We start from the raw sequence: 71,714 nt of genomic DNA on the forward strand, positions 1-71,714 counted from the left end.
TAATTGAGGCAAAATTCTGTTTGAGGCCCCTCTTTACTGAGATTTTGTTGTATTTGCAAATGTACTAATTAGTCCATAACATTCTTCTCAAGTAGTCTAATGATGTAGGGAGAGCTGGGGGTAATAAAGAAGTTTATTTGGCTTAATTTATGTTTAACTCATGCTTCTAAGTGTGAAAGAATGCTGTTGTTTTTCTTCAGTAGGTCTTTCTACTTTAAATAAAAAAAATCTTATCCTACTGTGTAAGAAGAGGTCACTAATACAACTATAAGTTACTTAAAGTATCTGAATGAAAATTATGTAGAGGGGTATTTCCCTTCTCTGAAATTTCTCTATAGCAATTCCTGTTTCTAGCAAACCTGACCCTTGAGACTCATCCTGGCCCTAATGCTAGTTTTGGATTGCTTCTTTTGTGTATCACTTCTTAAGCAAATGACAAAGGAACTCTCAGTCAGACTTGTCCAGGGATGACCTTATGAGTTGAAATGAATGAGGATGCTGAAATTTATGATAAAAGCAAGTAGTTGTATTAGCTACGGGAGCTGACTTGGGGCAAGGGATGCTTTTCTATCAAAAAAGATGACCATGAACAAGAGGGTTGGCTCAAGGCTAACTATGTCACCATGGACTGTTTAGACAATATAGACTTAAAATATAAGACCAAATTAGCAGATTTAAATATTACCTTCTCTGAACAACGTAAAACTTATATACATTGTTATAGTTGCTAAATCCTCTTAAGTTTTTGAATCCTCTTAATGTGCAGTTGAGTTCTTTATATTTAGCTTTTACTTGTGTTTGCATCAGAATGAATTAATTGCCCCGTAACTAATTTATATTGTACAGTGAATACCTATTTTTGTTTCTTCTTTTTGTGAGGACCTCTTAACTTGTAAGTAATAATTAAATTTGCTAAATGTGCTGTGATACCAATGTGGGAATTTTAAGGGCTAAGGAACATGAGGAAAAAAAGTCTAATTTGTCCTAATTAGTAGCTGATAACCCAAGTCTGAATCAAGTCCTAACTACATTCTTCATTGGGTACACATCAGGAAGTAACATAGTACTCTAGCCCCTGTAAACCCAATAGTACTTCAACTAAATATATAAGCATCAAGTATAAATAAAATATAGAAATAAACTACTTTACAGGAGTATAAGAAGCAGTTCAATTTCTGATCCTCTTGATTCTCTTTTCATTTCAAAACATTTAATGTTCATACTGTATGAGGATGTATTCTGAAGGAAGTGGATTTCTTCGACAAAAAGATCTAACTCAGTTTCAATTGATCAATGATGGACAGAAGCAGCTATACCCAAAGAAAGAACACTGGTAAATGAATGTAAACTGTTTGCATTTTTGTTTTTCTTCCCGGGTTATTTTTACCTTTTGAATCCAATTCTTCCTGTGCAACAAGAGAACTGTTTGGTTCTACACACATATATTGTACCTAGATATATTGTGACATATTTAACATGTATAGGACTGCTTGCCATCTGGGGGAGGGGATGAAAGAAGGAAAGAAAGGAAATGTCAGAACAGAAGTGAGTTGTAATGTTGTAAAAAAATTACCCACGCATGGGTTCTGTCAATAAGAAGTTATAATTTAAAAAAAAAAGAAATATATTAAAAAAAACATTTAATGCTCTACTTTATTTAATTCTATTTTTCTCAACAAACTGGCAGGTGCTAGGGATTACGAATACAAAAACAAAAAAGAGATTCTGCTTTCAAGAGTTTATATTTTACCAAGATAAAACATACAAAGATAAATAAATAGCATATAATTATGGCAGAGTGTCAGTGAGCATCAGCAAGTGGAAAATCAGAAAAATCTTCTTTTTTGCCATTTAAATTAATCCGTGAAGGGGACTAGGGAATTTTAAAAGCTGGAGATGAGAAAAAAGTGCATTTTATACTGGAAACAGCATGCAAAAACAGAGGTAAGAAATAGACTATTATACACAGGTACAGCAAATAGACCACTATGGGTAGGACTTGAAGTGCATGAGAAGAGATAATGTGAAATAAGAATGGAGAGAGAGGTGAAAAAGAACAAGAAAGACTTTAAATACTGAACAAAAAGGTTTGTGCTTTATCCCAGAGACAAGAAAAAGCCACTTAAGCTTTTTTAGAGGGTAACAGGATCAGACCTGATTTCCAAATATGAATTTGCAGGTATGATGAAGATAGAATGGAGAAGAGGAGAGACTAAATGAGGAATAAAAATTAGGCAATAATGGAGGCCCTACAAGACCAGAATCAGGGTGGTGGTAGTATGAATGGAGGGCAATGGACTCAAAGAATGATATAGAAATCAAATCAAGAAAGCATGCCTCCTGTTTATTCTGGTCCTCCTGACTCCAGAGCTGGTGCTCAATCTACTACAACATTTAGCTGTCCCACCAATTGGTGGGATAAGGGAGTGTTGGGAGATAAATACTCTAAATCAAAAATCTTTAAACGGTAGCTGTGTTAGAAACTCAGGGTCTCTAGCCCAAAGGATATATAGATAATATACCACCCTTAGGTACTAACCCAATCAAGAAGCTTGTTTCCCATACAAGTATAATTCCTCTCAATATTCTCTTTCTGCTCCTTCCTTCTGCTGTTAAGTTTTCAACTTTAATACTTGTATCTGGGTGTCTGTCTATTAGAGCAACCACTCCTTATAGTAACTGTCCAGCTTGATGGAAGTTCCTTCATTCAGATGCTACTGGAAAAATTTACCCTACTGTCCCTTCTATCGCTTTGTTGCTGTATCAAGGGTTCTAAGAGTGAATTCTGCATTTTGTGGCACTGACTGGTTAAGAGTACTTCTTTTCAGAATGGGAGAAAAAGAATGAGTCACATAAAATACATAGGCACAGAAGGATTGTAATCTGGATTTAAGTTATCACTACACTATCTATTTCTCAAAGTATACCATTTTCTCCAAACTTCTTATTATTGACAATACCATCTTCCTTCAAGTCACCTAGGTTTTTACAAGTTCAATATCTTTGACTATTCACTTTTTCCTAAAAATCCAATTGGTTACCAAATCTTATTGGTTCTAACTCTACCTCTTATTTTTACTCATATAGCTACCATATTAGTTTAGGCCCAGATCATGTCTCCTGGATTCTTACAATATAGCTTCCAAAATTTGTCTCATGCTTTGTCTCTTTCCTCTCCATTTTATCCCCCATTTGCCTGCAAATTTTATTCCCAAACTGAGTGGATGCCCATCCAGTTGGAAATTGGCTGAATACGTTATGATATATAAATGTTATGGAATATTATTGTTCTATAAAAAACAATCAGCAGTATGATTTCCGAAAGGACTGGAGAGACTTACATGAACTGATGCTAAGTGAAGTGAGTAGAACCAAGAGACCATTGTATATGGCAACAATAAGATTATACGATGATCAATTCTGATGCATCTGGCTCTTTTTAAAAATGAGATGATTCAGGCCACTTCCAATGGTCTTGTGATGAAGAGAGGCATCTGCACCTAGAATGAGGACTGTAGCGACTGAGTGTGGATCACAACATAGTATTTTCACTTTTTGTTGTTTGCTTGCATTTTGTTTTCTTTCTCACTTTTTTCTTTTTGATCTGATTTTTCTTATGCAACATGATAATTGTGGAAATATATATAAAATTGAGCATATATTCCAAAGAGATCTTAGAGGAGGGAAAGGTACCCCACATGTGCAAAAATGTTCATGGCAGCCCTTTTTGTAGTGGCAAGAAACTGAAAACTGAGTGGATACCCATCTGTTGGAGAATGGTTGAATATGTTATAGTATATGAATGCTGTGGAAGATTATTGATCTATAAGAAATGATAAACAAAATGATTTCAGAGATACCTGGAGAGACTTGCATAAACTGATGCTAAGTGAAATCAGCAGAACCAGGAGATCGTTGTACAAGGCAACAGCAATATTATACAATGATCAATTCTGATGTATGTGGCTCTCTTCGCCAATGTGATGATTCAGACCAGTTCCAATGGTCTTGTGATCAAAAGAGCCATCTACACTCAGAGAGAGGATTGTGGGAACTGATTGTGGTTCACAACATAGCATTCTCACTCTTTTTGTTGTTGTTTGCTTGCATTTTATTTTCTTCATCATTTTTTTCTGGTTTGATTTGATTTTCTTGTTCAGCAAGATAATTATATAAATATGTATTCATATATTGGATTTAACATATATTTCTACCATGTCTAACATATATTGGACTATTTGCCATCTAGGGAAAGTGGATGGGAAAAAGGGAAAAACTGGAACACAAGGTTTTGCAAGAGCTAATGTTGCAGAATTATCTATGCATGTATTTTGAAAAATAAAAAGCTATAAGAAAAAAATTAAAAAGAAATATGTATAGAAGAATTGCACAAATTTAACATATATTGGATTATTTGCTGCTAGGGGAGGGAGTTGGGATAAAGGAGAGAAAATAAAAAAAATAAATTTTATTCCTAAAATACAGGAATCCAGCCACTCTCCTCAGGGAAAAATGTTTTAAGTAATTTTCATGCTGACTTTAGGATCAAATTCTAACTCCTCACTTTAGCATTTAAAGTCCTTCATAACTGGATTCTAAAATATCTATTTGGATTTATTTTATATAATTCTCATACGTATGTGTCATTTTCTTAATGCCACTGAGTATGTCACTCTTCTACCCAACAGACCATCAGTCAGTCAATAAATATTTATTAATAGCATATATATATATATATATATATATATATATATATGTACTGGAAATATAAAGGGGGCAAATATCAGCTCCTGTCCTCAAGGAGCTCACAATTTAATGAGAGAAACAAAAAGTAAACAAATATGTACAAATAAGCTATATGTATAAATAAATAGGAAATATTTTGTAGGTAAGATAGCAAAGTAGATAGAGTACTATGCCTGGAATCAGAGAGATCTGATTTCAAATTGATCTCAAATACTTCCTAGGTGTAAGACCTAGGCAAGTCATTTGTAACTTTTGTTTGCCTCAATTTTCTTATCTGTAAAATGGAGATAATAACATCTACCTCCCAAGATTATTTTAAGGGTCAAATAAGATAATACAGTAATTGTAAATGTTAGAACTATATGTTGGTTGCTAATTAGTAGTAGTAGTAGTAGTATTTAGTAATTTTAGGCAGCTAAGGGGGGAGCAGTGGAGAGAATGAGGAAACCTCATCTTCCTGACTTCATATCTGTTCCCACATACTATTTGACCCTAGGCAAATCACTTAATCCTATTTATTTCAGTTTCATCATCTGTAATATGAGCTGAAGATGCAAAAGGCAGACCACTCCAGTATATTTGCCAAGAAAACCCCAAATGGGATCATGACTCATGCCCAAACTGACTGAACAACAAACTAGTTAGTAGGAGGAGGAATATTTATTAATTCGGAGAAGGGAATCACTAGATTTAAGAAAGATTGGGAAGGCTTTCAGAAGAACATGAGATTTTGGTTGACACTTAAAGGAAGCCTAGGAACTGGGAAGCTTAAAAAATGTAGATAACAAGGTAAAGCATTCCAGGAATGGAGGACAGCTGGAAAATATGCCCAAACTTTTTTCCAAAATAGAAAGTCTTGCTCACCTGAAAGATTGAGTGTCCTGTCCTTGGGATAGCAAGGGGATGAAGGGCACATGCAGGAAGAAGGTATAAAAAGAAAGAAAGGGTAAAAGAGGCTAGGTTAGTAAGAACTAAACGCCAAGCAGTTTTTATATTTGCTCCTGGAGGCAGGAGGGAAGCACTGGACTTTCTCGAGTGAAGGGATGATATAATCAGACATGAATTTTAGGAAAATCATTTTGGTAACTGAATGGACAATGAATTGGAGTGGGAAAAGGTCAAGGCTGGCAGGCTCATTAGCTGTCCATAGCAATAGTTTAAGTGTGAGGTAAAGAAGGCCTTCACTAGAGCAGTTGCAGTATGAGAGAAGAGAAGGGAGCATATTTGAAAAATGTTTGCATCCATTCCTTACACATTTTCATTACGATCCTTCCTTACAGTATTAAGTCAAGAGTTAAGTTACTGCATCTCGGGGGAAGAGTGGAATAAAAAGTAAAAACATCCACTACTATCATCAACCTTTTAACAAGTGAATTAGAATAACTCAGGACTAAAGTTTTTCCCTAAAAGGAAACTTCCAGTAAATTCTGGAACTAGAGTCAACCAATCAGGGCAGAATCCTGGGACCATATCGAGGGGAGGGGCTGGCGGGTGTGGCTCTTAGCTCCACCTCTCTCCATATTCAGTCCTTAGGGGTTGTGTGGCTTTCGGAAGGCGGAGCACAAGTTTCAGCGAGTAGGAAACTTGAATCGAAGCTGAAGGAGTCAGCACTGTGATTGGTTGGCTTTTTCATCTTCCCGCCCCCTCGCCCTAGCTTTCCTCTTAATCTAGTCGAGACCCAACCTTTACCATTCATCCCGACGAGGAACGCCAATCAGCGCTAAGATTTAGAGGCCCTTCCCCCCCAAAAGACCCGCCCTCCCGTATATTGCTGGACCGGCCCTGAGCAGCTGCCTCAGCGCTCCGCGGCCTGGGACTGGCATCATTCTCAGCTCGCTGGAGCTGCTGCCCCAGAAGCCCCCTCCAGCATCTCCCCCCGGGGCCCCTCTCCTCTCCCCCATATAGTTCCCACGTCTTCCGGGACTTTTGGACTAATTTTTCAGGGTGAGGAGAGGACAGGCCCCGGGGGGGAGGCCTGTTACAGAAGAAGAGCTGCCGCGAGAAGCTCAAGGTGAGGTGTCGGGGAGGCCCAGGTCGTTGGCAGCGAGCGGTTGGAGCAGTTGAAAGATTTTTGGAATTGTTGAGGTGGAGTGAGACAGGCTGGAGGACGCAGGGTGGGCCCTAGTGGGAGGGTTTGACACCATAGGTGGTGGTGGTGGGGGGGAACTTCTGAATTTGAGAGGTTGAACAGATGCAGCGCCGCCCATTCCCTCCCCCGATACCCAGTTCCGGTCCTCTTCCCTCTAAGTCCTTAGTTCCATTCACACCTGTAAGTCTCTGGTCAGTTTTTTTCTTTCTCTCCCCGTTCTGTCTTTGTTTTTGCTTCCCCTCCCCCCCTCCAAACATACTTATGTCTACTCCTCAACCCTGTCTCTCCACTAAGCTTCTGTCTTTTCCGCCAAAGTTCCCTTTCTGTCTTCGCCAAAGCTCCATTTCTTCTCAGATCTCGGTCTACTGTCTCTATTCCTCATCCCGCTCCACTCTCAGTTTCTTTTCTTTCTTTTCCCAGCCCCCTGACCCTTCCTCTTCCCTTGGGGCCCTGAGCCACTTCGCTGTTCTCTCTTCCTCCACCCCCGGGAAGCACTAGCCTAGACATGTCACTGCCAGGTGGAAGTGGAGGCGGTTCCCACCCAACACACGTGTCAAACTCCGCCCCCAGTGGCTGTAATATAATGGGTGGTGACTTATGAGGAATAAAAGGAAGTTGATTTGAAAAGTTTTGAAGGTTTCCCAGTTGTCAGATCTTGAACATTAAGACCAGATCTATAGCGATACCTAGGAAAGAGCTACCCAGCCCCCATTCTCCCTTTCTGAGTTGTCTTACTCCTTCTTTCTCGATCTTGCACTATATATAGATGATAGAGGCACTAGTAACAACTGAAGCTCAGAAATTGCTGCACCAGCTGAATGTTCTGTTGGAACAGGAGTCCAGATGTCAGCCAAAGGTCTGTGGCTTGAGACTAATTGAATCTGCTCATGATAATGGCCTTCGGATGACTGCAAGACTGAGAGACTTTGAAGTGAAAGACCTTCTTAGCCTAACTCAGTTCTTTGGTTTTGACACAGAGACCTTTTCTCTAGCTGTGAATTTACTGGACAGATTTCTATCCAAAATGAAGGTATGTTTTAAAGCCTCTCAATGCTACTTGATTTGGGGATCTGAGATTAAATTGTTTTACTTTGGGTTTGTTTATAGCCACGATCCATTTAACTAATATTTTTTAAGTATCTGTTGGTGCTGAGTCAGACTGGGAATAAAGACAAAGACAAAACAGCCTCTGCATTTAAGTAGGTTACATTCCATTGGGAAAATGGACATGTTAGTTACACACATGTACATAATGTAAAATCTATTCAGAGTAAACTTTATAAGTTTGATTTTTTTTTTTTGAAGCACTATTATACTGTTCACTAATATTTACAAAAACTTTAAAGGTGATCTTTAATTAATACTATACATTTGGATAATAACTTAGAACTTTAATGTTAACTTTGGAATTTTCTGAATAATATTTCTGAATTTCAGTAGAATTTGATTAGGTTGAGCTAATGGGTATTTGACTTTTCATTTTAAACATTGTTATTAAATTATAAATATTTTGAAGGATAGATTGAAAATAAGAATTACAAGGTAACCTATAAATATTAAGTGTTACAGGTGGTTCCACTGAAGTCCTTCAAAGATTTTCTTCTTATGACTTTTCAGTCATTGAGGTATGGTGGTCCTATCCTTGATGACTTGTGTAGATTCTTTGGATCATAGATAGAGAAAAAACTCAAGAATCATTTTGTTAAATTCTCTTATTTTACAGATGTAAAAATTGATGCCACAACTAGAATCAGTAATAGAATTTGAATCCATCTTCTAAAACTCAACTCTCTAATGCAATGTGTTGCCTTCTTCCTATCTATAAAATAAGTAAAAATATTTTGTGAAATTTCTGTTTACTCCAGAAAATGAAAATAATTGCTAACTTTCAGAATACAATCCTAAATGCTTATTTATTTATTGCTGAGGCAATTGGGATTAAGTGACTTGTCCAGAGGCAGGAAGCTAGGAAGTATGACAGGTCTCAGGTAAGATTTGAACTCAGGTCCTCCTGACTTAGGTGCTGGTGCTCTATCCACTGCACCACCTACTTTCCCCAAATGCATTTTTAAAAGAGTGTCATCATATTCATCACATCATTCAAGAAATTGCCAAAAATTACAAAAGATACAAAGCTGAACAAGAGTTTTAATAAGTTTATCCAGTGTGCAGAAATAAGTGAAACTCACAAATAATAAGACTGAGGAGAAAGTGCCAGAAGAGAGAAACAAAATAATTGCCACAAGGATTCCAGAAGAAGGAGCAATCAAATCTAGTTTGAGTGATCACTTAGGCTTTGAAAAATAGATCAGATTTCACCTGGCAGAGGTGAGAAAGGGAACTGCAACTATGTTTTCTCTTGTTCATAAGTATTACTATGTTATGTTTGTTGTATCACAAACTTCATAATTGGGTAAGTTGAAGAATATACTTTGTAATCTAAATGATTAAAAAATACATTGTAGAAAATAAAAACTAGCTAGATTGATTTGAGAACCAAATGCAAAGAATGGGTGCCACTTTTGTCACATGTAAAAATATAATTCTTTAGGAAAGACAAAACTTGGAAATTGTGGCCCAACTATTTTATTAATTAGTAAGTAATCATTTAATTTTTATTAAATAATTATTAATTTATTAATAAAGTATTGTCATACTTAAAATATTTTTAGGTTGACCAGGAAATATATTTTTATAAAAAACTTGTGGGGATATAGGGGAAAAAATTTCGGTGATTAGAAGCTGTAAAATGCTTCCTTGACTTGTTAATTTCGTTCATACATGCCAATGATGCCATAGTCATGTAGATTATATAGTCCATAATGGGCAAGTCATTTGTTTTCCACAGTCACAAATTATACCTTTTTTTCTAGCCAAATCAATGAAAAAATCCAAAGAGGAGATAAGAATGAAGGCAGTTAAATATGAATGTAGCTGTTGACATTTTTATCTACTTAGTTTTAAAAAAACTGCCCAAAATATTTGCCACATAGAGGCTGAATCCAGTTTGTCTTTTATATATGAGGATGGTAATTAACAATGAAAGTTTCTTAGAAATGTTGAAATACGTTTGATTTGAAAATCATGGAGACTCAATATTTATTTTTGTAGGTACAGCCCAAACATCTTGGGTGTGTGGGATTAAGTTGCTTCTATCTGGCTGTGAAATCAACAGAGGAAGAGAGAAATGTCCCATTAGCCACTGATTTGATCCGAATAAGCCAATACAAATTCACAGTTTCTGATCTAATGAGAATGGAAAAGATTGTATTAGAGAAGGTGTGTTGGAAAGTCAAAGCTACTACTGCCTTTCAGTTTCTACAACTTTATTATTCACTCATTCATGAAAACTTACCATTTGAAAGGTATGTCACTTGTATTTTAAAAGTAGAGTTATACAAAATGCAATTGTAGAATTTCCACTTAACTGTTCATTAATATTATGAAACAATTTTTAGTCATTTAGGCATTTTAATATTTAAAAGACATCTGACAAATCGCTATTTTAACCTTCTCCCTCATTAGCTTAGATATTCATTTAAAAAATTCAAATGTAAATAGTTGTTAATGCTTTCCTATGAGTAATTGTTAGGTAATTTTTGGGGCCTTCTCAAGAATGAGTTTGTACTTCATAAAATTTTCCAGCTTCAATTAGTTACAAACTTAGAATATTTTATAAATCAGAGAAAAAAAAGAACTTCAGTGGACACGTAATCCTGCAGTATTTTTTAAAAGTTAAAAAGATAATTTGGGTTTCTGTTCCATGAAAGTCACTTGACTAATGTTAGGCATTAATAATTGAAATTATTTATTTTGATTTGAACACATTCTGAAAAGTCACTAGAATTATATTTTTAAAGGAAGTAAGGTTCAGTTAAAGTTCATTTTCTTTCTGTGATTAATAGTTGATAGTTTTTTGATTTGATAGTTTTGTACAAATCATTTTACTTTATTTCTTCTTTTAAAGGAGAAAGAATCTGAGTTTTGAAAGACTGGAAGCTCAGCTTAAGGCATGCCACTGTAGGATTATGTTTTCTAAAGCAAAGGTAAATACTTTAAGATTAAATCTATTGATGTAAACCTGTTTTTACATGTAACATTTATTATAAATTTTATCTTTAGCCATCTGTATTGGCCTTATCTATAATTGCACTGGAGATTCAAGCACAGAAATTTATAGAATTAACAGAAGGAGTAGAATGTCTTCAGAAACATTCCAAGGTATGTTTTTTGTCACTTGCTTAAATTCCTAAAACAGCTGCCCATTTGTTAATATGTTGCTTAAAGCAAAAGGAATGTTACATATTTAATATATATTGAATAGATTTTTTTTTTTTTGGATAAGGAAAATACATAATATTTCAGCAATAGTTTAAAATGTTTTTATGCAGATAAATGGCAGAGATCTGACCTTCTGGCAGGAACTTGTAGCAAAGTGCCTAACTGAATACTCATCAAACAAGTGTTCTAAACCAAATGTTCAGAAGTTGAAGTGGATTGTGTCTGGGCGTACTGCACGGCAGTTGAAGCATAGTTATTACAAAATCGCTCATCTTCCAACAATCCCTGAAACGGGGTCTTAATAGGTAATTTGCTTCTAAATTATTTTTGAAATAAGAATATATTATATAAATTTTCTTTCACTTAGGAGCTAAATGCTAGTTCTTGTTGAATTAAGTTTTCATATGCCATTTGATTAACTTAATAAGTGAAATTAGATTTAAGAAAGCTAAAGGGACGTTGATTTCCTTTAAAAGATATCAGTGATTGGAATGTCTACTATGTGCAAGATACTACCATATTTGGGTTGGGTTTTTTATATATTATTGATAATACTATATAGAAATTTACTTTGGATTTTTGTGTTGGTTTTTTTTTCCCCCTATATTGTTGATGTACCTAAGACTTAGCATTTAAACATAGGATCAGTAGGATAAGGCATATAAGGATAGCATTGTTTTCTTCATAGTCCCTCAGCATTTTATACAAATGACAAATTTAAGAAAATACAGTCCTTTTAAAAAAAAAAACTTTAATCCTAAACATGAACAAAACCACAATAAATTGTAATTGCCATCAAAATAGTTTGTATATTTGAAAATGGAAATTACTAAAATGTTTGCTGTAAAACATGTCAGAGCAGTAGGTTGTTAATTTTTCTATCTATATGTGCGTTAACTGTCATGTAATTTAAAGCTCTGGATTGAATGCCCTTCTGAAAGTTTTTCATATACCCCTGAGTGTATCTACTTTATCAACCAGAAGCTTAGAATGATGAACTTTTTTGAGGGTCACAAGCTTAAGGCAAATGCATCTGTGAATATAGTTTACAGATCTTAATTGCTTTATATACTAATCTTTAAATGATATTTCTTAGTGGAAGAAAAAAGATATGTTATCAGATTAGATTTTTGGATTTTTATCTCCTATAATACCACTTTCCCTTTCATTCCCATCAAAGGTTTTTTTTTTTTTTTAATTTGTGGTTAAAAAAATTAAAAGTGAATTTGTTTCTGTGCTTTGAGTTTCATTAAACCCCTATATAATTGGGAATATGTTTCAAATATCACCAAAAAAAAAAACAACCTATGATGTATAATTCAGATTGTCAGATAATAATTCTGCGCACATAGAATATATACATATACTACCTATTCCTAATTTTTTTTAAATAAAAAGTAATCTTATATATCCTTAAATTTTATGATGTTAGGAATAGAAAACTTTTTTCCAAAAATAAAAAAAAATTCATTCCATCATTAGTTCTTAAAGTTTTCACGTGAACAGGTCATTTAAAACTTATAAGGCTTGTATTTTTGTAGGCTTTTAATAACTTATTTCCTTTATCTCAGTAGGATTCTCATGGTGAAGAAATTCGGCTATTTTGAAGGCTCACTTCACATCAGAATTGTGGACTCCAGTATTAGAATGGATTTAAGCTGTGAAGCCTGAAACATAGCAACTAGGTTGGCATTGATGTTTTCAGACTTGAAGAGAAAACGGGCTATAGTTGGAAATTGATTATGTGTTCTGCAGTTGGAAATGTGTTCAGGACTAAATTATGATCTTCTTTGAAGCATGTTTATAAAAACTAAAACTCAAATGTGAAAACTTAATGTTAGAATAAGGGTGGGAGACTATACTGTGAATTGAAAGTTAATATTGATCCAATCTAGTAGTATCTGGATCATTATATTGATTATAGGTAGTATTGATGGCAAGGTATGATTGAGGTTATTTGAATTGTGATACAAGTTCACATCAAAACAGATCAACTTCAGAAAAATATGATGCACTTTAGTATAGTCAGGGTTACTAGTCTTTGAGGCAGTATAAACAACGTTGTTAAAGCCTTATACAACTAGATAATCCAATATTTCTAAAGATTTATTTTTGTTTGGCATATTTAAATTTGATTTATAAAATTCTAATACAGTTGTAGACTGATATGTTAAATTTTAAATGATCTTCAACATTATCCTACGGAACAAGTGATATGATATACAAAGTTTTATACAGAATGATTTTTATCTAAATATCTAGCCCCTAAGGAAAAAAAATTTAGTATAAAAGCAACTCAGTCTACCAATCTGAAACCTCAGCTGAGCCCTTCTAAAGCAATGTATGCTAACACTAACACTCCAGAACTTTTAAATAAGGATTATTGTTGGTATAAAACTGAATTGTTAGTATAGAGCTTTGTTTTTAGAAGCAATACATAAGGGGTATGCTATAGTTATAATGCTCCTGTAACAGTTCAACTTAGACTAAAGTGAGTTGTCTATCCAGATTCAAATAAGTAGCAATTTAATAGACAAATTATGTGGTAGTTGGAGCATTTAAGGCTAGTTGTAGGTTAATGAAACTAAATTAACATATATATATATAGGGTTGGGAAAGCATATAATCAGTGCAATATATAACTTAACTTCCACAATAGCTCTAACTAGTTCCAATTTCCCTTTGACATCATGTTGTGGAAAAATCAAAACTGGGGGAGGGGGGGGGGAGACCTTTAAAAAGAAACCAAAGAAACACACAGTATGTCTCATGTCTTATGCTTCGTTTTGTAAAGCATTTTGCAGATGCACTCTTCAGTTACTCCTAAACACATGATTCATTGAAGAATTTCCTTTCTAATTCATCAATGCAAACTAAAGTTGGCTGAAGTAACCTAACAAAGTACCATTATGTTCTGGTACTAAGAAAATGACCTTTCAATAAAACTATTGAAATGCATTGTCTGGAATGTGTGGTATATAGTTAAAATTATCTCCAAATTGCCAATTAGGTATATACTAACGAACAAAATAAAGCTACCCGACATAGACCTGAGGGTTAGAAAATCTTGACTGTTATTCTAAGCTCTGTGAGACTATGTGACTACAGGTAAGTAATTCACAATGAAATTTTTAAAGTACCTTAGAAATCTAATCCAACTTATATTTTTGAAGACTCTTTTTATATATGCCCTGTTTAGAAGGACCTTTAGAAAAGGTTACCCAAAATGAAATAGCCTATTTTACCTTTAGGCAGCTTTATTTTCTTACAAGATAAAATTTTTCATTCTATAATTTCCACTTAAATGTTCATACTTCTGATCTGTGGAGATAGGAAGTAAAAGTATGTGACAACCCTTAGAGTCCTTATAACAAAGAGTAAAAACGTGTATCCTAACTCCACAATGGAGTAAGGAATTCTTAATCTTTTTTGTGTCATGAATGTTTTAGCAATCCAATGGAGGTTATTGGATCTTTGGGGGGGAAATCAAATGTATAAAATCTTTTATGATTACAAAAGAAACTTGCTAGGTTATCTACCTTTCTTTGTGTATATAACTTGCTTGGGTAAAATAAGTCCTAGAGAATATGAAATTTGGATTTCTACATTGGACACTTAATTTATTCCCTGCCAAGAAGATCACTGTAGATCATTAGTAAATAACTAGTAAAAATTAGATTAGGTCTCAGTCCTGCTTACTGAGCATGTACAGATTGGCAGCTTGAAGGATTGGAAACTATCCTTGGCTTCTGTTGATTTTTTTATTTTCCAAATAATCAGTTACATCCAAATACTTGATATTAGTTTTACTAGAAGAAATATCAGCAATCCATTTGTTACATAGTGACTATTGAAGAAATAATAAAATTATATTCTTTGCTTACATAGGGTATCTCACTTCAATAAGCCTTTTAGTGGATTACTGTGACAATTCAGGGGGAATTAATCATTGCTAAGATTTTTTTTAAATGGGTTAAATTTAGGTTTATGAGAAAGATCCTTTGTTTACATTTTTGTTTTTATTTTATTCTAATCCCATTTCCCTCATGACCATAAAAAAAGAGTTCAGTAATATAAGGCATTTAATTTAACTGAAACCAAAAGAGAACTAGGTTTCATAGGACTATTATGCCAGTTTAAGAATCATCCTTTATTTTTCCATCATTGTTGGACTGTTTCACTAAGGCAAGTTATTTCCCTTTGGTACTCTAAAATTGGTGAGTAAAATCTACAATGAAATTAGAAAGCTTTATTGACAGTTATTCTGAATTACAGTTTAAAAAAAAAAAAAAAACTTAAAATTTCCCCTGAAGGCACACTTGAGTTTCACATGATTATGGCCCACTGCTTAAGAGTTCAAGACCTGTTTTTAAAATGTCCTGCAGAGCAAAATAAGTCCAAAAAAAAGACCATTTCTCCAGAAAAGTTTCCATTGAGATTCAGAATGTTTCTATGAAAACTACATTTTGAATGTATTCTTTGAAGTCCTATTTAAATGTTTTGTTTTTTTACAATTCTCATTCAGTTGTAAAGGCAAGTGAAATTTTCTTCTATCACATAATCCAATCCTTTTTTCATTGGCAACATCTTCCTAGGCTCCATGGAACATAGTTAAAAATGGCAGTTTTTATTTTTCAAGACTAGAGAAATCTGGTCCACCTTTACTGTAGTTTCCGGAGATTTCTGCTCCACTGAAGTCAAAACCAGGGTTCTGAAAGGAAATAAATAAATTTACATCTTTTATATAAGGTTTATATATAATAAAAATAATTTGAAGAATGAGTCAGAGACACTGCTCTGGATTAGAGAATATAACAGTGAGTCAGTCCCTGCCCTCAAGGCACTTAAAATTTTACTGCCTGGATATAATAGTACGCATTAAAATGCAAAATGCATATAAAGTTGTTTCAGTGGAGGCAACAGAAAAGGAATCTTAAAAGGGGTGGTATTCTACCAGAACTTAGAAAGGAATCCTTAGTGATTCCAAGAAGGAAATGAAGGGAGCTTGTTGGAAGCATAGAGGAATGACATGGAGGCAGGAAGGGGCAAATGATAAATGTAAGCAAGTTTGGTTGGAAGCAGGGTATATGTAGTTAACCTGGAAAGACTAGTTAAGCAAAAACAAGGGATTTTAAGTGCCAAACTTTTGTTCTAAAGGTAATAGAAAACCACTGAAATACTTTTGAGCTAGAGAGAGTTGAAAAGTGAGCCATAGATTTGATAGTTGCCTGCATTGAGAAAAACCTCAAGACAGATCTACAGAGTTTATGCACAGAAGTTAGTGCCTCTTGGAAATGAAACTGAAAAGGAATGGTCTGATAATTACCAAACGAAAAAGAACAATGTCAAACACCCAGAAAGAATCTCCAGAAACCCTTGGATTTAGCAATAAAGACTTGACTGATGATGACCTTAAAGAGACCTTTTGATTGAGGATATAGAAATGGAAGTCCTTGTCCAACTATGTAAACAATGAATTTAGACATTAGAGTGAAAGAATAGAAACAAAGGTCAGCTTGCAAGTACCATGATATCAACTGAAGGATTTTAAAGGACAGAGGATCTGAGCACATGTAAATATGATCGACAAGCATTTCTTATGCATTCAGACCCTAAGATGGCTGTGCTAGGCTCAGGAGATATAAATATATAAAAAGTTCAGCAAATTAAACCACCTGTATATATAAAATAGATACAAAATATACACACAAAAGAAATAGATACAAATTATATTTAAAGTAATTGGGGGAAGGGACATAAGATTGGAGTTTAAAAAGAAAGGTACATTTACAAGACAGCAGAGCCAAGGAACCAATGATTGAAGAGGGTGAAAAGTTGAACCAGTTAAAAGATTTCTGTGAGGTGGAAGTGAGATCAAAACTGGAGAATAACCTGCAACAACAGAAAGGTGGAGTTTCAGTGAGTACTCAGATGTTTAGCAAAGGTGAGGTACCAAGATAACTAAAAACAAGAAGTGATGAAGGAGAAACTGAATTGAGAAGGTAAAAAGATCAAGGGTATCTGTGTGGCTGCAGTGGAATGAAGTACAGATCATAGGAAATGAAGCTGATGGGTAAAAAAGGATTACTGAAGAGACATCAATATATAAACTGAAGTCCTCAAGTATTTGGACAAGAACTGGGATAGAGAAAAATTAATATTAGGGGCCTGGTACTGAACCCTAGGAGAAAAAGAATGATATGAGATCAGTTGATAATCACTTCAAAACCTAGCTGAATGACATATTTGGACTAAGTAAACTTCATAAGAGAGGTTACTGAATACTATATGCATGAGCACTTCTAAAGTGAATAAAGCACTAGGTTTTGCAAAGACTTCCTATTAAGCCTTAGTGTGTATAGTAATAACTGTTATGTGAATTTTTATCACATGCTGAATACAGGAATTCACAAATTCACGTGACTTACTTCTTTTTGAAATCTCTCTAGGGTAAGTTTCCTTTGCATTTGGTCCTGTACCCAAGGATCAGCTGCATATTCAGTTTCTAAAAGAGAGGTCCAACAATTTGCTGCGTCTCTCTTTGTCTTGGTAAGAACTATTCGAACCATTTTTCTGTCCTCTAAGAGAAAAATTACAAATTATGAAGTTATAATTTATCTTTGGATTTGGTTTTTCAAAATCTTTATTAATGTTTTTAAAGATGCAATGACAAAATAACATAGCTTAAAGGGAATTGGGAGGCCTCTGATACAGAAACTATATGACAAAATATGTCAAATTGAATTTTCAAATGTAGCAAATATCCTTACCTAATGTCCACGTTCCCTCATCAGCTATTGTAGAATCAAAGAGTTTGCCCTGAAAAGAGAAATTTGCAAGATTGCCCCAAAATGTTGCAATTTAATGAATATATAAAATCAGTTTTAAAAGTTTAATGTTTTATTAATATTTGTATATGTGTGTGTGTGTATGTATATATATATATATATATATATATATATATATATATACATACACACACACATATACCTATACATCCAACCACATCATCACTTTTCAATATTTCCATATTGTCACAGAGAGGTAAAATAGTATAATGGATAGTGAGATAGCCTTAAAGTGAGGAAGATCTGAGTTCAAGATCTATTTCATATTCTGGTTACCTTAACTTGGATGAGTCACTTAATGTCTTGGGTGTCCCAGTAAATTCTTGAGTAAGTTTCAAAACAGTTTCAGATTTGCATTGGCAAAGGGAATTTATTAGGCGACTCTTATACCAAGGAAATGACAAAATAAAAACCAAAATAAAAAAACTCCAAACACTGCTTTATTAGACTAATATTGACTCATACTGACAGGTATAAGCCATTGGGACAGATTAAGTATATTTCTACTATGATACAGCTGATACAGGAGGTTAAGGAACATCCTCAACAGGATTGATTTGTGTCATTGAAAAAAATATCCACAGATTAACTGGAGTATAGGTCCTTTAAAAAAAAAAAAAACATCAAATTTTTAGTAGTTTAATTTTTATATATAGGAGAGGCTATAAGAAAAATTTCCTTAAAATTTACTGAATTTTTTAAAAATCATGCCTGACATAAGATAGATGAAACTAAGTAAAACTTGACCAATTAAAAAATCTCCCTAATTATAAAACTAAGATATTCTATTTTTCAACAAATGGGTGGACACTTCAGATCACTTCTTGAGCAAAGTCATAAAATTAGTAAGACTTTATAAAAAATAAGCTTATAACACTGTATAGAGTTTATAAACACTTGATAACACTTTAAAAAGAGATAATTATTTTTACAGGTTTTGATTTTCAAAACATATGCATATATTTTCAATATTCACTCTTACAAAACCTTGTATTTCAAATTTTTTTCTTCCTCCTTTCCTCCCCTAAAGGGCAAGTAATCCAACATATGTGCAATTCTTCTATACATATTTCCACAATTGAAATAATTATTTTTAAAAATTCTATGAAACTAGTGTTTGAATAATTTTTAAGAGATGAACATGGGGCCTTATACTCAATCCAGAAAACCACTCTCACTAAGACACAAGTGAATGTATGCCTCAAGGTTCACAGCTCCCTTTCCTAAAATAACTTTACTAATAAACAGTTGTCTGTTGGGAAAGCTATAATTAGAATGGTTATTAAAGAGATATGTCTAGTTAGGAGATTTGTAAAAAAAAAAAATTTGATATAAAATTAAATATGTTTCTAAAAGAACACTTACCAACTTCCCTCTCCCCCTTTTAAAACAGCTACTTGCTAGACCAAAAAACATAACTTTTAGACAAGTAAGAGCCTTCTTATCTGGGAAGACATTTATAAAGAAGCCAAAATTTCCTAAGGTTTTAAAAAAGGACTCTTTTTTTTAGAAGCCATATGAATCCATAAAGGGCTGAAATTGCCATATAATTTTGTTATAATTCAATGTATTTATTTTGTAGTACTCAAGGTCCTACTGCATTAAAAAAAAAAAAAAAAACAGCTTGGGAAATTGAATTCAATATACATTAAATATCCAAGAGAGTAAGTCCTGATAAGATACTAATCTTAATTTATCTTAAACATCCAGGCAGAGGAAGAAATTTAACTTCACCATATAGATTAAATAAAAGTACTATTTTTCAAGGGGAAAAAGTCCATTGTCTTGTGTCCTATGAAGTCCCTTTCCAGCTAATAAAAGAAAGGGTATAGAGATATAATATTGAATAGACTTTAATTCTAAATCATAAGTTTAATGGTACTCTTCACAGAAAAAGTACATTTAGAGGAGGTGTTTGGGGAGAGAAGCAAACAGCTGGCAAATGTGAAACTGAAGAACTAAGTATAAAGATTTGAGTCATTTTTATTTGGATCATAGTTAAAACCAAGGAACTGATAGGATCAAGGAAGTGGTATCAAACTCAAACAGAAATCTCAGCTCTGTCAAGAAATGGTACAACAGAATCCTTTCTGGCTACATATTAATTTAGAATACCTCATATATATCTGTGTTTTACTGCATTTTTGTTTATTTTTGTTAAATATTTCCCAATTACATTGTAATCTGGATCCCTGCTGTTTGATACTTTCCATCTGGAGGGCCCAGGAATACATCTTTAAATATGAGAAGAGAGGTGGATGATAAAGAGGCCTGCAGATGAGCATTTGATACATATGGATATTATTTCAAAAAAAAAATAGTATTTTAAACTACCTATAATTTATTATTTAAAGGACTTAGCATAATACAGCAGAAAGAGCAGTCAGAGGTGTCAGAGGACTCAAGTTTGAATCCTGGTGCTGCCACATATTGCCTATTGGCAATTGGGCATGTCACTAGCATTGGGCATGTCACTTGACCTTAGTTTCTTTTTCTGTAAAATAAGAGAATTAAATTAAATGACTTAAGTCCCTTTCAGTTCTAAATCTATGATCCTATGATAATATCTGTATGACTTGGGACAAGTCGGAGGATTTTCTTAGTCTCAGTTTTCTCATCTGTAAAATGTAGGCATCGGACTAAACGATTTCTGTGAGATTCCCTTCTGCTCTAGACATTATGATATTTGTCCTAAGTGTGGCACGTTTTCTCCAGAACAAATCTTCTTAACTCCTATCAGTCTGTAGTACCGACTGAAGTGAACTTGAACTTTCTAGAACAAAGAAGTGAGGAATTCATAAGATTCTTCCAAGTCATCATCTAAACGTTCCCATGGTAACTCGGAGCATCTGACAGCTTTGTTTCAGAGAGTCCAACGAGGTCTACCAGAAAAGGAGCGATCTCTTTCCTAGGCCTAAATCACCCTCTCTGAAAAGGATAGAGGGCTAAATCAAGCCACTAGCATGCGGAATAATAACAATAATAAAAGGGCTAGAGGGAAGTTTCTTTTGGAAATGCTGCCCTTAACCCTGAAGGCCAAGGGAATGAAATGTTACGGAGTAGTCCCCAGGAAAGGAACGGGCACCCAAGGCGCGGTTTAGCTCCGACACAAGGGGTCGGGCCCTGGAGGCTGGATCCCATGGTATGTATGAGTGAAGGGCCGCCCCTACCTTAAGAATCTCCTGGCCCCGCACAGCTAGCTCCACATGGCGACTCTGCAGGCCGCACTGGATTTCCTGAGCACGAGTGCCCGGTGGTACCTGGACTTCGATAAATACTTCCTCTAGGGTTTGGTACCATTGGCCCCAGGGCGTCCCACAAGGCACCACCCCACTTCTCTCCTCAAATGGGGCAGACATGCTTCCCTCGGGTCCCAGCGATTCTCTCAGTGCCAACTAAGAATCCTGGGCGCAGGCGCAGAAGCGTTTCTGCACCCCCTGCAGATAGGTCATGGCGCACGCGCAAAGCTCAGTGAAATTCGAACGGAAATCAGAGTTTTTTTCCCCTCGGCGAACATCATAGTAAAAGTCAGAGCTAGAAGTGAAAGCTGAAATTCAGAAGAGATCAACGAGGGACATTTGCACAAAAAAAAAACAAACAAACAAACAAAAAAAAAACAAATAAGGGAAATATTAGGAAAGAGAAAGACTGAGAGATGGGGAAAATCAGGCGAAATTCATTACGCTTTCAAATATTCCGTTGAAGTATCGATGAAAGAAACTCATTGATGTGAAATGCGCTTGCGTATTCTACATCTACACACATAGCACCTGAAGCTATTCCGGAATGGCAATTACCAGCTCTCCTATTGGCTGAATTCCTCAACCATCGAACTTTGCATGCTTATCCACCTAATTGGTTGGCTGGAGAGGTTTTTGCGCATGCTCTGAAATGCTTTCTGGGATGATTGGTGCAGTAGAAGGAGCCGATGTTCCGATTGGCTTCTCTGGAGAAGGACGGAGACCGCGCTGAACTTTTCGAATTTCAGTGAGAGGTTTGCGGTTGCTGGGATGTCTGGTGTGCCTGAACGCTTCATCTCATTGCTGACATGTCCTTCCCTAAGGCTCCACTCAAACGCTTCAATGACCCGTCGGGTGCGTATGGAGGAGAGCCTGAGAAATCTCTAAGTGGGGAAACTTCCAGCGACCAATTTGGAGTCCAAAGCTAGGGTGTTTTTTCTTTGCTCGTGACCTAAATGAATGAGGGAGCGCTGAGAAATGGGTACCGTGAGGGATCCTTAGAAACCTGACTTGCTTCTAAATTAAAACTCCTTGGTAGGAGTTTATGAAGGGAGAACAAGTAGAGATTTATTTTAAGCTTTCAGTAAACTGTATCAGAGGTTGTGAGGCTTGGGTTCTGAAGCTAATTCTGATCTAGCCCCGATATGCACGCGCAGGCTCTTGTCCTTGAAGTCCTTAGGGAGTCGGATGTAAACGTAACTTATGGACCGGTCCCTGAATAATGTTTTTACATAAACAAAATACGTAATATTACAAAGGAAACAAGTTACATTGAAACACAGATATAAATTTTTTTCTAATTTTTAAACATTTTTATTTAAAATTTTGAGTTTCAAATTCTATCCCCCGTCCCTGAGAAGGTAAGCAATACGATACAAGTTAAATGTGTGCAATCATTTAAGACATTACCATGTTTGTTATTTTGTACGGATAAGAGAAGAAAGTGAAAAATAGCATGCTTCAGTTTCTCTGGACGAGGATAGTGTGCTTCATTATTCCTTTGGGATTGTTTTCTATCGTGTAGCTGAGAGTAGCTAAATTATTCACAATTTTTCATCGATTAATCGTGGTTATTGTGTAAAACTTTCTCCTGATTATGTTCACATCACTATTCATGTAAGTCTTTCCAGATTTATGAGGAAGTGTTGTTTTTCTTATAATTGTGACTTTTATGTCAGAAATGCATGGGCCCAAAGGAATATATTCGCTCATTAATGCTGCATTTCTTTTGGCTTAAGTCTTCATCTACCAACTCCCTCACTTGTAAGTGTATTTGCCACAAACTAAAACTAACAGCTATAGATTTATTGCAACAAAATCTTAGTAATCCAAAGTTCCACAGTAAATATTCTCTAATGTCCTTATATTCCATAAAGAAGCTTTTGTTTCAAGAAGGATTTGTATTTCTCGGGCTTAAATAAAATATTTCTACCTATTCTCAGTAACAAAACAGCTGGGGTTTTTTAATGTGAAGAGAAACAAATGAGCAGCTTTATTTTTAAAATGTCATTTTTACTGCTAATAATCTATTCATTTACCATATCTTGTCCTATAAATTTGATGAATAAATCAAACATGAGTGTTTGATTTTGTTTATGCTAGGCTGTGCACCATCTCCAGGAGCTTATGATGTCAAAACTTCAGAAATACCAAAAGGACCTGTATCATTTGAGAAATCACAACGATTTAGACGGCATCAGGGTAATAATACTTTCCAAAACGAAAGAAACAAGTTAAATTTTTTTTCCTTCTAAAATTACTTTGTATTTACTTATCTGTGTGAAAGTTGTTTTTCTTTCAGTAGAATTTAAACTCTTTGAGGATTAGGGATGTTTCTTTTTTTGCCTCTGCATCCCTAGCACCACATAGTGGAACCACTTACTAAATGTTTGACTAATTGAGTAATAGCCTAAAGTTTTAAAATTTGAAAACTATATTTTAAAGAGATGTCTGGATATTTCTGAGAACTAGACACTGAAGCTGTACGCAATTCTTATGTACAAAATTGAATGAATTATAAAGGCACAGATTACTCTCTACTTGACATATTTTATGACTGTAATTAATTACTAAAATTAGCATGTAATCTAGTTATATTAAGGCATATGGATGTAACTGAAATGATTTTACCTTTTCATAGTCATCCTTTTCCCTCTTTTATTCCTAAAAGGTTTAGTCAGGATACAATTAGGAATTGTCAATAAAAAGAAAAAATAAAATTTTGACTAATGATTTAGAATTTTTATTCTGATTCAAAAAGATAAATTGGCCTGTTACTTTGTATTTATATTTTAAAGCTAGTATAAAAACCTTATATTTAAAATATTTAAATCCTCCACTGTTGAGAAATATGTGGTAACCTCTGTTTATATTAAACTTTTATCTTTTATAGCAGCTTCTATGGAAAGTCAACAAGGTCTTAATTATGACAAAGATAAGTCTATTTCCACAACTGCAAAAAATCTGAAACCTTTGAGATTAAAGGTAAGAAACTTTACTTGATAGGTATAAACTAAATAAATAATGAAAGATACTGTTGACTGAGAACTGTTGTTCAAGAACGTAGTGAGAAATCTATTCCAGGATCTTCTTAATTTTCTGCTTAAGACCATCAGTACAAGTTCTGTTCTAGCCACAGTCACATTTATCTTGTTAAAATGTGCTTATTAATTCTAAATGTTCTCACTCTTCAGTCATTTTTATGAAGTGATTTGAGATTTCACAATTATTAAGCATCCTTTATAGTTCTAGTTGGTTCCTTCTACTTTGTTAGTCTTGATTTTAGAAAACAGGTTGCACTCCCTCTGTACCAAAAGTTTAAAACTTTGAATTTTTCCTAAGGACCTCTACTTGTAACTTTCATCTCCTTTCAGATTTATATTTTTATTTAAATATTTATGTTATGCTGATCATTGATTTTAAAAGTCAAGCGATCTAGTTGATTCAAGTTGATCCAAAAATGATTCCTAAAATGAGTCTTTTTCTGTATGTTAAAAAAAAATCAATGTCATTGCTTTGTATTATATGTTTCTCATGTCCAGTACAATCTATTTTGTTTTTTTCCCTCAAAGAAATTATTCATTATATATAGGCTTTAGGCTTCCATATAGTCTATAAAGATCTTTTACCACATTCATTGTTTCTAAACCATGTTTTCCCGGGAATTTTTTGGCCATAATTCCCTATACTCACCTTTGCATTGAAGACATCTGTTACCAAGTATGTATTGATTGAATGTGGAATGTCTTATCTAATTAACCATACTCTTCATACATTAGAACATGGAGCCACATAAACTGTAAATTATTTTCATAATCTTTTTGTAAACATTTATCATTAGCACTTAAATACACATGAAATTGTATTTGGACATCTGATGAAACCAACTCTGCCACCTTTTTTGCTTGCTACTCCAAGGTGAATCTGTAAACCATCCTTCCATTTAGCTGTAATTGTATTTTCTGGTCTCATTTATGGCAAGAATGTCAAGATTGACAGAATTCCATTCCTTTAGTAGTATGTCTACTTCCTGATTATTGAATATAGATATTAGGGGCAGCTAGATGGCACAGTGGATAGAGCACCAGCCCTGGAGTCAGAAGGACCTGAGTTCAAATCTGCTCTAAACACTTAACACTCACTATTAGCTATCTGAACCTAGACCAATTACTTAATCCCAACTGTCTTAAAAAAACAAAAACAAAAACAAAAAACAACCTACATTTAGGATACCATCAGATAAACTGATGTTAAAGTCTCCAAACATATAATTCTCAATTTCTCAGTCCCCATTGTCTTCTATTCTGCAATTACTGCTAAAATGAGAAGGGGCAGCACAGGACTAAAGGACATTTTGAGGTTTTCTTTTCTTCTTGGGTGGCCAAAGAATTCATTACTCAGCCAGCCTCTTGCCAGTGAGCTGCTATGATGCTCCTCAGAATTCAGGCACAGGCTGTCACTGGCATCCTCTGCAAATCTTGTGAAAGCTTGTGTTTACACAGCATGGCTGGGCACAGCTTTGAAGACCCCAGATTTACCTCTGTTGTGGCAGAGATTGATGAGTTCTCCAAGTGCAAAATAAGTCAAATTTCTCAAAGATTTTTAACTTCATAAATTATGCTTACTATTTATTGCCTCTTTTAATATTGTAACAGACAACATCTCAAAGGGATATTAAAGAGCTGAAAAAGCTAAAGATGCAAGAGAAAGAGGTAAGAAAAAATATTTTCAGTTCTTTAAATACAAAACAAAGTTATCTGAAAAATAAGTTTTTATTGATATCTTTTGTTTTTACATTGCCTAGATTTCCTTCTGTATTCTTTCCCTCACTTTTCCAGAAAGAAACCGCAAAGGGGTGGGGTGTGTGTGTGTGTGTGTGTGTGTGTGTGTGTGTGTGTTTAGGGGAAGGGATCAGGCTAGAAGCAGGTAATGAAGGCTTTGAACACCTTATAATAAAGAATTTTATAATTGATTTCGGAGGAATCATTGAAGTTTATTGGGGGGAGGGGACGGGAGAAAAGATCAGAAATACACTTTGGGAAGATGACTTTGACATCTTAGTAGAAGATAGACTTGTGTAGGGAGACATTAACAAGCTCTTGAAGTAGTCTGGATATGTGGTGATGAGGACCTACCCAGGGTGATAGTCGTATCAGAGGAAAGAAGGGAGTGTTTTTGAAAGATGTTACAAAAGTAAAATTGGTAGGCCTTGACAATAGCTTGGATAAGGCAGGAAAAAGAGAGTAAGAAGTAGAGCATGATAGTTTGGTTGTGAGCGTGGGTGTCTGATGCTACCGTCAACACTTAGAGAAATTAGGAAGAGGGAAGGACTTGAGGAGTAAAGAAAATGACTTCAGTTTTGTACATGTTGAGAGTGTGAGATATCCAGTGTGAGATGTAGACAGAGGTATGAAACCAAAAGTTATCACAAAAAGTTAGTCTGGATACTAATTATTAGCAGAGAGAAATGATAATTAAGTTCAAGAAAACTAATGAAATCACCAAGTAAAATAGAATAAAAAGAGAAGAAAGGCCATGTTATCCTTTAGATCACTCAAAGTTAGTGGGCAAGACTTGGATGAAAATATAACAAAGTTAAACTGAGGAGTGGTCAGATAAATAGGAGGAGAACCAGGAAAGTATATCTTTCTATACCTATAAGAAAATATCAAGTGAAAGAGGGTGACTGATTTGCAGAGAGGTAAAAATGGATGAAGACCTAGAAAAGACCATTAGATTTGTCAGTTAAAAAGATGGTTGGTAACTGTGGGGAGAGCAGTTTTAGTTGAAGTGTATTGTGTGGTTCAGAACTGGTGAGGGATCATCATTTAATGAAAAAGCTGGAGAGATCTCTTGAGGCAAAGCAAAGTTTATTATACATTCTTCCTGAGAAGGGCTGTCACACCCATTGAGCAGACAATAGAAAGGAGGATTCCCTGTAGGAGGCAGGGTCAACACTTTTAATCCCTAATGTAAATACCCCCTCCCACCACCGACTCTCATCTTTATTGGCTGAGGATCTTACATTCTAAACTCGGGAACTACCCAAGAAACCAAACTTGACCAATAAGTACATAGTTGCCCATATTTGACTGAAATAGGGAGACACTGATGTCATGGGAGGATAGCAGGAAGGATACTTAAGTATGCCCTTAACTCAGTGCTTAAAGTCCTTCATGCCTACTCAAACTCTGAATTTAACACTCACTACTAGCTGTCTGAACCTGGACCAATTACTTAATCCCAACTCTCTTAAAAAACAAAAATAGATGAAGCCTTACTTGATTTTCACAACTGTCTTGAAAGATCTCACCTCATCTCATTAAGTATGAAGTCAAAAGCCAAATTTCATAGAAAATTAAGAAAAGTGAGAGGGAAGGAGATAAAAGTACTTATTGTAGACAATTCTCAAGGAATTTAGCCATAGAGGAGAAATATGAGATAATAGTGGGGATGAATAGATCAAGGATTTTGGAGGATGCTTGAGACACGAACATGTCTATAGGCAGTAAGAAAGTAGTAGACAGGGAGAGATTGAAGATTAGTGAAAGAATGGGCAATCTACTGAAGAACATAAGGTGGATGTCATGTTTCTAGAGGGCTTTGCCTTAGCAAGGAAAAGGGCTTCCTTGTATGAGATAGTTTAAAATTGTAAAGAGACTCGCTTTAGTATAATATGTTTGTATCTCTAACTACTAATATATATATATATATACTCTAACTATTATGTATACTCTAACTATATATGTATACTCTAACTATTTCCATAATAACTTTTACTCAGTAAATGTTTATGAGGTAGCTATTGTTTCAGTGACTACTAAAAAAAATACCATATACATTTAAGAAGTTGTGGTTAATGAAAAATAATTTTCATGAGATATATTGATTCAAAAGTATTTTTGTGAGCTATTAGATGAAAATTTATGTTTAAACTATAAGAATAATGGCATAATGACAAATATGGAAATATGTTTAAAAGAAGTGCCTGTGTTTAACCTATATTGGATTGCTTGCTGTCTTGGGAAGGGGGGAGAGGAAGAAAAATTTGGAATTCAAGATTTTGTAAAGCTGAATGTTGAAAACTATCTTAGTATACATTTGGAACAATAAAATACTCTATTCAGTGGGGGGGTAAAAGAATAATAGCATAGAAATTATTAGTACAATAGTTTTTTGTATGATCTTATAAGTAAGAATATTTTTTAAGGAATTAGAGAAAGTGATGTCATATACTAAAAAAAAGCCCTGAATTAGACACTAGAACACCAGAGTTCCAAATCTATTTCAGCTACTTACAAATAGCTGTGTGACCTTGAGGAAGTTATTCCTGCTCTGCTACTATTTCCTTAAAATTATCTCTTAAGATCCCTTTCAGCCATTGTAATGCCGAAGAAACTGAGGCAGGAGAGAGATTAGAGAGTTTTTAATATTTTATTAATTGGAGAGCATGATTGACTGGACAGGACTCTCGTCTCACATTATCCAGTCAGACAGATAGATAGATATACTGGGACCAAGGCATCCATGTTGGTCCCAGGGCTGGAGGAGACTGTCATCTCAAAGAATCCAGTGTCCAGTGTCCAGCATCCAGCGATGAATGGAAGAATCTCAGACCCTTAAATACCTTTTAGAAACAAAGAAGAGGGAAAAGGGTACGAAAACTTCTTTCAGGATAGGGGAGGCCATAAATCCTTAAAACCAGATAGGATGTCTGAATACACAGAAATAAAGATGTCAGTGAGGTATCTTGGAATATTTTAGAGGGATATTGTAAATTCTTGAGGACGGAAAAGAGTCAGGAGGTGGTCTCTCTTGTTTATCTTGCTTGCATTAACAATTTATAACCTTAGAGCAGATGGTCCTCAGTCTGAATGGACCAGAGGGGAGTTTTACAGCTTAGGGGATTGAGACAGAACAGTTAAGGAAATTGAGACAAGAGAAACTAATGCAAGGAAACTTGAGTTAGGACAGTTAGAGAACTGTGGCATAACACCATAAGTCTTATGTACATAAACATATGGGTATTTAAACTGCCAAATTGCATTTAGAAGTGAGATCCTGAACTCTGATAAATTCTCCTTTAAAATTGTTTAAATTATTAAGTCCTGTTGGGGGTGGAAATATTAATTATGTTCAAATTGTTAAAACTACCTTTGTAATAGGTAAGATACATCTAAAGTAAAAGAAAATATTGTGGGAAGTTAAGAGTAATTGATTAAAATAGGTAGAATTTAAGTTTTGCTGTTATGTAAAATTCATTTTGTGTGCGTTTGCATATGTGGAAGATGTTTATCATTCATTTGATTCTAGATACGTGCCCTGGTGCATGAACGTGGAATACAAGATAAACATCTTCAAGATCTGGAAGCAGAGTTTGAGAAGATGGAAGCAAAGCTAAATATAGCTGTCAGAGAGAAAACATCTCTCTCAGCAAATATTGCATCTTTGGAAAAGCAACTTATTGAATTAACTAAAGCTAATGAACTACTAAAAATAAAGGTATTTAGGCCTTACATTTAAGTTCAAATTATTTTTGCCAGTAATGTTAATTACAAAATTTTAATTACTAAGATTAGTCAAGTATAAAGCTGTTTTAGTGGTGATTTTTCATAATTTTATTTTTTAATAATATTTTAAATAATTTTATTGAATATTTGCATTACTTTAGAAATAGCCATGCTTTACAAATGAAAAATATATTTATGTACCCTACAAGATTTGAGTTTGGAGATGTCAGAAAGATTTTTTGTTTTATGATTTCAGTGGCACATGCCATTGTAACCTGTAAGACACATTGTGGCAACCATTATTCAGTACTTCTTTCCTCCCCTCTTCCCACTTAAATAAGGATGACTGAAAACTGAAAGGATTTAGGATCAAGACATAATTTGCCCAATATTGAGGAGCTACTATGTAAAAGACATTGTTAGGTAGACAATGCTTTGGAATTAATACATATGTAGAATTTTAGCATTTCTAAGACAAATTATTAGCATTTATATCTTAATTTAGTTTTTTTAAAATAAGTAATGCTATATATTTCTTAAGCATACATAAGTATTTAATTTGTGTGGCACCTTAAGGTTGTTTTTCATGTATTAATTCATTTGGTCATTACAACAACCCTGTGAGTTAAGTGCTATTATTATCATTATTTTATAGAGGAGGAAACTGGCACACATCAAAGTTAAGTGATTTACCCAAGGTTACACAGGTAATAAGTGTGAGGCAGGATTTGAACTGAGGTCTTTTGAACTTCAGGTAACATACAGTAAACTGTGTCACTTAACTACCTCACTATCACATAGTTTCTTATTTAACATATGCATACATTTTTTTTCCTAAAGATAGTTTTGTTCTGATACATATCAGTCTTAATTTGGTCAATGTCTCAGGTGTTTTTCTTCAGCTTGACAGACCTTTGTAGTAGGGAGTAGCATGGTAATCAACTATCTTTCTTCATACCCTTCCATTCTTGAACTTAAGAGAAACTTAAAAACAGCACCAGATGGAGCAGGAAGATATTGATAAATACAACCACCTTATTTTACTAATGAGAAACTTAAGACCCAGAGTGCCTAAATGAATGGTCCAGTTTCACCAGAATGGGTAGGGACAGAGTTGAATGGGAAACCCAGGTTTTCATCTTTAGTTCCTTTCTACTCTACTATAACTTTTTTCTGACTTTAACAAAAACTTGCATTTCTTCCCTCCTACTTTCTTTTCTCCTTCTGAGTGTGTTGCTAAGTTCCTAAGTTTTTGTTGAATAGAGTTTTATTCTCAACTGTGGAATTTTAAAAAATATTTATTTTTTAAAAGTTACTGATGGGTTTTTTAGCCTTCTGTGACTGATTTCACATGGGCCAGTGTATCAAAATAAGGAAAATTACCTATTAAGGATTTCAAGAGAGAATTACAACTGCAGGGATCATATATAGTTACTGAATAAGTTTGGTACCAAAAAAGCAATTTAAGGAGTTTAACTTAACTGATTTCTAAAAAGCTCTGTTCACATTTTAATAATTTTGAAAACTGTTAACAGTCATAAATCCTTTCCTATGAAGATGCTTAAAGATAGAAAAAGGTAAAGATTTCCATGAGAGCTCTTTTCTGTTTGGATTCATAACTAAAAATATTTATATTCCAGATTTGTACAACATCTCTGATCAGTTGGAACCAAGCAAAAGATTTCTACAAAGAAAATCTCCTTAGTTTGTAAACATTTCTTAGAATTCAAATTTTCTATATTAGGATTTGAAAATTTGAGAATGGGTTTTAGGTATCCTGAAATGGTTATTTTACCTATAAAGAAGACTTCTAAAAATTTCCTAAAGTCATCCTTTATTTAATGATCTGAATACAACTCCATTAAATCTTGATTCAGATTGACTTTGTTACATACATAAAGCTGAAGTGGGTATTTTGAATTGGTAGTGTTTTAAGGAGGCAGTAGGCATGCTTTGGAATCTTAAAAAGAAAAGTACAAACATAGTTATTGCCTAAGCAGTCTCTAAGCAACATATCAAGATATCCACTAGTACATGTGATAAAATAAAGTAAGTTGAGATACTCTGTATGATCAGTAATGAAGTATTTTCATATTTTGACAACTGTCAGATGACAATTGCCATTGAAAGATATTGGAGAAGTGTCAACCATAGTTGACCATAGTTAGATGGACAAAAAACTGCCATGTGATGTTTAATAATTATATGTAGCTAAAATACTTCTGAATTTTAAATTGCTTTTAGTTTTCTGAAGATGGTAACCAGAAGAAAATGAGTCATCTAAGTTTAGAGTTAATGAAACTGAAGAATAAGATTGAAACAAAGAAGAAGGTGAATATTGTCTTCAAGCTTGTTCTGTTAAGACCATAAGCACTTTTTCCTATTATCAACTGTAATTTTATTGTTTAGAATGTTGCTGATAAACAAGAAGGGATGGAAATCAAACTACATGCAGCACAAAAGAATCTTCATGATTCTCAAGGAAACTTGGCACAACTTGAAGAAAAACTGTAAGTTGGTTAAGTAGAATCTAAAGGCCTTTTCTGTTACGGTTGAATAATGTGCCTGTCTAGCCATCAGCAAATCCAGTTTAAATTAAAACTTCCATTCTCTACATGTTAATGACTCATGTTAGGTATTTCCCAGACTCTCCACTAGAATGCTTTTTTCCCCTATTCATTTGTATACTTATAGATGAAATGATTTCATTAATGTTAAGATCCATCCAGAGAGTTCAGATTATACTCTGATTCATATTTGATAATCTTATGAATAGGAGTTCTGATTCTTATAGATGTGTAACTTTCTCCAGAGGTTCTGAATTCTAAAAGTGTTTACTTTAAACTGTTCAGAAGGTTATGCATTGATTTTAGATCATACCTGACAATATATGTAATTTTAGAAAATCTTTTCATTTAAAACCAAACTACCTTTGCCATAATTTTTATTCAGAATATATTAAAAACATTATGTGTCCCACCATTTCTTGTAGGGTTACTACAGAAAAAGAAAAGACTGAAGAAAAATTAGAAATTGAAAATTTCTTGGAATATATTACAGAAGTAAGGTAATGTAACTGTGTTTATAAATGTTTCTTTTTTAGTAAAATATGAAACTTGTATTCAAACTTGTAATTCTTCTAAATTTGTTTTATTGAAGCTCTACATCAGATCAGTTGGAGAAATATAAGTTGGATATTGTCCAATTGGAAGAGACCTTGAATCAGAAGAATCAAGAGATTTTGATCCTTAAGCAGTCTCTGGATGAAAATGTGGATGTGTTATCTAAAAAAATTAAAGACCTGAACACTAGATGTCAGACACTTGAAAAACAAAAAGGTACAGTATGTCACTTATTCACAGAAATGTTAACTTAAAATTGTCAACCAAAAAAGAAAGAAAAAGAAACAGTGTTACATAAAGCTTGAATGATCAGTGAAATAAAATAAAAAATAACTTATAAACTATTTTTCAAAACCTTTAAGCCTCTAATAATGCTAATTCTCTGGTGGTAGTAAGGACATATATGACTTGAATACAATTTGTTAATACTCCTTAAAAACATAATTCTTGATTTTCTGGTGGCATGATAAGTAAACTAGATTTTTAGTCAATTTATTAATTAAAGAATTTTCAAATCCACAAAATGTTCTAACAAACTTTTATACATATGCCTATAGTACTATACCATAGTAATTTTATCATTAATTAGTTTTAATTTTTTCTAACTTTTGTAATTTATTCTTGGCATTAATATCTGTAGAAGAATTCCTTTTAGTATTTTAAAGAGGTTTTAAAAAAAAAAAAACACCCTCCTGTTAAGAATTTCAATATACAGTATAACAACAATATTAAGTAATTTTTTTCCCAGGGAATTTTTTTCTCCCAAAACATTTTGTCAATTTAATTAATACTAGAGTTGCATTTCTTTTCAATTACTGAATTATTCAGATTTTTTTTTTTACTTCTCATTTGGTCTGTAAAAATTTACTGTGATAATTATTTCTGGATACCTAAATGAATGTGTCATATGGTTCTTGAAGAAACAGATCAAGTAATTCAGTGTATTTAAAGAAGTTTAGATTTTTAAAAAATTAACAATTAAATATATTTAAACAGTAAAGAGAGCTTAATGGACTATTAATGTGAGGCTGTATTCATTCAAATATAATTTTTATCTAGTTATAATATTTTAGAAATGTCTTTTTATAGAGGAACTTATCAGGCAAGACAAAGAACAGGAAGAAAATCTCAATGCTGAGATACTAAGCTTGAAAGAAAGATTAACTCTAGAAAAACAAGAAAATGAAAAGCTAGGACAAAGACAGACAGAAATTGATTTACGTCTGCAACAAGAGCAGGTAAGTACTTCCTTGTTCTCTAAGATGTAGAAATAGTATTCTTTTTTAAACTCTAATGTTTAATGTTGCTTGATTCTATCTTGATATACATCTCTCAAATGTTGTTTACTAATATATAAGAATAATTTGAGATAATGTTATTTGTCATAGGAATTGTCTTCTAGTCTTAAACAAAGGCTTTGTCTATTCCAAGAAGAGTTAATTAATGAGAAAAATCTTTTTCAAGAAGAATTAAAAGAAGCATTCAGTGAGCTAGATAAATTGGAACAAAAGGATGAGCAGGCTAAAAGGCTCGTGAAGCAGTTGGAACAAGAGAACGCATCCAGAACTACTGAGCTCCAACTTTTAGAAGAAAAGATTAAAGGGTTTGTAAACTCTTTAGTTAAATTTTAAAGTTGAAATTAATAATTTGAAGAGTTATTTTATGCCTTTGTTCTTTTGCTCTATGTTTTTTTTACAGTGATCTCTTGAGAAAGAGGCAAGTTCTGAATTTATTTGGTTTCTTGAATAATTTGTATAGAAAGAATACAGGCCTGCAAGTTGGAACACCCAAGTTCTAGTCCTATTTCTAATGATAAATTAGAAATTTATCACAGTCATCTCAAATCACTTAATCTAACTGGATTAAAGTTAATGAGAGGCACAAACTAAGTGATTTCTAAGATCCCTATTGGCTCTAATAGTATCAAATTGATGAGAAGATCAGATGATTAATTCTATTGTTAGTGTCTTTATTTTCTTATATTTTCAAACACCTTTTGTAACTGAAGTTTCTTCTATTGCAGTTTTTTATTTTAGCTCTGTCTCATTTCCCAAATGATTTTAGGTTTAATAGTGAGTATATTTTCAAACCTTAAAACTTATCTTTTGGGGTATTTTTAACTATTTTTATTATTTTGAGAAGCATATGAAACTTCAAAATGCTGATTTTTAAAGGTTTTCATTCCATTTTTGTTTTATAGCTCTTTTCTCAAGTCCTTGAGTAATAACAATATCTAGGAGAAGTTACCATTATAAGGATGCCTAATAGCGTTCTAATAATTTGAGAAACTTTTTCAATAAAACATCTTTAAACCAAGTATTTCTTTTTTGTCACTCTCAGTCTTTTGCATAATTTAACCCCAGCAATTATTCCTGAGTCTCTCTTTGGCAAAAAACAAGTAAACAAAAACAGTTTTTAATCTTTTTTTCCCCCCAAGAAAACAGGATGAAATCGAGAAAAGCAATGAAGCCTCTTTACACTGGCAGAAAAAGTACAACGATACGTTACAAAATCTTAAAGAAGTCATTGCTGAATTTGAAAGGTATTTTGTCCACCACCCAGTTTCTTAAATTTTGATACAACTTATGTAAAACCTGCACTAGAAACACAGTGGTAAAAGAAGAACATTGAAAGAATGACATCCCAACTATTATTATTTTTAAAATATTTGAACTTGTAGTTGTCTCTGTACAACTCAACTGTATTACAACCCTTCTCCTTCTCTATCTTATATACATCAAATAGGTTTTGAATTATGCAAGTTGGCAGGATAATTGTTTGTCATAATACAGTGGTTCAAAAGAATTGTCTAATATTTTTGTTTGTTTGTTTTTTGTGGGGGATTAAGCCATAAAGGATCAATGGCTGAAGAGATGGAAAATCTTAGGTATAAGAATTCATCACTACAGAAAAAGACTTCTGAGGCAGAAAAATCAGTTGAACTTATGCAGCAGCAAGTGTTGGAGGTTCAGCATTCTAAAAATAAAAAGGATGAAGAGCATGCAAGGTAGGGCCACCTACACATTTAATTACCATAGAGAGAAAATGCTAAATACCATGCTTATTACATAAGTCTTGTTACATTTCATTAGCATTTCAAAATAGCTATAATATCATCTATGTGTGCTACTTCCTTCACCTGTTTGGATTGTAAGTCCTTCATGTCTTATTAGATGACTTCAATAATTTGCAGTGTGAACCCAGAACTCTAACTAGAATAGTAGAATGCACATTTATCTCTCTTCATATGACAGGCATTAGGAAAGATTTATTTAAGGACTTTTGTTATAAACCAGTTAGTTCAGTCAGTGAATTGCTCTACGTGGTATTGGTAGGTTTATAAGATTTTATTTTGCTTTTGTGAATTTAAACATTCAACTTTTATAATAATTGAAATGAAACTTAAAAATCACAGGAGGATATATACTTTTCAGCTTCATATGAAGGAATAGAATATTTACTTTTATATCTGCTTCAAATCTAAGGATGCTTCTAGACATGCAGAGTAAACTGGCACTTAAAGAAGAAGAAATAAAAGAAACAACAGCTTCTTTTCTAGAACAGGTATCCGATTTACAGAACAAACTCAAGCAACAAAGTGAAGATTTTAAGAAACATCTTGAGATGGAAGAAACAAGGTAATATCTTACAACACATCTATTTCTTATATTAGAAATATGTTGATTTCTGTTATTTAGTCTATTTTCCTTCTCATTTAAGCAAAACTGGAGAAAAAACTATGGAATTAATGGAAGAAGTGAAAAAATGGCATCTTCTTTACGAAGAACTTTATAACAAAACAAAACCTTTTCAGGTTTGTTCACTATCAATTTAAATAGTTAATTTTCATTGCCTTAGAAATGTTTAATGCCCATTATTTATAGCTATGAGCTGAGCTACCTCAAAGAAAAATCTTTACTTATTAGTGTGAAGTCTGTTTTCTTGTGTAACTTCTTATTAAAAGAGCTGTACATGATTCTGTCAGGCTTAAATCTTTTAAGTTAGCCTTTCTAATTTTTTTTCTTTGTTTAGTTTTTGTTTGTCATTCAATGGCATAACTGTGTACTTTTATTTTTAGCATTGTTAAAATATAAGAAGTGCTAGAATACTATGTTAGAATTTAATTTCTAAGGTTTAGCTGAATGTGTGTGAACTTGTAAATTCTGATTTTAAAATTTTTCTCTGTGAATTTTTTTTTTTAGCAACAATTGGATGCATTTGAAGCAGAGAAGAGAGCTTTATTGACTGAACATGGTGCTACCCAGGAAGAACTGAATAAACTAAGTGAATCATACGCTAAGTTATTGGGGCATCAGAATCAAAAGCAAAAAATCAGACATGTCATGAAATTAAAGGAAGAAAATAACCAACTCAAATTGGTTTGTAAATTTAACATTTCATTCTTGCTTTCATTAATAAGACTCTTCCACATAATTGTACTAGTAAACTCATTTCCCCAGTTTTTGAAAATGATTTACAAAAATTTAAATGGAATCATAGAATATTAGAATTGAAAAGTAACTTCATAGGCCAAGTCCCTTGCCCTTATCTTGAATCCCCACTTTACAGTATTACATGATTGCCATGCAGCCACTCTGTAAATGCCTCTGCAGATCATTCCATGTTTTGACAGTTCCATCTGTTTAGGAAGTTTTAGTTGAGTTCAAATCTTCTTCAAAGTTACTCACTTACTGCTTTTAATTTTGCTATCTGGATAAAGCAAGTCTAATATTAATTCCACATAATAATTTTTAAATGTATGAAAAGTGCTAACATTCCCCTTCTATCACTTCCACCCCCCCACACCTTTCAGGTATTTTTTTCTCCAAGTTAAATATCCCTAGTTCATTCCACAAACTTTTAAAACATGGTTTTCTTTTCCTTCCCCATACTGGTTGCCCTTCTTTCACTGTGTTTTAGTTTCTTATTGTCCTTTATAAAATTATGAGGTGTTTACTTATGCTTTATTTAGGAGATTTCTAAACTCCGTTCTCAGCTGACTAAGGAAAAACAAGTTGGGAAAAAGCTTCAGGAACAAGTGAATGAAATAAAAGGTTTCAGACGGTTTGATCCTTCTAAAGCTTTTCAGCATGAGAGTAAAGAAAACTGTACTCCCAAAATGCCTTTGAAAGAAGGTAAGAAAAGATCAGTGTTGTTTGGGTTAACTCAATAGTGTCTGCTAAATTAAAAGAAGGAGAAGAATCCCTTTGTTGTGGACTTAAATCTGCCAGAAATAATTATGTGAATTAAATCATTCTAATTATTGCTGTTTAGGAAATAAGGTTCAAAAGTGAGCAGTTTCCCCTTGCCTTTAAAAGATTCTCAAACAATAAATAAAATGCCCTAGTCAAGATTTAAAAAGATTGAGTTTAGATAATAGTCTCAGAACAATAAGAACTTTAAAATGTCTTTGCATCTTGTAGAGTCATCATAAAATCATTTTAATCTTTCTTCAATCAATCCCTCCAAGGATTTTCCTTTCCTCCTCATCAAAAAAGAACTCAAGAATACTTTGTTTTGTGAGGCAGTTGGGATTAAATGACTGACCTAGGGTCACAGGAAGTGTTAAATGTCTGAGACCAGATTTTTACTCAGGTCCTCCTGACTTCAGGTCAGGTACTGTACCATTTAACTGCCTCTAGGATATTTTTAGTAAATGAAGTAGTCAAAAGATATAATTTGAACATTTTCCCAATCAGGTATTGAGAAAAAAGGAACTGCTTTCAAGTGGATCAAAAGTCTGTTGGCTCTTGTTTGGTCATCTCCCTAATTTTGTCATCAAAGAGAACAGATCCTTCCATGAACTTCTGTTCATTTTTCTCAAACTTTAAGTCTAAGATGAGACTTAAAAAAGAGGGGAAAAAGGTGGTTGACTTCTTTATTTTATCACACTTCCCATGTGTGGAGAGAGATTTTTTAAAAGTTCCATTTTATTCTGAGTAAAGATGAAGTTTTTTTAGTAATGTTAATCTTTTATTTGGGGCATACTTATCAATGAAAGTATTCTGTAGAAAACACATTGCAAATTAGCTATAAACCCTGATAAACTAATTATAATAATTATTGTATAAACCCATACTTTTTGTATGCTAATAATATATTTGCTTCTTCTAGGTAACAGAAAATGCTACTGAGAGCCTATGGAGTTTCTAGAATCATGTGAGAAGACATCACAGATAATCTATAAGGACTATTTATAATATCTGGGTTTGGGAACACTCAAATTTTTGAGATTTTAATAATGCTAAAAATTTTAATAATTCACTCTCTTTTAGCTATATGAAAAGTATACAGAATTCCATCAACATTGATTCCTCATATTCAAGGGCAATGTCCCATTTTAGTTTTCTTAAACTTTCCATTTTTCTTTCCATTCATATTATTGCTACTATAATGAGTACCATGTATAACTAGTCTCTGTGCTTCAGGTCTCTTTTCCCTATTTCAATTTTTTTCTGTATACTTCTATTGGATTAGTCTTCCTTTAAAGAAAAATAATGGTATTATATATTTTCCCCACAAAATTTATTGCATTGCTATTGCACGATTATCAGCAGCCAAAGAGACAAAAATTATAATAGTCAACTTAATATCTTGTTTGATTATATTTAGGTGAAATACTAAATTAGGAATACTAGTTGCAGCATTTTTAATGAAGGCTATGTATGTTTAAAAATTTTTAAAATAAGGACACATAAATCATTTTTACTTACCCCTTTCAATTCATACATTTGTAGCAAGTGGATCTTCCAATGTGTGACTATTTGATAAATAGTATCCTTTCCCAAGAGAAAGAAAAAGGTGAAAGTCCATTTGAAAGACCCATCCAAAAGTGATTTATTAGAGGATATTCTTTCTAGATAATCTACATAGAGATTGGTGGTGGGTGTTATGGTCATCTAATTCTGTATTCACACATGATGACATGGCAGCTCTCATGTAAGGTATTTTAGTTTTCCCTTATATATATATATATAAAATCTCTCTCTGATGTGTGTAAAAGATGCTTTCCCCTTTAGGAAAGATAGGGAGGGTAGTCCAGAATTGATTAGGAGCAAGATATTATCTGTTATCTTCTTTGAGTACAACAATTGAGAAGCATGAAGGTAAAAGATTTGCATGCTTCCTCTTTTCCTTAAGATTGGCTACCAAAATGTGGACAATTTTATGTAATATCCCTGGCGATAGGGCCATTTTGACCCAAGGAGGTTATTCTTCTATGAAGTTGTCATTAAGGAAACGAGGGCGATTGCCAGCTTGAAAGCCTAAGTAGGAAAGAAAGAATTAAAACTATTTAGATGTTCTGTCAATATATGCATATCTTTTCCAGGAGTCTGCCCCTTTTTATCTGTGCCAGAAGAATGGTCTTGAGCTATTCTTCCATTTAGAATCTGAGACCTCTCATTAAGATACTTTTATCTCTTAGTGGTCTACATATAAATTTTAACTCTAGTTCTAAAAGAAATAGAAGAAAAAAATAATATCCTAGTATTCTGATTGGGGGAGAAGGGGAAAGCGATAGTAGGGGGGGAAGAAGCTGTTATTTATTTAGCTATGTTTAAAGTCATGTATATGTATATTTTTTTCCTAGCAAGAAATATCAATTCATTTGCATTTCCCTTAAGAAGGATGGCACTTGCAGTACTTCTAAAAATATATAACTTTATTAAATACTTTGTATAACGAATGTCACGTAAATCACAAATTCTGTGCTATGAAGTGGGCAGTGATAATAGATTATCATTGTGATAGAGATTATCATTAGGGATAAATTTGCTAATGTGGATTTATTTTCATTAAAAAGACTAAAATCTTAAAATGTGATTGTGTACATAGTATCTAGGCTTAAAGTATTCTAATTACAAAATAAAAATTACCTTAACCTTATAATTATTAAAAGATTTTTGAGGCTTCCTTTTTTGTCTTGAAGCAGGCTTTTCAAAAGATTTAAATATTAATCAATAAATAGAAGAGAAATTACTTCCCCATCAATTTGTTATTTTGTAAATCAACTACTTTGATTTTCTTTTGTACATGTATGTGTTTAATGGTCAGTTTGCAAACTGGCAAAATGCATTAAATAAGGTAATTTATTTTTTTAGTTTGAAAGGAGTGTTTTATATTCCATTGTGTAGAAGAATTTTATTTGCTTTTAATCATGAAACCTAAATGACTTTAAGAACCTGCTATTTTATTTTATAGCCCTATTTATAAGAACATAATATAATAAAAGACGTCTTCTTGTATAATACAGAGAAATAAAAAAGTTATAGGAAAAAAATCTCTGATGATTTTTTTTTTACACTTTGATCTTTTAATTCCTCTATCACCAGATAACTGTGTTAGCTATTCACAAATAGGTTTGTTTTGATCTTTCAGTTTATTGTAGCTGTTGAATAATGTCAGATTTCCTTTGGATCTCATAAAGAAATTTTTCTAGTTTTAGTAAACTTTTTCATTTTTGATATTTTGCTATTCTACTATTATATGAATGTAAGAAAAAAAAAGTCTTACTAAGAACTTCACTGAGTCACTGATGAATGCTGGAAAGATTTTTTATTTTACATTTTTGCAAGAACTGGTGCCTAGTCTAAGTAGGCACATTTTTAAAAATACAAAGAAAATCTTTGATTTCCTATCCTAAAGTGTGCTAGTCCCTTCCCTGAATTCCTATTAATTGGGTATAAACAGAAGTTAAAATTGTCTATCTCTGCTCCTCATTATATAAGACAGTCCCTGTTCTCAAGGGGCTTATGTTATTTTGGGGAAAAGATAAACAGAATAGAGTCCTGTAAGTTCCTTTTTTTTTTTTTTTTTAATAATAGCTTTTTATTTCTAAAATATATGCAGGTTGTTTTCAACCTTAACCCTTGGAAAACCTTGTGTTTCAGATTTTTCTCCCTGCCTTCTCCTCATTCCCTCCCCAGACAGCAAGATCCAATATATGTTAAACATGTAAAATTCTTTTACATATTTCCACATTTGTCATGCATAATAAATATCAGATCAAAAAAAAAAAAGAGAGAAAGGAAAAAAAAAATTTGAAAATATTTTGTTGTGATCCTCATTCAGTCCCCACAGTCCTCTCTCTGAGTGCAAATGGCTCTCTCCATCACAAGTCTATTGGAAGTGGCCTGAATCACCTCATTGTTGAAAAGAACCACCCATTAGAGTTGATCATTACATAATCTTGTTAGCATCAGTTCACGTAAGTCTCTGCAGGCCTCTCTGAAATCATCCTGCTAATCGTTTCTTATAGAACAATAATATTCCATAACATTCATATACCAAAACTTATTCAGCCATTTCCCAACTGGTGGGCATCCACTGTTTTCTTGCCACTACAAAAAGGGCTACTCAAAAATTTTTCACATATGTGGGTCCTTTCCCCTTTTTTAATGATCTCTTTGGGATACAGACCCAGTAGAGATACTGCTAGATCAAAGCACAGTTTGATAGCTCTTTGGCTAGCCACAGTTCCAAATTGCTGTCTTGAATGATTGGATCAGTTCATAACTCCACCAACAATGCATTAGTGTCCCAGTTTTCCCACATCCCTCCAATATTTATCATTATCTTTTCCTGTCATTTTAGCCAATCTGAGAGGTACATAGTGGTACTGAGGGTTCCTTTTCAAATCTAAAACTTCCACTCCTGATTATTAAAGCCAGTCCCTGCCCTAAAAGAGCTTTCTTTCTTTTTGGTGGAAGATGACTCTTCTAGTAACCAGAGAAGGAAAAGGTAACAAAGTCCAGAGGATTCCTTTTCAAATGTAAAACCTACATCCCCATTACATGCTTTGATTTTCTTGTGAGTCCCAGCCTCCCATTTCTTAGGTTTCAATTTTTGAAGTTTTATTTATCCAATTCAATTTTTCATAACTCTGGAAAGTAAATCACCATCCAATTCTCACACAAAGATTCCTTAGAAATGTAATGCCGTAGAAACTGAGGCAAGATAGAGATTAGTTTTTAATATATTGAGAGGGATATTGTGCTGGGGGCATGTTATCCCCAGGGCTATATCTCAAAGCATCCAGCAGGGAATGTGAGTTTCCCATGCAATATATATATACACACACGGCTCTTAAGTTATCAGGATAGAGTCCAAGGCAGGGGGTCCAAACTCTGGTGAGCAGGAATCTCCAAAAAGAGATCATCAATCTAGTTCTGACAGTTTTGGGGGTAAGACCATAAATTCTTATAAATTGGGAGTAAAGGCAATAGTCAAACTACAGCAAGGAAGTGTGAAGAGAGATAGACAAGCCAATTAGGTATCTGGGATAGGACATCTGGAGTTTTATCTTTTGGAATGCCAGAGTGGTCACAACCCTAATTATCTCAGTCCTAATGAGCAAGAGGGGGAGGTGTTGCAACCAGGGGGATTTAGGCAGAACAGTTCAGGGAAACTGAGGTGGGACAATAAAAGGAAACTATGGCACAACAGATATTCAAATTTTAAAATTAGGGAATTAATTAATTTTATATAGTGGTTGGTCCACATTTACATAATCCTAAATTGGATTGTTACAAATGTTGTTGACTGCAATTGAGTTAAAATTATTTTTTAATCTAACTTTGTTTTCCTTTTTCCTCTTCATGCATTTTAATCTAAACCTGTCAAATAAGTATCTTTTTAAGAAAGTCATTGGAAAAGGAGGGATAACAAATGATGATTGGCAAAATTCATCTGTTTTTTATGCCTTGTGTTTCTCTACCACACAAAATTGTCATCATATAATGCTTAATTATGGTGGACCCCAATGTATTTAACTTAGCTTTATGGACAAAATAAAAATTCACAAGAATTTTATGATTCTTCACCCTCCTCCCTCTGCCCTGAACCTACTACCCTCTGTTTTGAGACTATATGACACTTTAATGTATGGGTATATGACTTAAATGGCATTTAAATTACAATTGATTTTTTAAAATTAAGAGCAAATAAATATGTCTTTGGATTAAACATTTTGGGAACATGGCAAAATTTATTATAAATAAATATTTGACATTTTGATTTAAAAATAGAAATAAAATTCTAAGTATAGTGGTAGGCTCAGGGATATTGTTACTATAAATGATAGACATTCAAAACTCTTCACAAATATGAAGTTGATCTACAATTAATTGGAAAATAGTTTGCAAAGAAAAATTTACCATCTTGAAATTGGAGAATTCAGAGTATTAAAAAAAAAATTAGGGAATCCTTTCTGATTGAATAGACTTATATAGATAAGCACTTACTCTTTTTTTTTTTTTTAATGGTATTTTATTTTTCCAAACACATGCAAAAACATTCTTTGTAAAACTTTTTTAACTCTCTCCTCGCCCCTCCCAAAGACAGCAAGCACACTGATAAAGGTTTAATGTGTTCAGTTTTTCTAAACATATTTCTATATTTATCCTGCTGAGCAAACAAAAAAAAAAAAACAAGCAAACAAACACAAAGGTGAAAATACTATACTTTGATCAAGTCATAGTTCTCTTAATGTGGGTGGGATCTTCAATCACAAGTCTTATTGGAATTGCCTTGAATCACCTCATTGTTGAGAAGAGCCAAGTCCATTACAATTGATCATCATATAATCTTGTAACTATATACAATGTTTTCTTGATTCTGCTCACTTCTTTTAGCATTAGTTCATGTAAGTCTTTACAGCCTTTTCTGAAAGCAGCCTGCTCATCATTTCTTATAAAACAATAAATATTTCATTATATTCATATACAATAACTTAGGCATTCTCCAACCAATGGGCATCCATTCATTTTCTAGTTCCTTGCCATTACAAAAAGGGCTGCTACAAACTTTTGCAGTTTTAGAGCTCTTTGAACATAGTTCCAAATCTTAAAAATCTTAATCTTTAATCTTAAAACACTTTAATTTTAGCACTTCAAGAAACATGACACATCTTCAATATTCTTTTACCATGTCTGCCGACTGGGAGTAGACATATGCAATGACATTCACCCTGCTATAATAAAAAAATCAATGGGCAGGAAACAAGATCAAATTTCATTCACAGGGATGAACCTGTGTGTATAATTTCCTTAACCTCTCTGCCTTTTTTTCTATTTGTAAACTAGAGAAATATTTGCATTGCTTCCTAACTGGTGAGGTAGTAAATCAATATGTCCTTGTCCCCAAAAAGCATACTTAAAAAAAGATTTCTGCCACTAGTTCCACTAATTATGATCTCACTGGAGATGTTTTATATAATTATATATATATATATATATATATATTTTTTTTTCTGCTAAGGCAATTAGGGTTAAGTGACTTGCCCAGGGTCACATAGCTAGGTATAATTATATTTTAAAGCTGTTACTTCAGAACAAATTTAGGTACTGCTTTAAAAGTTTACCACTTTAGAAGTGCCCCGAGGTAGATGGGCTGTATTGTTATATATATTGTCTCAAAAATGTGGCTTCCCTTCCAATGATATCAGTCATGGTCCATCTGCATCTTCTCCTCCTGTATACTTGTTCACCCATGCTTTTCTCTCATTTCTCCACAGGGACCTGAGCCAATTTCCTGAGGACTTTATTGTAATAGTACATTGGTGTCAATACAGCATGCAGACTTTTTTTTTTTAATCTTTTAAACTTACTCTGTGACCAGTTCATTGCATCTTTTGGTTATGTATCTGAATAATTTATGCTACTCTATGCATGAAATTATTTGTTTTGTGCAGCAACTGATGTCAATCACTTGAGAGATGGGCAATTTTGATTCCATAGGAACTGTGGTTAATCCATGATTCATAGTCATATAGAAGCACCCAAAAAGTATTAGTGTTTAAAAGAACAAACAATGGGTTTTTGTTTCTGGGACAATTCAAAAATCATTGAAAATTCTGTGATTTCCAAGTATAATCCAACCTGCTCTTATTCATTTCTCTGGGGTTGACATGTCTTATGTTTTGTTTTTAAGACAATATTGTCATTTCTAGCTAGTTCAGAAAAAGAAAGTTTTTAAATACACAGAAGTACTTCTAAAAAGTTGAAATGTGTAACAGTATTTGAGAGCCATTTGAGATATGAGGAAAATTCACAAGGTATGTTGCTTTGCCCTGGTCATGAAGTACAATAAAAACCTAATTTAGTGTTAGGATGTTATTTCTTAAAATCTTGAAATAAAATGATTCTACTTGTGAAATAGCATCTTTTTTCCTTTATGTCTGTAGAAATAAAACATTCCAAGGTATTGGTTAGAATAATAGCTCTAAAATTTAGACACAGGAGTCATTTGTGCTTTTTTATGTTTCATTTTTGGCAGTCTGGTGAAGTCTGTTAATCCCTTCTCAAACTGTTTGTCTTTCCTTCTTGAAGAAGACCATGAGTTCAGAGAGGGGAACCCATGACATGCTTCAGTTTCCTCTCCAGAGCCATTGCCTTGGATAGTCTGGGAGACCTTGGTCTTTTTAAACTATGGCCTTCAACAAGTCTTTCTTTCACTGAAGCCACACCCATTCAGTTATTAAAGTTAGGTAGTAATAGAGGCAAAAAATCTCCTCTCACCTAGTCCAAAAAACAAACAACTAAATGAATAAATAAGGGAGGGAGAAGACCTTTAAGGTTTTTGACAAAAAGCAGAAATGATTGTTGAATACCTTCATTCTAAGTCAATCTGGACCCAAACAAAGACCACTTGGGCCTTGGCCAGGAACCTATTATCAGTGTCAAAATGGTTTTGGTTTAAGGTATTGTCCTTAAGAAATCTAATCAGCAAACCAAGATATCTAGGGAGGATTTAGGGATCCAAAAGAAAAAAATAAAAAGATTTTTAAAGAGCATCTGTAGGTAAGGTTATGATACCTAACATGGTCAAAGGAAGGGAAAGGAGCAGAAAGGAAAATGGAAAGGAAAGTTTTCCAATTGACCAGTTCCAGTGGGGACCCAAGTGGGACAAACTCCCAAAGATTCTCTTTCTTTTTTTTTTTTTTTTGCGGGGGGAGGGGGGAGGCAATTTTAAGTAGATTTTTTTTTCCAAGACAAGAATTGAATTTCTACTTGTTTATTAGAGTACTGATAAAGTGCAATGTTGTTTACTTCTCTCTCTCTGCACAAATTCAAGTATTCAGAATGCCCAGATTTACACAGTAACTTAAATGTTACTTTTAACTGCTACAAGTTTTGCATCCTTCAATTTTTGGTGTCCCTCATTCTTGAAGAGGACTTTAAGACTTCAGAGAAGTAATGCCATGACATGCAGACATGCAAGTGAATTGGATTTAAGTGAGGTCATCAGTCTCACTTTCCCCTCCGGAGTCATCAAGGTCTAGTAGCCAGATACAGATCAAGACCATTGTGGCCCTAAATGACTTGGGAGACCTTGGTTTGTATTCATCAGGAGCCACACCCATTCAGTGATTAAGGTTAAGTAGCAATTGAGGCAAGAAATATCCTCTTTCACTTAGTCAAATAAAATAAGTCAGGAAGGGAGATCCCCTGTTGTTTAGGCCAAATGATTGCTATTCATATTCACTCGGAATCAATCCAGACCCAATTCATTTGCAAATGAATACCTACCTAGGGAATTTTACCCTTACCTACAAATGCTCTTAAAAACTTTTTTGCTTTTGGATCCCGAAACTCTCCCAATATATTTTGTAGTCTGCTGGCTAAATTTTTTCTTTAAGCATCATGCCAATATCACCCTTGAATTTAATTGATTGGCGAACAATAGATCCCAAGCCCTTCTCAGAACACACACACACACACACTATAAAACTGGGCATTTAATGTGTATGTATACAATATTTTATATAATGTATATAGCTCTACTATTATTTATTACTCATTAGTACAAATTCAAGGTTTACTAACACAACTCTTACACTTCAAAACAACTTGTTTTCTCAAAAATTTAAAGAGGTCAGGAAAGACCAGTAATAACATTTCTATTTCACTGTGGCCTTGCCACTGATAATCTTGAGTTGGAACTTAATAGCCCAATTAAAAATAAGAATTTCCTCTACAACATGACTGAAAAGTGTACTAGCTTTTATTTGAAAGCCTCTGGTGGGAGGTGAGAGAAGTAGACATCCAATCTCTCCTTAGTCCATTCTACTTTGGGATAGCTTAAACATTTGAGAGTTTTCCTTATGAAACACCAAAGCTTGGTGATTTGCAACTTTTATCCATTGTTCCTATTATCCTACAGACTAAAACTAAGGGAAGATAATCAATTGCATGTTTGGCTGTTCCCCAACTACCTACTCAGTGTTTCTTACAAAAGAACAATTGCCACAAATTACTAGAAAGCTTTTACCTTAAGTCACTTGGACATACATAATCGCTTTGCTATCTCTGATTTAAGTCGAAATTAAGCCAGTAACTTCTCATTGGGTGTTTTCAAGACTGCCAGAAGGAATCAGCTGCCAGCTTACTAGAATGTGGGAAACGGCACGTGATCCAGAGACTGGAATCTAAATGCTAATTGAGAAAAGGTCAAGTGAAAAAGCCTCGCTTTTCCAGTGCTAGTGTTGTTTGCTGCATGAAGTAGACAAAGAAACGGCTAGCCCTGGATCTTGTTTGGGGGGTTAGGGCAATTTCTAAATCTAATTCCTGAAATAAGAATCATGCCTGAAATGCTGATGGAAATGGAACAGGTAAGGGTTGGACATTTAAGAATTAAAATACTTTGGTTTTGGAATTCGTGGTCTTGCTGCTTTTAAAACAAAACCTGAGTGAATGCTTGAGAAAAATAGTACTAGTATCTAACAAACCTATAAAGTTAGCCTCAGTGTACCATTTAGATGAAAAAAGTTTTTTCAACATTGAAAATGGGGATGAGGAGAAGGTTTGATCAAGGAAATCACAGCATTCAATTAGACAGTTTAAGTAGCTGACATGAACACAATGCAAAATAATGTATGATTTTCCTTTGCTAGCACTTAAAGTGTTTTCCCTTATCTCCTTGTTCCAGATTACTTAGGAGTTTTATAGATGGTCCTCTATTATTTTTCTTTGTTTTTACATGAATAGATTTTTTTGTCATATGGGTGTGTATGTGAAATCCTATTCAATTTAAATTCACAGACTCAGTTGTGACATCTTACATTTGATTTTATTTACATTTATCTTCTTAGTATCACCAAAGATAGGTTTTCTATTCATATAATAGTCCGGGAATAAAAGCCAAACCATTTTGACAGGTAGCCAAATACTAATGCTCAAATATAAATCAGTTGAGTAACTATTGTAATGGGCTGCTTTTTCTCCCATTATACAAGACTGGGAAAATAGCCATACTATTTCTTACCTGGAGTCCCTCGAATGTCCCAATGTTTTTTTGTTTGTTTGTTTTATGTAAGAAACCACCCAGGTACTTTTTTGTTTAAAAAAATCTTACTCGGGTTTATTTGCTTTTCCAATTAATAACCTGTAGGTTGTGTAATTTAAGGGCACTCAGTATGGCTTCAATAACAACGGAATCAAAATTTACACCAGGAAGTCTACAATTGTTTTGCTTGGTCCTTTCTACTAGACTGTCCCTGGTTAAAAAGTTTTGAGAAGTGGAGAAAGAAGGGTTGGGGAAGATAGTAGACAAGTACCTGGACTCACCAAAAAAAAAAATGTTTTTAATCTTAAGTTGATTTTAGCAAATGATGATCTGGAAACCAGTCTTTCTCCCTTAGGTTTTCTGCTGTTTTCATAAATATAATTTTCCTCCTGCTCTTTAGGTAAATGTATCTACTGTATCTAGAAGAACATTAAATGCTGTTACATGTCTAGGACAGGATACCCTAAATTTGCGTTTTCCCTATCACACAAAGAATAGGAATACCTTTGTCTACCAGAAGTAGAGATAGCTGTGTCCTATTTCCAATAGGCCAAACTCTTTGTTTTTCTCTATTACTTGTAATGTTAAGTTTTTTAGTACACTGACAATATAGTAAGCAAGACAGGAAACAAGGTCTTTTCCTGACTCAACTTGAGATAACTAATAGAGATCTAATAATTTGAAAATTGTTGAAAAAAAGCAGAATTTACTAGGTGCAAAAAGGGGGCAGTGACTGTGTGAAGTCATGGATCATAAGATTTAGAGTTGGAAAAGATTTTAGAAACAATGTCATTTAAGAATGCTTGGAATCACATTACCACTTAGGTGACTTCCGCCGAATCGAACAATTTCTCTGTAAACTGAGGCTATGGGATTAGATGGTATCTTCCAGCTCTGAATCTCCGTTCTCATGTGTAAGTGATGTGTTGAGTACACACTGCCAATAAATGGCAGTGCAGAGACCGGTCTTTTGAATTTATTGTTCCTTAAATCCGTTTTCTTTGGCTGTAGTTATCTAGGGGTAATAACATAGACCAAGACCTTGTAAGTCTGTCTCTAATCTTTCGAAAAGGGAGATATATCCTCATCTCTTTCCTCCAACAGTCTAGCCCGGTTTAGAACTCGCCCCCTGTCATACGTTTGCCCCTTTAAGAAACTCCAAGAGGGAGGATGAGCATGGCCAATCAGCATCTCCGACTACAGAGGAAGTTAACCAGTTAGCGACTCCGACCGGGAAGAGAGGTGTAGCCAATCGGTGTGCGTGTCTGTGGTGGCGGAAGCCGGAAGGGACCTTGGCGAGAGGCTGGGCCTGAGCCTAGGGGGAGGTGGTCCTGACGCTGGTGGCTGCGGGCCGAAACCCGGGCTGGAGCTCAGCTTGGAGGCAGGCGGTGCCGCCACGGCTGCGGGAATGGTTGGGCGGGAGAAGGAGCTGACCATCCACTTTGTCCCTGGGAGCTGCCGGCTGGTGGAGGTGAGCGGAGTGGGCTTTCTTCTACCGCCTGCCCCCCTTCCTTCCTCGGGGAGCGGGGCTGCTTGCGTCTTTCTCCTCTTGGGTGCTGCCGAGCCCCGGGGGGCCGAGTCCGAGGAGGCGCGGGGCGGGCAAAGTCTGAGAAGCGCCCGACTCTTTTTTTCCCCTGAAGGCGCTCTCCATCCCGAAGGGCTCCAGTCTTGCCTGGGTTGCGATTTTACTTTATTTCTCTTGTCTTTTGCTGATTTTCCTGAAATTTCGTAATCTGTAGTTCAGAAAAAGCAGCTTTCTGGCACAAACAGAACGCGGCGGGGGGCGGGTCTAGTAGGGTTTGGGTTCTTTCCGGGTAGGGATCTTGTATTCCTAAATTCGGGGACAGGTGGGCGGTCTCTTTTAGATCACCTTGCCGGGGTGCTATTCTTAAGGTTTGTGGGGGTTGAGAACCTCCATTTCTGGGTTGAGGCTGAGGAGAATTAAGTGTCTACATCGTCAGATCAGGGAATGTAGAACCCATGTTCTAACCCATCTTCCTTCTCCCCTCTCCTTATCTTTTTAGCTAAACCCTTCATAAATCATTCTGGAATTTAAATAGTATAAGTGGATAATTGTTTTTATGGTAATCTTAGTGGTAGGCTTCGGTATGATAAGGAAGCAGTAAGTATATAGTTATTGAATTAGAATAAAGTATTTAGAGTGAATATTTTCTTAGTCTCCTTCCCCCTCTTCCCTGTCTTCATAGATAAGTCCTTCATAAATACTTCTGGAATTGAATTAGGCAATATATAAGTGGATGATGGTTTTTGTGGTATCTTGGTGGTATGCTTATATATAAGAGAATAGTAAGCACACAGTTACTGATTTAGAATAAAAAGTATATAGTTACTTAATTAGAATAAAGTTTTTAGAGTGAATATTTTCTTCCTTCCCTATCCTCATAGTCCTTCATAAATACTTCTGGATTGAATTAGGCTATATATAAGTACATGATGGTTTTTATGGTCATCTTAGTGGTAGCCTTATATATAATAAGGGAGCAGTTACTGAATTAGAATAAACTCTTAAGAGTGAATATTTTCTTAGTATCACAGATTGTGCGTATTTATTACTGATATATTCTTTAAGAGACTGTAGAGTATTGTGGGTAGAGAGCTTAAAAAGATCTGCTTCCAGTTCTGGTGCCTACATAACTGCATTTGTGACCCTGGGCAAGTTATTTAGCTTCTTACTCTTAAAAGATTAGAAATTGCCGACCAACTAAGTGGTAAATAATAACGAAGCAGGAAAAAATATTAGGATATGCAGTACACTCAGATTATCTAGTTTTTCTGCTGGGCAAGTCATTGTAATTTCACTCAACCTCAGTTCTCTGATAGGTAAAATATAATGAAATCTGCCTTTCTAGAGCTTAAATAAGGTAATCTAAAACATGTCATATAAAAACATATTAAACAATTTTCTGTTAAAACAAAGATTTGTAATTACTTTTAAAATGTTTATAAATTTTTCATTCAAAATGGAAAGTAGGAACTAATAACTAACTGCTGGATTACTAAATAGTCACATGTTTATAACTTCTGAAAGAGTTGTTTACTTGCCAAATTAAAACTTAAAAAGGTTTTATTTTTCAAGGATAAAAACACAATCATATGTACATGTGTATAAAATTCCTTCATTAAAATACTGGAGACCTTTTGAGTACTTTGCATATAAACCAAAAGAAATTGTAATTTAAATAAGGCTTGTACTGTTTCTTTCTCACTCCTCATTTATTCAGTAACCATTTGTTACATGGTATTTGGGAGAGATTTGAAAATAAAGTACAATCTCTGCTCTCAAGTTTTTTTTTTTTTTTTTTTTTTTTTTTTTTTTTTAACAATTTTGGGGAGAGCCCTGGGTATTTCATAATGTTCATAGGATCACAGAAATTAATTGTAAGACCCTTTAAAGACTAGTCATTTTTGGAAAGAAAAAAGGAGACAAATTTTGATTCCCATTTCTCTACTCTGTCTATAGTTATGCTTCCACTCACTGTGTAGTTATAAGAGCCTCCCAAAATGAAAATTTGTTGTTGAATTTGAAGGCAGCTCTTTTTTTTTTTCATCACACCTGTGATGTTTTTAAATTTAAGATTCTGAAGAGTTTATTATTAAAGAAAAACAATATTGGCAGTTATATCATTTCTGTAAGGCTTAGAATGTACTTATTACTCTTCAGCTGAGTAGCTATAGAAAATGTCTTTGTTGAATAAATGTAAAGAATGCTCCTATCTTTTCCTGAGAGTATTCTGGTGGCAAGAGACACTGGTTGAGGGACTTTTAAGAATAAAGATAAGTCATTAGAAACAATCCAGAATGAAAAATATCAAAACCCATAAACATTTTAACGAAATAAAATGCACCTATGTGATCAGACCCATCATGTCTAAATCTAAGTATAGTGGGTGGTGTTTTTTTGTTTGTTTGTTTGTTTTTTTTGATAAATCACTGAAAAGTGTGCTAAATAATAGTGTGTGAGACACATTCAGGTGTTATCAAGTGAATAGAAATAAAATTATCTTATATTAACTTTGTCAAATCTTTGAAATAGAACTAAGCAGTATGCAATTTAAATTGTTTTTGCATTGTCTTTTGGGGGGGGGGGAGGTACATTTGACTTTTTGAAATCTTTTTAATCTATGACATTAACCGTAACTTCCATTGGTCTTTGTAAATTCCTGGTGGTTTGAAATATCAATTATAGTTCCTTAAATTGTTTGGTAAATTTTATTTGATATTAGGTCAATTTCTTATGACATTGTGATGTTCAAAAAAATCCGTTTTTGCCTTTACATTTTAGGAGGATGTCAATGTCCCTAGTAGGCGTGCTTTGATTACTGGTGCCACTGGCCTACTTGGCAGAGCTGTATACAAAGAGTTTGAGCAGAACAACTGGCATGCAGTTGGCTGTGGATACAGTAGAGCTCGACCTAGATTTGAACAAGTCAATCTTTTGGATACTCATGCAGTACATGATATCATTCAGGATTTTCAGGTATGGTGTAGAAGTGAGAAAAGGGGAGAAACATTTAAGCAACTTCAGTGTTATAAATTTCCCAGATTATTTGGAAACTACTTGTCTAAGAAGTTGACAGGGCATTAAGAAGTCATGACAAAAACTAAATCTTAGGGTAGTGAAATTACCATTAAAGAAGAGTATGATAATGAATGTGTCTACCTAAGGAACAAAGAAGTAGAGATCAGTCAGTATTGTTTTAGCACAGGGCCCATCACCAATAATATTTGGAATTTTTAGCACACTTTGACTATTAATTTGATGGATTAACAAATAAGTTTAAAAACTATTTGCTTCACCAGTGTAGGTAATAAAATCATACGATTCTGATTCTGTTCAATTCATGTCTTTCCATAATTGTTATAAAGGATCTGCTCAATAATATGCTGGGGAGACTTCCTCTTGTTCTTTCAGTGTTATATGGATATCTTGATAGCACTCCATATGTTATCAGACCATTGGTAACATGACCAGATCACCTCCTTTTCTATTTATGTGCTTTGTGTTATTTTTTTTTTTTATTATTCAAATCCTCCCTGATAATGTGCTGTTCCCAAAATGCAGTTGAATTTCTCAAAGGTCTTTTTTTTTTTTTTTTTTAATGGACAAATCCTTTATCATAAGAGACATATAAATAGTTTCATACACATACACATACCCTTTTCCACCCCTAATACTTTTCTGTTGTTTTAGGGTAACTGAAAAGAGATAAAAATGCTATGTATATGTTATGTCGGTGTCTGTAATGCTAAATCAGAAAGCTTAGTTTCATTTGAGTAAGAATGGGGGGAAATATAAACCACATTCAGCATAATGTAACCTGAAAAGGTAATGATAAACACAGCCAAAGAAGTTTTCTTTTTCTTTTCTTTTCTTTTCTTTTTTTTTTTAAAGATTGAAATGGTACATTTTCTATGAGAGACTCATCAGTCTCATCAGCTCTTTGAGCAATTCTGATCATATAAAGGCGTAGAAATCTGTTAAGCTAGGTAAATCCATCAGCATTGATAATAAAGAATCCTACCTTAGTTATTTTCCTTCCCTCTGTTCTCTTCCCCCAATTTCTGGAGCACCACTATCTGCTCCCTGGATTCAAAACAGCTATGCTAGGTTTCACTATAACTACTTGCCATTTTGTTCAAAGCATCTGCATATTAATAATTGCTTAAAGATTTCATAAAGAGAACGGTTGGAAATATTTGAATTTATAAGGATGTGCTAGAACTTTAGTGTTTTTCTCCCCATCCCCTACTCCCCCCCCCCATTTTTTTCCTCTGAATTATAAAGCCTTATGACATAATAAAGATATCTAGAATAACCTGACATCAACTCCCTCCTCAAAAAAACTTATGGCCAAGTCACTTAGGATGAGATCTCTAGATAACTCACTATATTTATAGTTTGCAGAGCAGGGGCTGACTTGCATTAGTAGAGGAAGTGTTATCAATTAGGAGTTCACTACATTCACTTGTAGAAGGAATAATAGTATAACTTATTTATTCAGTAGTGGTGAAGAAGGTTTTGCTTTAATGAACATTTTCTCTATATTTACTATAGGGAAGATGTAGTTAATTCTGCATTTTTGTTGTTGTTAAAAATGCATGAATGCTTAATTCCAGCCCCATGTCATAGTACATTGTGCAGCAGAAAGAAGGCCAGATGTTGTAGAGAATCAACCAGATGCTGCTTCTCAGCTTAATGTGGATGCTTCAGGGAATTTAGCAAAGGAAGCAGGTAATTTGACATTCTAGAACCTTTATAAAATATTAATTGCTGAGATTTAATATTTTAAATATATATTTAAGGGACATGGTTTTGTATTACTTTACCTGGAAAAAAAACAAAACAAAACAACTTTCTTTTATAAATTGGTAAAGGATTTTTTTTCTCTTTAGTCATTTAATATTGTTTTGTTTTTTCCCCCTAGCGGGAATTGGAGCATTTCTGATCTACATTAGCTCAGATTATGTGTTTGATGGAACAAATCCGCCTTATACTGAAGAGGACACTCCAAATCCCCTAAATTTGTATGGTAAAACAAAACTAGAAGGAGAAAGGGCTGTCTTGGAAAACAATGTTGGTAAGAAATAACATTAGTTATTTCAATGGTAGTGGGAAATATTCTCAGCTATTTTATGGTTTTTAAATTTTTTTTTGATGTCTATTTTTTTTCCCAATTACAGTAAAAAGTTTTTAACTTTTGTACAATTTTTAATTCCAAAGTTTCTCTTGCTCTTCTTTTTCCTCTCATTGAGGAGGTGAGCATTTTGATAGTTATGAACAGTCTGTATGTGGTTCATTGTTTTTAGTGAATGATCACTTTTATGAATAGTTTATATGTAAAAGAACATAGCTATTAAAAAGTGGAAAAATAAAACTTCATAAGGTCAGACATCTTAGCTTTCATGATTTTATCTACCTCTTCTTGTCTTTTTAACCTATAATTCTCTTAAGAATAGCTTATACTATTTGAACATAGCCTAAGTTTTCTTGCCACTCATCTCTCTCATTCTTAATCTTTAAATATCCAGTTCAAATGTCATTTCCCCCACAAAACCCTTATTTTCTCTTACCAAGTTCTCTCTTCTGAACTCACATAGTACTTCATATTACTTTTTGGTAATTTTCCATTTTATCTTGCATTTAGAGATACTAATATCTTAACCATTTGATTGTAAGCCTTCTTAGAGCTTGAATTTTGTTTCATATATCTTTTTATCTCTTCACTTCATATTGTAGGATACTAAATACATTAGAAGAATATAACTTTTGTTGGTTGAAAAGTATATTGAATAAATACTTTTTAAAAATTAGAATGATTCACTCATTGATCAGCAGTTTGGGAAGGCATTTTATTAGAAACCTTCAGAATAACATTAGTGTAAGAAGTTATTGTACACTGCCATGTTGCACAAAACTTGAAAAAAAAAGCCTAGTTTGAAACATTGTTTCCTCAAAGGTGCAGCTGTCCTGCGAATTCCTGTTCTGTATGGAGAAGTTGAAAAACTAGAAGAAAGTGCTGTAACTATTATGTTTGACAAAGTCCAGTTCAGTAACAAATCTGCTAACATGGACCACTGGCAACAAAGGTTTCCCACAAATGTTAAGGATGTCGCCAGTGTTTGCCGGCAGCTGGCAGAAAAGAGGATGCTGGTGAGACTTGGGAAAGGGGACTGTTTTGGGCTATTCAAATCTTTTAATTCTGTGTGCTATAGTGTAGTGTAAAGTTATACATGGAATTCGCATATTGACTAGCTAATTTTCAAACTAGGAAAATTGTGGATCAAATAGAAATCTCTTTACAAGTTGCACATTTATTAAACACAGATAATATGTAAAGACAATTTATAATTTTTATGCATAGCAAATCTGTGTTTTGCTAAATGTCTTTGATCTTAGAGAAGTTGGTTCCTCCTGTATGTCAAGGAAAAGATTTAGATGTATTCTAAAGGCCAAAGAAGCACCAGCTAGTTTATTATCTGAGTTGCTTTAAATCCATTTTATATAATTGTAAGATATTTGTGTAAAATTTGTTTGAGGATCTGTAGTTTTATTGGTGTGAGTTCTCCCTCCACTAACACAAATCACAATTGCTCTATAGCTTACAAATACATATTTGTTCATTGTTTACTAATCATCTATCAGGCACTATGTTAGGTATTTGTAATATAATGACAAAATCTAGATATCTGCTTTTTAAAGTTTATATTCTGGGAATGTAGTAGATTTATATAATGGTTTCATAGTCAAGTAAATATAGACTACAAATGAATGCAAACTGAGTAGGGCAGGAAAGTATGTCAAAAAATGGGGAAATACCAAAGAATCTTTAAGGAGATATTGAAGTTGAGCTTTGAAGGAAGCTAGTGGTTCCAGGAAATGAAAATGAGGAAAGAGAATGTGAGCCGTATGAGTGGTAGAAAAAAACATTCCTGACAAAGACTTAAAGCTGAATAGAAAATCTGACTTTCAAATTCAAGATTTAAGAGAAGCATAAAAATATAAATGTGAGTTTATGATGGGATGAGATCCATAAAAATAAGGGGAGAAGAGAGAAGGGAGAGGTAGAATCTGGTATATTAAGTTTGAAGTATTTGTGGGCTATTCAGGTAAATCTATCACATAGGCATATGGGAACACAGTACTGGAGCTTAGAAAAGAGATAAGGACATGCATATATGACAGTCACCATGTCAGAGTTCATTACTTGTTATTAGTCTCATGAGGATCCTTTCTGAATTTAGACTAGACTATCTTTAGGGTTACAGTGTTACAGCTCTTCACTGTGTTTATATTAAATTAAGTTCATTTTAGTGGGCTAAAATTGCCTTGAGGGTATTACTATAATTGAGTTGTATTCCTATAAATAATTTGTGAAGTTAAGTACTGTAGGATTCCTAATTCAATGAATGAATTTGAACAGTTTATGGGGAGAGTCATATATATATATTTTTTTTTCTAAAAATATTAGGGAAGAAACTGTGTGCATATATATATAAAGATGTTTTTACTTCATGAGTCTTGTTTACAGAAAAGTTGTTTCTAGAAATAATAATATTGAAGAAAATAGAAGGGTGATTTTCAATGCTTGTACTATTTTAGGTAGCCCAAGTAAACATTATCTCAGAAGATCTTGGCTCTTATTTTGTGTTGCTTTTTTTTTTTCTTAGGATCCTACAATCAAAGGCACCTTCCATTGGTCTGGCAATGAACAAATGACCAAATATGAAATGGCATGTGCTATTGCAGATGCTTTTAACCTTCCTAATAGTCACTTAAGACCTGTAAGTATATGGCATACAGAAGTTAAAAACAAAAAACAAAAACAAAAAAAACTTCCTTAAAGGCCAAATCTGTGATTGCAAAGTAGACTTGGCTGAATAAATCAAATGCCCTTTGTGGATACAAAACTTTTATTTCTTAGTGCTGGTAGTGGATAGTGGATTTGGAGGCAGTGGACCTGGGTTCAGTTCCCAAATCTTATATTTACTATCTCAGTGACCTTTCTGGGGCCTCAGCTTCCTCACATATAATTTAAAAAAAAAAAAAAACAAACTTAGAATCAATTAACAAATGTTTAAATACCTCCCACTTACAGGGGATCTGTGTTAGTTACAAAGGATTCCAAGGCAAAAATTAAGCAGTCCCTGCATTGAGGAGCTTATATTTCATCTAGGAGAGACAACATTATATTCATATATGTTTTTACAAAATAAAGAAGGTAATTTTGATGAGGGAAAGCACTTGGATTATTTATAGGAAGGTGGGTCTTAAAAGGATAGTATTTTGGAAAAGGAGAAGGTGAATTCTATACAATGAAACAACTCAAAAGAACTTGGTTCTAATTTTGTGTTCCTTTGTTCCTAGAATTCCTCAAAGAAGCTTTCTACTCGCCTAGTAATGACTAAATATAAACTTTAGATTGGTTAAATGGGATTATAGGATCTCATTCATTTAGAGGTAGAAGGGATACCAGAGGTTATTTAGTCTAACATTTTTATTTTGCAATTGAGGGAACTGAGGCCCAAGGTGATAAACTTTACTAACTACCAGAGGTGAGATTTGAACTCCTGTTATATGACCCCCTTGCAGTTCTGAATCTATAATTCTATGCTAACAGTTTATCCTCCTAGGGATGAGGTTTATCATTTTATTCTTTATAAATGCCTAATTTGTTCTTGTTAGAACCTCCGGAAATGATTTTAAGAATGCTATAAATTGGAGAGCATTTTCTAGACAAGCGCGTGTAAAAGAAAATGATAAAGAGAAGAAGGTTGGATTTTGTCCATTAAGTGTTTTCTTTTTTCCAAAAAGATCACCGACAGCCCAGTCTTGGGAGCTCCACGTCCAAGAAATGCTCAACTTGACTGCTCCAAATTAGAGACCCTGGGCATTGGCCAACGAACACCGTTTCGGGTTGGAATTAAAGAATCACTTTGGCCTTTTCTCATTGACAAGAGATGGAGACAAACAGTCTTTCATTAGTTTTAAGTACAAAAAGTACAATATATGGCACTTTTTAAAGAAAAAGGAAATAGTTTTGTATGAGTGTTCCTCAATTGTGACACTTATGACCTTTCAGGTAAATGATATTGCTCTTGCACTAGTGAAACTGTTACCTAAAGGAGCTAAGTGGCAAAAGAGCCCTGATTGAAGTAATAATCTTTCCTTTTATCATTTTGTTTCTACTGGCTTAATTTCTTGTTGGAAAATGGTAAATTATGATTCTTAAAATATTTTATGACCAGGATAAAGCAGATCCACCACAGACTTTTCTTTTGGATGCAATGCATTGTCCATGCCGTTGATTTCAGTTCCTCATCACACAAAAAAAAAAAGAAAAAAAATCATTTTTACGGTTGTTGTTCAAATGTGAGTTAAACTGATGTGAAAAATCATTGGCGTTCATTATTTCATTGCTTTGAGCTCAGATCAAATGTTTAAAAAAAAAAAAAAGCAAAACCTTATTTTTGCAACTTAAGTGCAGTTTTTATGCTTAAGATATATTTTCAGAATGTTCTGTATCTTGAAACCTCTGTAGCTCAATGCTTACTGCATTTTTAGCAAAATACAGTGAGCACACCCATATGAATGGGTTCCTTTATGTGTTTTTGTAACTGTCTTTTTTCACTCCATGTCTCTAAATGATGTTTTGAATCTGTGGCTGTACTTTAAACTTGTTTTAGTCTGATAATGAACCTTGTAAGCTTTTTGACTAGTCATGAACAATAATAAATCTATATTGCTGGCATGAGAGTTCGTAATTTCTTTGTTCTCAGTGATTTTTCTTGAATAGGACTGAGGTATAGTGAGATGAGATTAACCTTGGATCTGGAGTCAGAAGAACTGCATTTGAATATTGATTCTCTTATTACCTGTTTGATCTTGGATTGGGCTCTTCAATTCTATGGGTCTTGAGTTGTAAATTTTTCTCCTTCCCTTCCCACTCCTAAAGTCAGTAAGCAATCTGATAAAGATGATACATATACAGTCATGTTAAACATTTCCAAATTATGAAAGTGTTTTTTTCCTAATGTCCCTTTTATTGCAAATACCAAGACAAATATTTTTTTGTTCCCTATTCTTTATGTAGCTTTTACCATCATAACAACTTTGATACCTTGGAGGCTCAGCTGCTATCTCATCCTAAAGTGTCTCTCCACTATGCTATCCATCAGGATCATTTGAATATTTATAATAACATTTGCAGGCCATACAAAATTATCAACTTACAGAACTCAAGCAATGGGAGGTTGTTCTATCTAGCTTTTAGCTCATAATTGCCTGTTGCGGATTATGCATGATTTTGTAAATGCACAGCCAGGGCTGGAACCTCCCCACCTCTATACAAATGTGGTAGATAAAAGATAAATTGGAGATAATTTCTATTAAAATTAAGGAAGTCAAGGAAAAGTTTTCTACAGAAGACAAGCCTTGAAAGGAAGCCAGGGTAGACTGTTTAGAATGAAAATGTTAGAGAATCCCAGGTATGGGACAGTCAGCAAAAATTCACTTATAGTCATGAGACAGGATGTCTTGTGGGAACAACAGTAATAGAGGATAGTGTCATTGAATTGCTAAGACTGGAAACATGAAAAGGCAAGGTAATAAAGGACTTGCTTTAAAAACCAAACAAGATTTTTGTCCTGGAGGGTAACAGTAAGTGGTTGATGGGATCAGATTTCTTTAGGAAGATCAATTTGACTCATTAGTGGAGAATGTACTAGAGTGAGAAAGATGAGTCTGGAAAACCAATCAGAAAGCTATTTCAGTGGTCCAAGTATGAGGTAATGAAAGCCTAACCCAGGTGATGACAGTAGTAGAGGAGATAAGGAAGCATAAAGGGTAAAATTGACAGGATTTAGCAATGGATTGAAAGAGTTGTCTGAGGAAGAGACTTCGAAGTGGTCACGAAGTCAGTGCTTAATAGAGAGGATTTGAATCCAGGTTTTCCTGATTCCAAGACTGACCTATCCTCTACACAATTTTTAAAAATGACTATTAAATATACACATACAAGTATGACTTTTTTTACATTTAAATTTTTTAAAATTATCAATTCAATGCAACAAACATTAATGGCTGTCTTTTATCTCAATTCTTAGTCATTGTGTCTCAGAAAACCAGACCTGGTAAAGACTTTAATTTAGAAAGTCCACTGTCTACTTGCCATTTGACTTGGTGATTCTGGAGTATAGAGTAAGGCTGATCAGCAGCTCAAATCCAATTCACTCAAAAGTCCAAAGTCTCATGAGGTTATTGGGATTGAAAAGGGTGAAGATGATGGTGGCAGAAAGTGTCTTAAGAAGAGAAAGCATTTTTAATAGAAGAATGAGGTTGTAAGTTATTGCAACAAGATAAGAAAATAAGAAAGAGGTTACTTCTTATAAATGGCTTTTTCAAATAGATTAGCCAAAATAGACAACATAAATAGCTGCTGTGGTGAATGGGATAGTGAGGTGATAAGGGAGATAGTGAATCCAGCACTAAACTTGTTGAGAAGAGGATTGACCTAAAGGTCCTTAGGCAATAGCTATCAGGATTTTGGTTGGTTGGAAGATAAGAATTGTTTGAGATGAGACAAGAAACAAGTGTATCACAAGATGAAGGGACATGGTGAAGTGGGAGGCCCCATTTCACTACTGCTATTCTTTTTGAAGGCTGGACAGGAGATGGAAGGGCCGAGATCAAAAGGAAGCTGCTTGTTTGAACTGGAAGATCATATCACCTCCAGAAGTAAGGTTGGCAGCAGGAGGTGGAAGCTGACTTGCTGGTAAAGATGGAAGTCACACCCCAATCCTCCAGCAGCCTTCCCTGGAGGACAAACTCTGTAGCATGTGAAAAGCATGCAGTTAGAGGGATTAGACAAATTCAGTTTTATATTAAAAAATATCTGGGAGTGTTTGCACTGTCTCATATCCAATTAGTATCTTCAGAAGAGCTTAGCTAGAAAATCAGTCGCTTGTTTTGTTCCTTACAGTTGAATGCTTAATATATATTGTTCAGTAGTGCATTCTTTCCCTTAGCCATTCTGCTATTTACATAAGAGGGCATCAAACTAATAACTCCCTACAGATGGGGTGTTAATTTATTGTAATCCATAATACTTGAATATGGCTACTGAAACTTCTGGGATCATTTTGTTAGTGTAACTGTAATTTTACATATTTTTATAGTGTTTTCTATGGAAAACACTTAGTGGTTTTACTGTTAGCTACACTCCTATTTATAGAAAGTGTGTCCCGTTATAAATGTCATGTTTTAATACAGAAAGCAAGGCTAGACAAGGTGGAAAGTTTTATGAGAGCATGGTACATTTTTTAAAATTAATTTATTTTTAATACACATTGCTTTATGAATCATGTTGGGAAAGAAAAATTAGAACAAAAAGGAAAAACCATGGGAAAGGAAAAAACAAAAAAGAAGTGACCATAGTCTATGTTGATTTGCATTCAATCTCCATAGTTCTTTCACTGAATACAGATGACATTTTCTATCCAAAGTCTATTGGGATTGCCTTGGATCACTGAACCATGAAGAACCAAGTCTTTTCAGAGTTGATCATCACACTTGTTATTGTATGCAATGTATTCCTGGTTCTGCTTGTTTCACTCAGCATCAGAGTTTATGTAAATCTTTCCAGCCCTTTCTAAAATCATTCATAATTTTTTATAGAACAATAATATTCCATTACCTTAATATACCACAACTTGTGTAGCCATTGCCCAATTGATGGATATTTACTCATTTTCCAATTTTTTGCTATCATAAAAGAACTGCTAAAAACATTTTTGCACATTTGGGTCCTTTTCTTAAGATGATTTTCTTGGGATATACACCTGAACATGGTACATTTAACCCAGGATTCTGATTGACATCTCAAAAAATGTTTTATGGGGGAGGTTGCCCCCAAAAAAATAACTTCAAAAAGAATGCTGCTCCAAATTTTCATAATTTCTTTTGAAAATATTTTGCTTTTATATTCTTAATATATTCCTCAATATCACCTCATTTTTATTTTTATTTTTTTTTTTTTAAATAACTTTTTATTGACAGAACCCATGCCAGGGTAATTTTTTACAACATTATCCCTTACACTCACTTCTGTTCCGATTTTTCCTCTCCCCAAGATGGCAAGCAGTCCTATACATGTTAAATAGATTACAGTAGATCTTGGATACAATATATGTGTGCAGAACCGAACAGTTTTCTTGTTGCTCAGGGAGAATTGGATTTAAAAGGTATAAATAACCTGGGAAGAAGAACAAAAATGCAAGCAGTTTACATTCATTTCCTAGTGTTCTTTCTTTGGGTGTAGCTGCTTCTGTCCATCCTTGATCAATTGAAACTAAGTTAGATCTTGTCTTTGTTAAAGAAATCCACTTCCATCAGAATACGTCCTCATACAGTATTGTTGTTGAGGTATATAATGATCTCCTGGTTCTGCTCATTTCGCTCAGCATCAGTTCATGTAGGTCTCGCCAATCCTCTCTATTCGTCCTGCTGGTCATTTCTTACAGAACAATAATATTCCATAACATTCATATACCACAATTTACCCAACCATTCTCCAGTTGATGGGCATCCATTCATTTTCCAGCTTCTGGCCACTACAAACAGGGTTGCCACAAACATTTTGGCACATACGGGTCCCTTTCCCTTTTTTAGTATATCTTTAGGGTATAAGCCAAGTAGAGACACTGCTGGATCAAAGGGTATGCACAGTTTTGATAACTTTTTGGGCATAGTTCCAAATTGCTCTCCAGAATGGCTGGATGGATTCACAATTCCACCAACAATGTATCAGTGTCCCTGTTTTCCCACATCCCCTCCAACATTCTGCATTATCTTTCCCTGTCATTCTGGCCAACCTTAGTGGTATCTCAGAGTTGTCTTAATTTGCATTTCTCTGATCAATAGTGATTTGGAACACTCATATGAGTAGTAATAGTTTTAATTTCATCATCTGAAAATTGTCTGTTCATATCCTTTGACCATTATCACCTCATTTTTAACAAAGAATAAAGAAAAGTGATTTAAAAAAAAAAAAAGCAAAAGAGTGGGAGAAGGGGAGAGGATATTCAGCAAAACTAACCAACATATTGACTGATTCTGACATAATATGTTGCTTCCATACAGATTTGTTACCTGTGCAAAGAGAGGAAGAGATGTGTTTTCTCTCTGGGAACCGATTCAGTCACTTTAATTATACAGCATTAAGTTTTTGTTTCTGTTCATTTTGTCACTGTATACCATATTTTATTAAAATTGCTCCACTCTAAATTAGTTAATATGTCTTCTTAGAGTTAGGGGGAATTCTTCATATTCATGTTTTGTTTTTTGGTTTTTTGTTTTTTTTGGTACACTAATAGTACATTTTATTCATGTACCATGATTTGCTTAGCAATTGCTTATTCTATAAGCATCTGTTGTGTTTATAATTCCTTGCTAACACACATACACATAAAAGCAAGGGTGGGGGGAAAAGTGCCTTCTATGAATAATTTGGTGTATATGAAATCTTTCTGCATTGGACTTCCTTGGAATATATGCCGAGAAGTGACATCTCTGGGTCAAATGATATTAAACTTTTTTAAAGCATAATTTACAAATTATTTTTCAGAGTGGTTGGACCGATTCCAAATTTCTCTAAGAGTTTATTAGTATGTCTGTCTACCTGCAGCCCTTAAAAAACTATTTTCCATCTTTAAAGAAAAAAATTGTCCTTTTCTTTGGCAAGACAATTGGGGTTAAGTGACATTCCTGGGGTCATACAGCCTGTGAATGTTTAGTGTCTAATTCTAAATTTGAAAGCAAGTCCACCTGCCTCCAGGGCCAATGCTTTATCCACTGTGCCATCTGGCTGCTGGAAAAAAATCTGTTTCTGGGTATGAAGTAAAATTTCAAAAGTTTTTTTTTTTTAATTTGCATTCTTTAATAAATTGGAAACAGTATACCACAGTGTATAAAATGTTTGCTATTATGAGCCAGAACTTGAAACAAGGTGATAACTCAATGGAATTGATAGAAACAAAATGCTTAAATTAACACCTTTGAGAGTTCACACATTAGTTCACACATTTGGGAGATTTCAGGGTTCAGTATGAGATATCCAAATTCACACCTCCCATAATCCCACTCTCAGAGGAGAAGTCAACCTTTGAGTTTACACCTCTAAAAGAGCATAAAAACAGCTGAGCTCAGTCAGGAGAGTTCAGTTGAAAAGATTGAGAGGGGAACGTCAGTTGGAGATTGAGAAGCCACAAGTCGGAGTTGAGCTAGAGGCAGAAGCTGAAAGAGCTAAAAGACAAGCTGCAAGGGCTCTTGGAACCAAGGAGGGAGATAGGCCTCTAAGAAAGCTAACTGGGCCCAATGACAAGACTTGGAAGGAGAAAATAAGTGTTTGGATTTTAACAGCTGCTGCATTTGAGGTGATTATTACACAGAATTGAAACTAAGGGTGCCTCCAGAAAACCTCCCCAAGAAACCTGCTCCACAGAGAACGATCATATTATAGAAAAGAACATCACAGTTTGCAAGAGGAAGATTTACTAGTACAGTGATACCAGATAACAACTTATCTGGCATTCAGTTTTCTGATTTATAAAATGAAAACATTGAACTACGTGGTCTCCAAGTTCCATTCCAGTTCTAAATCAGGGATCCTATTACAGATCTGTTATCCAACATTTTGCTAAAGGTCTTCAAATTCATGTATTGTATTGTTTGTACTATGTTAAATAAGTTTATAAAAATAGAATCTCCTTTTATTTGTTATAAAATGCACATCTTTTAAGATCTTGAGTTTTCCCCTGATTATATAATTAATCCTAAGGTTATACAATTTGACAAATAAGTCTATATGTATCTTTCATTATTTTAAAAATGTTGAACATATCTTTCCTGAATTTTGTTTAGATTGAGGAAGTCTAATATTTTAAACTCCATTCACCTAATAGTTGAGGAAACATACCATGTTTTTTACATGCTATAAGTGCCTATAATTTTTAAGCACTATGTTAGTGAAACTTTTTAAAGCAGTGGTTCTCAAAGTATGGTCTAGAGAATCCTGGGGATCTCTGAAATCCTTTTAGAGGGTCTACAAATTTAAAAATAGTCTTTATTTCCAATATGGTAAATGTCTATAAATATAACCCAGATAAACAAAAACGCTTTGGAGCGTTCCTCAATAATTTTTAATAGGATAAAGATACTGAAAACAAAAGTTTGAGAATCACTGTGACTTAAAAGATCAGTCATCTCTGATCTTATCTATGGCTCTTCAAGTTACATACTCAAAAAATAATATGGATGCTAAGAACACATATAGACTGAGGTCAGCATGACACATTGGCATTACCAATTAAATATTCATTTGTCCTTTTGATAATAGCTATCAATGTTCTCTTGTTAATGTGCAAGCTCAGTAAGACAAAAGCTAGGTTCGTTATGTTTTCCATTGTGTGATATGAAATCTAACTTTATTTCAATATAATCATAAATTTATTTTGATAAGTCCATGGTAAATATCTCATGCATATGGAAATTATAAGAATAATCAGGACCTCAAAACTGGTATTAAAGCAAGTTTAAGGAAAGTTTATTTTTGAGCTAAAAGCTAATTCCTATCACTGGTTTATGTAAGTTTTAAAATAAAAGCAGATTTTAAATGTAATAAAAAAAGGTTCTCAACATTTTGCTTTTTTTCTCATAGATTTGATTTATTGGGTACTAAGGATTTCCTTCGATGTGAAAGAATTTGCATTTGTGCATATTACTCTTCCAAAGAGTGACAAAGCTGATGGGAAATTGATAAAAATCAAAAAGTGATCTGTTTAGTAATTCTTTTGTTGACTGTGATAGGTATCCCTTATCAGAAACAGCTTCAAAAGCAATTTTAAAAATCCCCTGAAATGTTATATTTCAGACAAGAAAAAATTAGATGTATAGAGAAATGTCATGATAAAGTAGTGGAGAAATAATGAATCTGTGTATCATTTGTAATTGCTCCTATAAAAAATTTACAACATAAAAGGCATCTGTTAACCTAGAGACAGACAGCTCCGGGAACCTTTTTCACAAATGCAGATGTTTTATGAAATTGAGCTCAAAGCATTTTTAAGTGTCCAAAATGTAATCCCAAACTTTGTTTATTACATTTGCCTCTCTGCATTCCAAAGTGCTTTGTAAAAGCTGATTGTTTTTTTTTCCCCAACTGGCAGGTGTGCAATGAAAAGTAGACTATTTGTCTCACTAATGTAGACTAAGTTTTGAAGGGCAATTCTGAATGAAGATGAAGGGACAGAATTAGCACAAATGTCATTAAAGGATGATGATAGATGCTAATTGAAAAGAGTTTTTAGTTCCTAAATGTGTGAGGTTTTTGTGTTTGGTTTCCATTCATGTAAGGGTCGGAGGAGGAGGAGTCACATACAGTGCAAGAGGAAGTAAACAGGCAATAAAGCTTGAGATTCCCAGAAGTGGGCTTCTGTGAACTAGTAGGGACCACCTTGTGGGCGGGAACTCTGGTTGCATTGAGATCTGCACCATTAATGGGAGGCATCTCCTTCTCTGATGGCTGTGCATATAACTTTATAGACCCTATTTAAGCTGTGGGATGAGGAAGCAGGTCTTCTTTGACCTGGAGTTCACTGGGAGTCAGCAAGAAGTCAGCTAGGCAGGATGTGAACATGTGGGAATTAGGAGAGACTGGCAGTTGCGAATGTTGAGTAGGCATTAACAAGGGTATTCACAAAAGCAGTGAATACTGAATTGGCATTCACACATTCTCTTTGATAAAAGATAGAAAAAAGATCAATAACACTATCTTAGGAGCAAATATTTTAAGTTAGGTATCCCTTATCAGGAACATTTCTTTTTAAAGGGAGAGGCTAGTAATGTTGGGGATACATTGTAATAGAAAATTAACATGCATTAGGTTGAGTTCTGGCATCACAAAATTTAAAACCATTCTTTTAAAGTAAAATTATTACACCAATTACAAACTACTGGGATCTTAATCTTTTCCAACTTTTGAGATATGTATGCATCTCTTTCTAATAAAATTTTTCATGATGAAAATCAGGGTGGGGGCAGAAATTTATCACAGTATTATTCAGTACTTATATAACACTTGCTATTTGTGAAATGCTTGAAGGTCTCTCAAATACGAAATGTTCCCAAATAACCTTGGGCTCATTTTTCATCTTTATCCAAATCCCATGGAACTAAAACAATCGTGAAACTCTTTGAAAAATCAACAGGAACCTAGGGCTTCAGACCTAACTGCAGCATGGAGCAACAGGCCTACCATCATTCAAGGAGTTTAGTCTAAAAGTGAGCCTGAAACTCACTTAAAAACCTATGTTTAAGGAGCTGTACTCCCCAAAATTTTACCTACTCTGAGGAGAAACATCAGAGAAGAAAGTTCAGAAGGCTCTTAACTTCATGCTCACCCAGATTGGAAATGGGTCCCAAAATAAAGGTTTCTCTATTTTATTCTGCATAAAACAGACCACATTAAAACATTTATACACAGAGGACCCATTTGAACAGAGAAAAATTGTGAAGTACAAGAAATTTGATTTCACTGCTACCTTGTCCTGCTTTTAGCATGTCTCCCTTCCTGAAAATTGGTATGGTGTGCCCAACCAGGGTATTCTGGAGTCAGAGGTGGAGTTTACTCATGGGAGTCAATTATTCAGTTTTGTGTGAGTTCACTTCTTTTATTTTCTATCTCTGCTAATTCTTCTACTGTTATTCTGCTCCTGAGCTTGCCTTGTTTATCAACCTCCCCCACCCATATATCTTTCCTTTATTTTCTTCCTCCTTCTTTTCCTTCCCTCTTTATCCTATTCCCAGTAATCTACACATTCTATCTCATTCCTTTTATCCCCCATATGCTATTTACATATCTTATCCTGCTCACTTAATCTAAATTCCCTTTTATAAATATCCTAATCACTCTCTTATTTCTTTAAAGATTCTGAAGGTTACTATCCCCTTTATGAAATATATACAATACATATATATATATATATATATATACATTGTTCCTTTAATTTAATCCAATGTGAGTTAAGTTTTCAGAATTACCAGCCTTCTTACCCCATCTAATGCCTGTGTCAGTCCTTCCTCTGTACTTCATTTATATAGCATAATTACCATTTTTACATTTTCCTAGACAGTTTTACTTTAGACTTAGATCATACTCAACTCTGCCCCATTTCTTTTGGACTCTCCAGTTACTGATGTCAATCTTAGACATATAGTGTACATTTCTACTTATAAAACAATTTGACTTATTGAGTCCCTTGAAATTAGTCTTTGGCGTTTATATGTTAAATTTTCCAACCTACTGAGCCATCTTCCCATAATCCTCCCTGTCCCCTATTATCTTTTTTTTTTGCTGAGGCAATTGGGGTTAAGTGACTTGTCCAGGGTCACACAACTAGGAAGTGTTAAGTGTCTATGGTCATATTTGAACACAGGTCCTCTTGACTTTGGGCTGGTGTTCTATCTACTGCACCACCTAGCTGCCTCTGTCCCCTAGTATCTTTAGAATCAAATAGAAACTCCTTTGTTTGGCACTTAAACCTTTCACAATCTGATTCCAACTGAACGCTTCCAGTTTAGTATGTGTTATATTCCTTCATAATTTTAGTATACAGCATATTCCATATTCTCTTTGGATCAGAAAAAGTACCTGTCTTGGTGTTTTCATGCAACATCCCATCTTCAACTCCTATGTTTTTGTATGGAGATTGTCGACATCCCGTCTGAAATGGAATTCTTCACCACTTCCACCTATTGGAATCCCCTTAAAAACTCACTTTATATACCCCTTAATATAAGAGGCCATTTCTGATTTTCCCAGTCCTTAGTGCTCCTTTCTAAAAAAGATTATTTTGGTATTATTTTCCATACATTTCCTACCTATCTACCTGTATACATACCCCACCATGTCTACAGACACAAATACAACCCAGCAGTTAGCATTTTGTGAAATGGTTTATTGCAAAGCACTTCACAAAATTATCTCATTTTATCTGTAACTTCTATTATTATTATTATCCCAGTTTTACAGATGAGAAAATCAGGCAGAAAAGAAATTAAGTGACTTGCTGAGGATCACACAGGTAATAGTGCTCAAGTTGTATTTGAACTCAGGTCTCTCCTGATTCCAGTTATAGCACCCTATCCACTTTTCTACCTAGCTGTCTATAGAATAAAAGTCCTTTCAAAGCAAAGATAGAAGCATTTAAAAATATGTTTGGTGTTTTATAGCTTGTTGATTGTTTACCTGGATAACTTGCGATCATAATATTCACAACAATATTGTTTAAAGTTTGCAAAATATTTTAAATACATTTTGTCATTTAAGCCAGAAATTCCTTATCCTTTTTAGTTCTTTGTTTCCTCATATGTGGTATAGGACTAAATGGTTTTTGTTAACCTTTATGACACTATGATTTTATTTTGCCTCCTCTTCCTATAGAAGTACTAATAATCTACATGCTAAATGAAAACAAGGTTACCCAATATGCTATCCTGTTGCTCCTAATTTTTTAAAATTCACTTTAATTTCTTTTCATTAAAAAAATTATGGACTACACACACATTGGCAAAAAGATATTTTCATATTCAAATAATGGAAGAGAGGCTGTATATGAATTAGTAAACTTCTATTATGTGATATTTTTTAACAATATTTTTTAAAAATGTAGGATAGTATCAACACTGCCATTGCTTCTCTGTATCACCTCAACTTTCTTCTCTATTCTATTTTTAAGATGTTTCATTGGCTTTTTTTTTTTTTTTGCAATACTTTTACTATTCAACCACTATCCCTTACCATTTCCCCCACAAAGAACAAAATAAAATAACAGCATTAACAACAATAAAAGCCCCTCCATTATGGCAAATAAGTATAATCTCTATGCCATCTCTATAATTTTGCAATGTTGATTCATTACCTGTCTGCCAAGAGTTGGGAACCATGCATTATCACCTATTTTCTAGTTATCCTTATTTTTCCAAGATAAGATTCCTTTCTCTCTCCCTCTCTCATCAAAAC

The 71,714-nt window shown here is 34.0% G+C and overlaps 4 protein-coding genes across 7 annotated transcripts; 3 read left to right on the forward strand and 1 right to left on the reverse strand.

Annotated features, from left to right (window-relative positions):
- The first annotated feature begins 6,499 nt into the window (after window positions 1-6,499).
- Window positions 6,500-14,072, forward strand: CCNG1 (cyclin G1). Of its 2 annotated transcripts, none has more exons than XM_023506075.2 (7): window positions 6,500-6,757; window positions 7,602-7,865; window positions 9,947-10,200; window positions 10,803-10,881; window positions 10,958-11,056; window positions 11,227-11,421; window positions 12,691-14,072. In XM_023506075.2, the coding sequence occupies exons 2-6, from the start codon at window positions 7,602-7,604 to the stop codon at window positions 11,416-11,418; spliced, it is 888 nt and encodes a 295-aa protein (XP_023361843.1). In that variant the 5' UTR covers window positions 6,500-6,757; the 3' UTR covers window positions 11,419-11,421; window positions 12,691-14,072. The 2 variants fall into 2 exon arrangements, with proteins under 2 accessions (XP_023361843.1, XP_012407720.1); XM_012552266.3 differs by having other exon boundaries at window positions 6,502-6,757; window positions 12,688-14,072.
- NUDCD2 (NudC domain containing 2) lies at window positions 13,376-21,524 on the reverse strand. Its single transcript, XM_003756796.4, has 4 exons — window positions 21,135-21,524; window positions 17,887-17,935; window positions 17,545-17,696; window positions 13,376-15,827 (listed from the first exon to the last, which is right to left on the reverse strand). Exons 1-4 carry the CDS (start codon window positions 21,321-21,323, stop codon window positions 15,744-15,746), a joined length of 474 nt encoding a protein of 157 aa, XP_003756844.1. The 5' UTR covers window positions 21,324-21,524; the 3' UTR covers window positions 13,376-15,743.
- A 109-nt stretch (window positions 21,525-21,633) lies between these two features.
- On the forward strand, window positions 21,634-40,722 carry HMMR (hyaluronan mediated motility receptor). Of its 2 annotated transcripts, none has more exons than XM_023506089.2 (18): window positions 21,634-22,058; window positions 23,307-23,405; window positions 24,097-24,188; window positions 25,859-25,915; window positions 29,517-29,705; window positions 31,958-32,044; window positions 32,123-32,223; window positions 32,706-32,780; window positions 32,873-33,051; window positions 33,925-34,073; window positions 34,224-34,438; window positions 35,273-35,377; window positions 35,684-35,842; window positions 36,321-36,473; window positions 36,556-36,649; window positions 37,038-37,214; window positions 37,808-37,970; window positions 38,950-40,722. In XM_023506089.2, the coding sequence occupies exons 1-18, from the start codon at window positions 22,013-22,015 to the stop codon at window positions 38,967-38,969; spliced, it is 2,160 nt and encodes a 719-aa protein (XP_023361857.1). In that variant the 5' UTR covers window positions 21,634-22,012; the 3' UTR covers window positions 38,970-40,722. The 2 variants fall into 2 exon arrangements, with proteins under 2 accessions (XP_023361857.1, XP_023361862.1); XM_023506094.2 differs by having other exon boundaries at window positions 24,100-24,188.
- A 7,500-nt stretch (window positions 40,723-48,222) lies between these two features.
- MAT2B (methionine adenosyltransferase 2B) lies at window positions 48,223-60,389 on the forward strand. 2 transcript variants are annotated; one of them, XM_003756798.3, is made up of 7 exons: window positions 48,223-48,445; window positions 53,423-53,617; window positions 55,258-55,372; window positions 55,566-55,718; window positions 56,598-56,791; window positions 58,309-58,422; window positions 59,453-59,976. In XM_003756798.3, the coding sequence occupies exons 1-7, from the start codon at window positions 48,416-48,418 to the stop codon at window positions 59,621-59,623; spliced, it is 972 nt and encodes a 323-aa protein (XP_003756846.1). In that variant the 5' UTR covers window positions 48,223-48,415; the 3' UTR covers window positions 59,624-59,976. The 2 variants fall into 2 exon arrangements, with proteins under 2 accessions (XP_003756846.1, XP_003756845.1); XM_003756797.4 differs by lacking the exon at window positions 48,223-48,445 and adding an exon at window positions 50,375-50,590 and having other exon boundaries at window positions 59,453-60,389.
- Window positions 60,390-71,714: the final 11,325 nt, after the last annotated feature.

Source organism: Sarcophilus harrisii, chromosome 2 (genome assembly GCF_902635505.1).
Source record: "Sarcophilus harrisii chromosome 2, mSarHar1.11, whole genome shotgun sequence".
NCBI lineage: Eukaryota > Metazoa > Chordata > Mammalia > Dasyuromorphia > Dasyuridae > Sarcophilus > Sarcophilus harrisii.

Coding starts and splice junctions, on each gene's coding strand:
- CCNG1 (XM_023506075.2), top strand. CDS start 7,602: ATGATAGAGGCACTAGTAACAACTGAAGCTCAGAAATTGCTGCACCAG. Junction 7,866..9,946: donor GATTTCTATCCAAAATGAAG/GTATGTTTTAAA, acceptor TTATTTTTGTAG/GTACAGCCCAAACATCTTGG. Junction 10,882..10,957: donor TTATGTTTTCTAAAGCAAAG/GTAAATACTTTA, acceptor TTTTATCTTTAG/CCATCTGTATTGGCCTTATC.
- NUDCD2 (XM_003756796.4), bottom strand. CDS start 21,323: ATGTCTGCCCCATTTGAGGAGAGAAGTGGGGTGGTGCCTTGTGGGACG. Junction 17,936..21,134: donor GGGGCCAGGAGATTCTTAAG/GTAGGGGCGGCC, acceptor TTCTCTTTTCAG/GGCAAACTCTTTGATTCTAC. Junction 15,828..17,544: donor TAGAGAGATTTCAAAAAGAA/GTAAGTCACGTG, acceptor ATTTCCTTTCAG/AACCCTGGTTTTGACTTCAG.
- HMMR (XM_023506089.2), top strand. CDS start 22,013: ATGTCCTTCCCTAAGGCTCCACTCAAACGCTTCAATGACCCGTCGG. Junction 24,189..25,858: donor TGAAACCTTTGAGATTAAAG/GTAAGAAACTTT, acceptor ATATTGTAACAG/ACAACATCTCAAAGGGATAT. Junction 34,074..34,223: donor TACGTCTGCAACAAGAGCAG/GTAAGTACTTCC, acceptor TATTTGTCATAG/GAATTGTCTTCTAGTCTTAA.
- MAT2B (XM_003756797.4), top strand. CDS start 50,528: ATGGTTGGGCGGGAGAAGGAGCTGACCATCCACTTTGTCCCTGGGAGC. Junction 53,618..55,257: donor ATATCATTCAGGATTTTCAG/GTATGGTGTAGA, acceptor GCTTAATTCCAG/CCCCATGTCATAGTACATTG. Junction 55,719..56,597: donor TGTCTTGGAAAACAATGTTG/GTAAGAAATAAC, acceptor GTTTCCTCAAAG/GTGCAGCTGTCCTGCGAATT.